At 45.5% G+C, this 60,948-nt stretch overlaps 3 protein-coding genes and 1 non-coding gene across 4 annotated transcripts; 3 read left to right on the top strand and 1 right to left on the bottom strand.

The window, feature by feature from the left end:
* Positions 1-5,893: 5,893 nt before the first annotated feature.
* On the bottom strand, positions 5,894-14,339 carry LOC123791754 (serine protease 40-like). Its single transcript, XM_045796718.1, has 5 exons — positions 14,216-14,339; positions 13,268-13,430; positions 11,081-11,355; positions 9,351-9,517; positions 5,894-6,211 (listed from the first exon to the last, which is right to left on the bottom strand). Exons 1-5 carry the CDS (start codon positions 14,337-14,339, stop codon positions 5,894-5,896), a joined length of 1,047 nt encoding a protein of 348 aa, XP_045652674.1.
* Positions 14,340-27,261: 12,922 nt separating this feature from the next.
* Positions 27,262-47,258, top strand: GPR148 (G protein-coupled receptor 148). Its single transcript, XM_045796719.2, is given in 7 exon segments — positions 27,262-27,439; positions 27,442-27,787; positions 27,789-27,880; positions 27,883-27,910; positions 28,110-28,246; positions 28,249-28,383; positions 46,822-47,258. Coding segments are annotated over 7 exon segments (1,353 nt in total).
* LOC123792034 (U6 spliceosomal RNA) lies at positions 44,611-44,717 on the top strand. The gene has a single exon (XR_006779619.1). It is a non-coding gene; the product is annotated as a U6 spliceosomal RNA (small nuclear RNA).
* A 5,344-nt stretch (positions 47,259-52,602) lies between the features above and the next one.
* Positions 52,603-55,106, top strand: AMER3 (APC membrane recruitment protein 3). Its single transcript, XM_087864905.1, has one exon. It carries the CDS (start codon positions 52,618-52,620, stop codon positions 55,054-55,056), a length of 2,439 nt encoding a protein of 812 aa, XP_087721031.1. The 5' UTR covers positions 52,603-52,617; the 3' UTR covers positions 55,057-55,106.
* Positions 55,107-60,948: the final 5,842 nt, after the last annotated feature.

A 60,948-nucleotide genomic window follows, 5' to 3' on the forward strand; every position in this document is an offset into this window, starting at 1 on the left:
ATGCAAAACTTCTAACCAAAATACTAGCCAATAGGATCCAAAACTACATTAAATGGATTATTCACCACAACCAAATGGGATTTTTTCCTGGGCTGCAAGGGTGCTTTAACATCTGCAGATCAATCAATGTGATACATTACATAAATAAAAGAAAGGACAAGAACAATAAGATCCTCTCAATAAAGGCAGAAAAAACATTTGACAAAGTACAGCATTCTTTCTCAATTAAAACTCTTCACAGTGTAGGGATAGAAGGAATATACCTCAATATCATAAAAGCCATATATGAAGTCCACAGCAAATATCATTCGCATTGGGGAAAAACTGAGAGCTTTTCCACTGAGGTAAGGAACACGGCAGGGATGTCCACTATCACCACTGTTGTTCTACATAGTACTAGAAGTTGTAGCCTCTGCAATCAGACAACAAAAAGAAATAAAAGGCACCTGAATCAGCAAAGAAGTCAAACTCTAACTCTTTGCAGGTGACATGATACTCTATGTGGAAAACCCAAAAGACTCCACCCCAAAATTGCTAGAACTCAACAGGAATTCAGCAAAGTGGCAGCATATAAAATCAATGCACAGAAATTAGTTGCATTCCTATACACTAACAATGTGACAGAAAAAAGAGAAATGAAGGAATCAATCCCATTTACAATTACACCCAAAACCATAAGATACCTAGGAATGAGCCTGATGAGAGAGACAAAGGATCTGTACTCAGAAAACTATAGAACACCTATGAAAGAAATTGAGGAAGACACAAAGAAATTGAAAAACATTCCATGTTCATGGATTGGAAGAACAAATACTGTTAAAATGTCTATGCTACCCAGAGCAATCTACACATTCAATGCAATCCCTATCAAAACACCATCAATTTTTTTCACAGAGCTGGAACAAATAATCCTAAAATTTGTATGGAACCAGAAAAGACCCCAAATAGCCAAAGGAATGTTGAAAAAGAAAATCGAAACTGGTGGCATCACAATTCCGGACTTCAAGCTCTATTACAAAGCTGTAATCATCAAGACACTATGGTACTAGCAAAAAACAGACACATAGACCAATGGAACAGAATAGAAAACCCAGAAATGGACCCTCAAGTCTATGGTCAACTAATCTTGGACAAAGAAGGAAAGAATATCCAATGGAAATAAGACAGTCTCTTCAATAAATGGTGCTGGGAAAATTGGACAGCTATATGCAAAAGAATGAAACTTGACCACTCTCTCACACCATACACAAAGATAAACTCCAAATGGATGAAAGACCTCAATGTGAGACAGGAATCCATCAAAATTATAGAGGAGAACATAGGCAGCAACCTCTTTGACCTTGGCCACAGCAACTTCTTGCTAGACACATCTCCAAAGGCAAGGGAAACAAAGGCAAAAATGAAATAACTGGACTTCATCAAGATAAAAATCTTTTACAGAGCAAAGGAAACAGTTGACAAAACCAAAAGACAATTGACAGAATGGGAGAAGATATTTACAAATGCCTTATCAGATAAAGGGCTAGTATCCAAAATCTATAAAGAACTTATCAAACTCAACACCCAAAGAAAAAATAATCCAATCAAGAAATGGGCTGAAGACATGAACAGACATTTCTCCCAAGAAGACATACAAATGACCAATAGACACATGAAAAAATGCTCAACATCACTCGGCATCAGAGAAATACAAATCAAAACCACAGAGAGATACCACCTCACACCAGTCAGAATGGCTAAAATTAACAAGACAGGAAATGACAGATGTTGCCGAGGATGTGGAGAAAGGGGAATGCTCTTACACTGTTGGTAGGAATGCAAGCTGGTGCAGCCACTCTGGAAAACAGTGTGGAGGTCCCTCAAAAAGTTGAAAATAGAGCCCAGCAATTCCGCTACTGGATATTTACAGCAGATAAAAATGAGTGATCTGAAGGGGCACCTGAACCCCACTGTTTATAACAACAATATCCACGATAGCCAAACTATGGAAAGAGTCTGGATGTCCATCAGCAGATGAATGGATAATGACATTGTGGTATATAGATACGTGTGTGTGTGTGTGTGTGTGTGTGTGTGTGTGTGTGTGTCTATATATACACATACAATGGAATATTACGCAGCCTTCAAAAAATTGAAATCTTGCCATTTGCAATGACATGGATGGAACTAGAGGGTATTATGCTAAGTGAAATAAGTCAGTCAGAGAAAGACAAGTATCATATGATCTCACTGATATGTGGAATTTAAGAAACAAAATGGAGGATTATGGGGAAAGAGGAAAACATAAATAAGATGAAACCAGAGAGAGAGACAAACCATAATAGTCTCTTAATCATAGGAAACTAACTGACAGTTACTGGAGGGGAGGGGTATGAAGGGATGAAGTAACTGGTGATGGACATTAAGGAGTGCATGTGATGTTATGAGCAGTGAGTAATATACAAGACTGATGAATCACAGTTCTCTACCAATACTAAAACCAATAATACATTATATGTTCATTAATTTAATTTAAGTTAAAAAAATGTTTAAAAAAGTGTTTTATACTCCACTGACTGAGCCAGCCAGGTGTCCCATGAAGATTTTCTTAATTAATTAATGAAAACTTTTAATTTCTTTTTTTAAGCATTAGAGTGGGATCTAGTGATCTAGACCCCCTATAGCAGTTACCTCCTGTCGGTCCCTCAAGGCAAACCCATCCCACCCCTTCTGTGGGGTGGAAGAGGGAAGTAGAAAGGCCTGACAGGCTCCTGTGCTCTCTGGCTGCATGGGTTCAGCCAGTGGGGAGCCTCAGCTAAAGATCTGAGGAAGGGACTAAAGTGGTCACATGGTTTATTTCCATGAAAACCCTATTTGTGAGGTTTCCACACTTAGTTGTATCCCTCAGCTGCTGGTCCCTGCTCTAATTCTCCCTCTCCTGTCCCTAAAGGCTGGCAGTGGTGGGGACAGTGCTGGGGGTGGGGGGTGAAAAGGGCAGGGTGTGTGTCTAACAAAAGCTCTGTTGCTGCTCCTTATGCCAGGCTCCTGCACCAGCCTCCGCTTCTCCATATACCCCAACCACACCTTGGCAATTAGTTCCTTGGTAAAGAATCTCCACAAATTATCCTACCATAAGTCTGCCAACTCCAGAGTCCATAGTTCAAAATATCCACAGAAAGTAGCAATTGCACGCCTCCTTGATCTGTGTTTATCCTGTTATTTATCCAATCTACTGTGCCCTCTAATTCAACCATTATATTTTTTCATATGCAATATTTTGACTAGGTTCTTTCCTGTGGTTGTCTTGGGTCTTATTGCTAATGATATTTTCCTAAATTCAGAAGGATATTTATTGTGTTTATTAATTTTCTGGAGTCTGTCTTTTCCAATAATTCTATTTCAAATAATATGTAATCTTCAATCTGTTGTATTTCTTATGTGGCAACCATAATTCAGAGATGTACAGTTATTTTCACATGTGTTCTCATATTCCCCATGGGTTAGCAGCTAACTCTGTCACTGTTGGGTACTCTGCACTGGAGAAAGACAGAAGTCCTGACGAATTCAAGGGGAAGGGAGGGTGACCCCAGACATCAAAAAGCCACTCTTAGCCTCTCCTTCATACTGCCACCTGCCAGGCAACTCCTACAACCAGGGTTTCAATTTTAAAGTCCTTAGAAGAAATTACAATGGAAGGACTAAGTCTCCCCGGGTAGTGCTCCCCCTGCGAAGTGGGGGGGGGGGCACAGAAGTAGAGGCATGGAGGGCGTGTACTCAAGCTAGCTGTCTGGACCTACACACTAGTTGACATGGCCACCCTGCAACACACTGGCACCTGAGAAATATTAGGCAGCATTTGTCACAGGGTATAGGATAGGTAAAGAGCAGAACACGAAAAAAGCCTTCTTCAAGCCCATTCTCTCATCGCCCTACCCTCTTCCCCCAGCTACAAGCCACTTCAGGATCACCTTTTATTTTTCCAAGTTTTCTCATTGATTCCACATTTTCTTCTTACCTCCCCTGCTCACCCACGGTTTCTTTGGGGATGTGAGCCAGCAGCCCTTTGAGAGCTCCTAAAGGCAGGCCTGGTGAAACCTACTGCAGTGGCACTCTCAGCCTGTCCCCCAGCTGCAGACTCACTGACCCTGCAAACCTGCTCTGCACCCTGACATCAGTCTTGTTACTTGGCATCTTTTCTTGCCATTGACCAGGGCCACATTTGGGATGGTCAGCCCAAGCTTCTTATCATACTTCTCACAGGGATCCTGAGAAAGGAAGTCACACAGGGCCTTGAGGTGCCTGAGAATGGCCTGCATTAGAGGGAATATCTCTGAGCTCCTTGAAGAGATCTGGGTTGGAATTTCTGTTCCACTCTTTACTGTTCCCATGACCTCAGACAAGTTGCTTGACCGTGCTAAGTCTCAGGCCCGGATCTATAAAAAGAGATCAACCCTGGATAATAACACTGAGTGTTGAAGCTGGCTGTGGGTAACAGGGAAGCAGGCTGTGGGAGAGCTGTGGTGTAGCAGATCCGCAGAGTGGACTGGAAATGAATTTGCATCTATGAGTTGGGGCCAAGACACTTCATGGAGGAGCAAGCAGTCACACCATTCCATGCTTCACACAGAAACATAGCTATTGACGGATGAAACAGGAGTCTCTGTTTGAGAGAAGCCCAATACAGTCACCATGAGTTGAGGAAAGTGGCAGTTCCAGGGGCAGCAAGCAGGTAGCTAGTGCTCCAAATCTGAACCAAGTGCTGACCCCCACATCAGGGCCCAGCAACCCAGACATGGAACCTCATAGTGGAGTCTACTAACATGAGGGAATGGTGTTTGTGCTCACTTTCAGATCCTGCTGAGCTGGGAAGGAAACCTCTGCATGAGTAGCAGAGGGCTTAAAACCAGCAAGATACTGGTGACCATGTGCATGTGACTTGACCTGTTCCCACCTGCTGGTGAGAGACTAGGCTGTTTGAGGGACAAGAGTGGAAAGATTTTGCACAGAACACCTGCTGGCACTTTGGATGCAGCGGGCATGCAATGGTTAGGGGCTACTCCCTGATCAGCAAGTATTCAGGTTGGGGGCCTGTGGTTGTGAGACCCTTCTGAGCATTCTGCTAACTAGTTAATAAGTTTCTGTGACCCAGACATGTTCGTAGGGGGCAGCTCAGGACATGGCTTTGAGCTCAGTGCTGGCCCAGCAGGTCCAGGATCAGCCAAAGCACAAGCTATGTCAAGTCCCTAGGAGATGGTGGGCTGGGCCTTGAGAGACTGGGGAAAGACAGAGCTGTGGGTACAAGGAGACTTAGACTGACAGCTAACCTCTCAGGGTTAGAGTGGAGCACTGAGGGCAGCTTACTTGAGAATTTAGACTTTCACAGTCTACTTCATATAGAGTCTTTCCAACAGAGCCTATGTGACCTGTGGGCCTGGAATATCCTTCATGCCCAACTCCTGGCAAATTATCCACCTCTAGGAGAACCCACCCCCATTGCACAGGCCATTAGTTCTCTGTGGGACCTAGGGCATGCTACTTCCTACACGGGGTGAGACCCTGGCCCCTAAGCCATGATAGTTCTTCTGGAAGACTCCCCAAGGCTAGTGGCTCAGCTCTGGATGGTCAGCAAACCCCTTAGTGTCCCGGCCCTTCCCCACCCTAAGCCAGGGAGGAGGGAGGTCTTCCTGTGCTGAGGAGCTTGAAGGACAGTAGCGTGGGGGTGGAAGGTAGCTCAGCAGGTCCGAAACAGGAGCAGGAAGCTTCTTTAATTATTTTTATTTGGTCAGGCCTGGAGCAGGCCTCAGATGGACAAGAGAGCTCAGAGATGGACACAATTAAGAAGAATGCAGAGCCTGTGGGCACTAACGCAGACAAGCTTGTGGGGGGGGGGGCAGGAGGGGCACCATGGGGTCTGTCACAGAGTCCTTAGGGAAATCAGCAGCAGGAGGAAGGTCTGTGAGGACACAAGGGTTATGCAGGTGCTGGGCTTGTGGACCATGCCCAGAGAAGTGAAGTCACTCAAAATAGGAGGTTTTTCCTGAGGAGGAGCAAAAGAAGGATCGGGATTGGGCGAGGTGCTCCGCTTCTCACTAATCCAGTTGGAGAAGTAGGTGAGCCTGGTGAAGACGCTGGGGCTTATGGGGTAGTGGCAGGCCAGACTCCAGCTAGACAGCCCCATCAGAAACCAAGTACTACTGTTCAGCTTGCAGACCAGGGGGCCCCCAGAATCTCCCTGAGGAAAAAGGCAGCATGAGTTGTGGGAACCAAGATAGAGGGGGACACATATGATTTAGGCAGTGTGAAGAAGGTGCCCTTGTCCTCCACCAGAGTAGAATTTGGGAAGCCTCATGTCAAGTGGGCTGTGAGGGGTTCTCATCAGAATCACCTGAAGGATTTGGGAAGTCCAGACACAGGGTCCCACTCCAGACCTCTTCAATCAAAATCTCAAGGGTATGTTCTGGAGCTCACTTCACAAAGCCCTGGAGGTGTCCTGAGCAGCCCTCTAGGCTGGAAGTCACAGACCTATGAGAATGTACAGGGGGCTCCAAGTGTTGGATGCCAGCCCTTTGTGCTCTTAGCTCTATGTGAGAGAAGGTACCACCTGATGTCCCATGGGGCCTGCAGGCCTCTGGCTGAATCCTCAGCCCCATACTACATCCCACCTGAGCCTTTGTCTTTGGACTTATTAAGGTGTCTACTTTACCTCCATTTCTTTGTTTAGGTTCTTTAGAAAATGCAAACAGTTGGATGTGTCAGAGGGAAAAAAAAGTGATGCCTGAGTCCAGAGTGGCAGGTATTCAGAATGGCAGGGAGCCCAAGGGGTCCCAGAAGAATGCTGGGGACTTGGAGCTCAGGACTTCAAGGCAGAAAGGCACCTGCTGCTTTGGGGCGTAATGCTTCCATCTCATGGTCTAAGAAGTAGGGACCAAGGAAACACAGCATCCTTCCAGCCTTCTGTTGAATAAACATGACTGAGCCCCCTCTGTGTGCAGGAGACATTGATGTGACATGGACAATGAACATAGACAGTAGATCACACACATTTGCAGATGCAAGATGTGGAACAGAGGTGCCCAGGGTGAGATGAGTGCCAAGAAGGGTGGCTCTGCCTGGGCCATCAGAAAGCCTCTGAGCTAAGATAGGAGGGATGAACAAGGCTTGACCTGGAAGATGCAGGCACAGGTAGGCAGCCTGCTTGGAACAGATGAGGCCAAGGAGCGGCAGGGCCAGGCTGCAGCCCTTATCAGCTGGGAGGACAGGGGTGAAGGGACATAGAAGGACACTCAGCAGGGAAGTAATGTGACCTGGTCCAGATTCTAGAAGGATACTAGGATGTCCTGGGGCTGGGTGAAGCACAGCCAGTGGCAGGGCAGAAATCAGCACAGGGAGCCCAGTCAGGACATTACTGCGAGCAGAAAGAGTATGACAAAGACAGGAAAGCAATGGTAAGGCACAGGATTTGTCCTATTTGACCCTTTCCCTCCATCTAAGGTAAAAATGGAGCAAGGCAAGAAAAGCAGGATAGGGCTGAGTGGTGAGTCCTTGGTGCACGGAGTTCAGAAAGAGGTCAAAGAGAGCAGGAGACAGAGGAGGGGCTGCCCTCTGAGTGTGATGGGAGATGTTGCAGGTGCATGGCTGAGCACCAGGTGGGAGGAAGTCAGAGGTGAGACCTAGGCATCTGGCTATCTTGATGGGAGCACTGTGGAGAAAAGGCAAGCACAAAAGTCTGATGGAATGGGCTGAGGCAAGAAAGAGAAGGGAGCAGGCAGGAGAGGGCATGTGCAGACACCCTTGGGGTAAGCCCTGCTGGGAAGGCAGGCTGAGAATCAGGGCAAGAGGAGAATCTCTCCTCCCTTTGGAGGAGGGGAAAAGGTACGTGTAGGGTGTTTGAAGATGAGAATCATAACAGTATGTTTCTGAGCTGGTGGGAGATGGCCAAGGAGAGAGACAACGAGCTAGCAAGAAGGAACAGGAGAGGGAGGGGCACTATAGGAGGAAGCCCATGGGGGGGGCGCAGAGCTCCAGAGGAGGGCATCGGTTTTCTAGGTTTGACTATCATGCTACCTCACCTTGGGCTACCCACTTTCCTCTCTGTGTCTCAGTTTTCCCACCATAAAACAGAAGGATTCCACAGAGTAGAAGACATTCTTAACACCTATATCCAATAATATACTCATGTCCTACAACTCAGTAAGAAAGGCACACAACCCCTTAGAAATAATGGCAAAAAACTTGAATAGATATTCTTTAAAAGAGGCAATGTACATCTGAAAAAGTGCTATCTCCAGAGAAATAAAATTGAAAATCACATGCAATCGTTAAATTGAAAATGGCAGGCAACATGCAGTACTGGAGACAACATGAAGCAATGACAACTCTCAGCCACTGCTGGTGGGGGTGCAAATTGGTACCAAGCAGGTTAGAAAGCTGCTCTCCAGGGGCGCCTGTGTGGCTCAGTCGTTAAGCATCTGCCTTCGGCTCAGGTCATGATCCCGGGGTCCTGGGATCGAGCCCCACGTCAGGCTCCCTGCTCGGTGGGAAAGCCTGCTTCTTCCTCTCCCACTCCCCCTGCTTGTGTTCCCTCTTTTGCTGTGTCTCTCTCTGTCAAATAAATAAAATCTTAAAAAAACAGAAAAAAAAGAAAGCTGCTCTCCGTATGTATGAGCAATGAAACTGCATACTTTATGGCACAGTTATTCTACTCCCAGAGTTATACCCAACTCAAATATGAACCAATGTGCACTAAAACATATGCGCTAGGATGTTCATAGCAAATCTATCTGTAATGGTCTCAAGTGGAAACTATCCAAATGCCACCAAGACTAGAATGGATAGATAACATGATAGTATATTCACACAGTGGTTTACCATATAGCAGTAAACGAACAATGTAAACTACACTTAAGATAGATAAATCTTGCAAACATAATATTGCCTGGAAGAGACCAGATGAAAATGCATCCTGTATAATTCCATGTATGTAAGTCTCAACACTAATCCACAGTGCTTCAGAAGCCAGAGCTACTCTCAGGGAGTTAGTGACAGGAAGGTGGTATGAGGAGGACTCTTAGGGTGCCTGTTACAGGAGTGTGCTAATTTCTAAAATATATCAAACAGCGCATTTGTAAATTATGCCCTTTTCTATGTACACTATACTTCAACAATGTTTTTTTAAGAAGACATGTATGGTATGAAGAAGTACTCTTTGGGGGCTTCTGACCTTCAGCTCTGACACTTCAGACTGGGGTAGGCTTAGGAGGAAGAAGTCAGGGGCTAGGACAGGGTTCAGAGAAGACACATGGGGACAGACACCACCGGAGAAGAGAGGCAGCCTGAGTTCCCACTGCATAAACAAAGCCAATCTCACTTACTCGGCAGATGGACTTTCCTGTCATGAGGTCCCCAGCACAAAACATATCCTCATGTATAGAATATTCGCTGCCGCTGGATTCTGGCGATTGGAAATACATTTTACAGACCTCACTGTCAATAATGCCAACCTCTCCTTCCTGCAGCTGGAATGGTGAAGCCAGGAAATCTGCAGGGGGTTAGGGGTAGGGGAGAGGTCAGATGTGGGGTGGAGCCTGGGAAGGAGGCTAGTTCCCTCTCCAATCTGCCTGCTAATGGACATGCTGCCAGTTCTAGCTGACAGAATTGGGAAGTCTCTCAGAGGATTGCAAAGATGAGGGGACAAGACTTTCAGGACAGACAAGAGAGTGAAAGTGGGAAGGGCCAGGAGAGAGGTCTATGTGGCTGCAGTGGGGTGGGAGTGGGGGTTGAAAAAGACGAGGCAAGGACATAGCAGGGTCCAGAGCAAGCAGGGCCTCTTTCCCAGGACGTGGAGTTCAGATTTCATTCTAAGCACACTGGGAAACCACTGAAGGGTCTCCTTCTGTTTTGAAAACAATTAATGTGGCAGCTATGCAGAGCGAGAAGTAGAAGCACAGAGGGTGGAAGCTGGGAGTCTGGGCTTGATGTGCCTACTAGATGCCAGGTGGGGTGAGGTAATAAGACCAGTAAGACATGGCCCGGCCTCAAGGAGCAACTGGTCTGTGGATGCTTCCCATGTGGATTCTATTTCCACACATTGCTCACAGATCTGACTGGTGTTTGCATGTGGCAGCACAGTGTCACAGTGACAGCTCCCTCCTGAGGAGTGCTTGCCATGTGTAGCTGTCATATATCCTCAGGGCAGGCCAGGCCCAGCAGCTATGGTCAGGGGAGGGCATGGAGGAAGGAGAGCTGCAGGCTCTGTCTGCTCCTTCTCTCCTGCTCTAGCCTGTGACTTCCCCTCATGTCGCAACTCCTACCGTCCTACCTGTCTTGCAGAATCCACCTTGCTCTGCTGGTGGTTCTTAATGAGCAATAGTCCATCCCAGGAGGGTGTCTCTGGAAATACTGGAGAGTTGGCTGTTCTCATGATGAGACTGAGACTGACATGTAGTGGCCAGGAGCACAGCAAAACAAGTCTTGCCCCAAATGCCTCCAGTGAAATACTCTGCCAGATCATGGCAGAACTATGACCCTCCCTACAAATCATGACAAATTGACATTCTAGTTTCTTCACTCAACATTATATTTTCCTAAGTCAAAAGTATTCACCATTGTGTAAAAAGGCCCACCATTTCTCTTGTCTCAGCCTAAAAATAGACAAGCCCCTCAAGCTGGCAAAACGGGCAGTTTTACTTGAGTTAATGGATGAGGGGAAGTGAGAGTCACAGAGGAAAATGTTCTTAAGCCATAAACACCCCAACTTTGCCTCCCAGGCAGCAAGCTAGCCTGCTTTTACTTCCTCACTGCTGCCCCAAGTACCTTCCATGGCAGGGGAAGCCCAAGAGGTGTTTGGTGAAGACTTGGAGGGGCCTGACATGGTCCTAAGCAGGACTTGGGAGTCAGGGAGGAATCCTGAATGGTTTGGAGTCAAGGAGTCCAAGTTCCTGATTCCAAAAGTTAGAGATGCTCAGACTTTTTGATCCATCGGCAGAAGGAAACTTAAAACTTGAGATGGACAAGGTATCAGGGCTGGAAGGGCCCTACAATGGGCATCGCACCCCCCTCCTCCTTGGCCCTTGCCCTCCCTGCCTGCCCTACCCCTACTCACCATCCTCGGTGACCATCCCCCAGCCAGTTACCCAGCAGCTGCTGTGAGGGGGCAGCTTCGTGGTCGGCCCTGGGAGGCAGGCAGGGAGAATGTGGGAAGTGAAGTTCACAGGCAGATGCAGTTGCAACAGGGCAATGTCACTGCCCATGAAGTAGCGCTTGTTAAATTCATCATGAACAATGAGTCGATACACTGTCATCTGCTGGCTATGCTCAGTGGGATGCTGGAGCTGATGGTACCCGAGCAGGATCCGGTAGTCAGATGGTTCATGGGACCTGTCATGAGAGGCTGCATAATCACCTGTCTCCTCTGTGTGCTGGGCCAGCACCCTCGCACCCTCACCTGACTGTTTACCCCCAACTTCCCCCACTGTCTTAAGCAACCAAACACAACCATTATTCCAGAGGTTGCTCTCTTCTCCCTTCCTAATATTCTTGTCAGTTGGTTTAGATGCCTGTCTATAGCTTCAGGACATCAGTCCTTTGAAAGTGTCTGATGGCCTCCCCAATATGCCCCCAAATCAAAGGAGCAGAGTGTCTCAGTGCTGGAAAGAAACAGCGGAACACATCACACTATGCCCCTTCATTTTAGAGGAGATAAGCCTTGGCTTGTTCCCAGCTCTGACCAGAACCCTTGGAATGTCCCATTGCTTGAAGTAGTTCTCAAAGACCCCATTTCCCAGCCCAGAATGATCCATTCCCTCTTCCCAGTCTTCACACACACATACTTCTCCAAGGCTGGTCCCCATCTGGACACAGGCACTCAGTGAGTCTGTATGGAGCAAATAGGGGAACGCATATAACTGAACTTCTCTTTGTTTCTGGAACATGAGCAACTTTCCAATACAAATGGCCTGCTTGTACTGCTACTTGGCCAAATTCCACATGCCTGTGCTCTTCTCCCACAAGGCCTTGATAGCTCCAAGCCCCTCTTCTGATGGGACTCATGGCATCTCCCTTGACACTGGCTCAAAATCCATCCTCTTGCATATTCTGGCCTCTCCATCCTGCATCGCAGTAGTTGGGTTTATGTCTCCCTTCCCTGATAGTATGAGAAGCTTTAAGGTCTGCATCTCCACATCCTCCACAGTGAGCCTCCTATGGGACCTGGCACCGATGGGTGCTAAATAAACAAATAGAACCCAGGTGGGGTCTCAAAACCAGTTGCAGCCAATGGCTCTGACCTCCTCTGACTTGGAGTGTGATGTTCTCTCCACTCCCTCTGGGCACAGAGTAAGTTCAGCCCATTCTCCTGACTGCATTCAGTCTCCCAGGACAGAGACTATTTGCCTCCCTCTGGCCTATAGGGACAATACTGACCACAGGATCTCTTAGATACATAGTTCTACAGCAGTGGCAGGAATTTCTGCGTGCTGGTTAAACTGGCTGTGTCCTGGGATGCCTCCAGAGAGAAATGTGCTAGAATGTGCTGGTGGTTAGGACCTAGGAAAGTCTCTGCAGTTGTGCTCATGATGACTTTGAACAGCCTGACTGAAAGAGTACAAAATAATTGTCATTTTGTCCAGGCCCTGACTGATGCTCCCCCAGTCCTGGGAAGTGCAGGCCCTGGAACTACTGTTGTGACTTAAAGCCTAAAGCCTGTGCCATATGTTCAGCCAGGGACAACACATCCACTACCATTTGCAGAAGAGGAAACTGAAACCCACTGAGATCTTGTTGGGCTGTCTAGAGCTGGGCAAGATGCAGAAACCAGAGTCTACTGTGAGTGAGAACAGGACTTAGAATCCTAAAGTTTAAGGAAGACAGAGTGGGCTGGAGGCAATTCTTTTGGAACTAAAGTCTGTTTTCCAGTATTTACTGATAATCACAGTTAGAGCTGATTTCCATTCAGCTATTTACAAGTAATGTACATGTAGCTGAGATAACTATACCATCTTGGTACGTATTACCAAAGTGAGGAGGGGGACAGATGGGGATATCCCCAGAGGGAGACATGAGCTAAATGGCCTTTGTCCTGGGAGATGCGAACTCAGATTGTCAGGAGACTGGAATCAGATGGTAAGTAGGGATGGCATTCCAAGTAGAGGGGACTGCTGGGTCAAAGGCAGGGGCAACAGCCCTTCCCTAGGGAAAAAGGGCTGGGACACACTCAACCCCTTCTGTTCTGCCCATCTTGTGCTCCCTCCCCAATCCCACCCCAGCAGCTGGGCCCATTGGGAACACGTACTTTTGGAAGCAGTGGGCAGCTGAGATCACCCAGTAGGCATCTATGAGGGCAGCTCCGCAGATGTGCTTGCCAAGATAGAGCAGGCTGGCCTGCCATGGCCACCGTTGGTCAGGCGCATTCTGGCCACCAAAGATCTTCCCACTTACTGCTGGTTTCCCACACACTGTGGAGACAATCCTACCCATGAAGCACCTTTATTATGGATGTCAGTCTTGGTGCCTCTAAATGTCAGCATCAACAGGCTCAGGACCACCACGGACCCTCCTCACTTTCCAGCTGGGACATCCAAGGCCCATGGCTCATGTAACAAAGGGCCATCTGGCTTTGCTGGTGATGGTCGTGCTAAGGAAGCAGTCTATGGGTCTAGGTAAGAAGCGGGGAGGGCAGTCATCAAAGGGGAGGGAAGCAGGCAGCCGCAGAGACACACATCGGCACTCACTGGGGTGCAGAGGTCCAGGCCCAGAGGTGGTGCTGCTCCAGGCCTTCCCCAGACCTTATTTAACTTAACTAGCACACCACTGTTTGAAGTCCCCAAAACTGAGGACTTACTGAGGGATGCTGTTTGCTCAGGGCTATTGATGATTAAGTGGTTGCACCCCTCCCCCCTCAGCCTAATGTTCTAGGGAAACTGAGAGCAAACGGGACACATTCTGCTTGACAATTCTCCTTCTGAAGCACTGCATCTCCTTCTTCATTCTTAAAATGAAGAGGGTATGGGGGCCCACAGTGACAGGTCAGTGCCAGACCTCTGCCCTTGAACTGAAGATGTTTGAGACCCAGTGGGAAAGACCCTGATCTCCTCGGACTCGGCCCTCCCTGACCCAAGGAGGGACCTACCAGGGACCCTGAGACTCTAGAGCCCCACTTAGTCAGGTAGAGGTCCTCCTGGCTGGTGGGGTTTGGGAGGGCCACTTGAGAGGTCGGCGAGCCTGACGCCCACTCACTCACCATCTGTGGTGTTTCCGTTGGGCTCAGCGTGCAGCAGCGGTGGGCGCAGCCAGAACAGTGCTGCGGCCAGCACGCAGGCCCCCTGCCAGCCTGGGCCTGAGCCCTTAGCCTGGGCGCTTGTCATCCGGCCAGTCCACGTCCGCCTCCCAGATGAGTGGACTGCACCGCACGGGGCTGCGGGGGCCGCCGGGAAACCGCCTTCCTCTGTAGGGAGTGTCCCCCTCCCAGCCTGCCCTGCGGCCTCCTTGGGTAGCCAGAGAAGGCAGTGGACCAAACGTGCCTTGAGCCCGGAGCCCCCAGGCTGATAGGGGAAGCAGAGGACACATAGGGTCTTCTGCCCAGGGACCCCAGTTTGATGGCAGAGATATCAGGGCAGTTATGGTGTATGCCCAGGAATATGTATTAATGGTCAGAGGCTAAGGACTTCTATAATATCACCAAATATTTCCAACTGGCTTTCGAGATCCAATTCACTCATTTCCGCCCCTCCCCCCATTTACATAATTAGATCAGATCCGCTATCGATAATATCCCTTTCTTAAACTCACTTGTGCAAAGTAGCATGGCATAATCATGGGTGTATTTCAGCAGGAGGGCATTATTCAAGGGTATGGGTTGCATGGGGAGTCCAGCCTCTGGCTGCTAACCACTCATGTTCTTCCCCAAAGCAAAATCATTCACTATATCCCAACGATTCCAAGGGTCTCATCCCATTACTGTATCAACTCAAAATTCAGTCTCGTCTGTTAAAGGAGGTCACTAAGAGGACATGACCACAGGTTGATCTTACAGCTGGATTCAGGCAATTGGAGGCTCTACATTCTCTTCCCTGGCCTTGGAATGTATGCTCTGCCTAACAAGTGGGGGCTGCTCCAAGGACACAGCCTTGAGAGAGTAAGGTGTTGTTGAGACCATCTGGACCAAAATATGTGACCGAGTCCAGTAAAGGCTTCTTCTTCTTCTTCTTCTTCTTTTTTAAAGATTTAACTTATTTATTTGACAGAGAGAGAGTGTGTGTGCACAAGCACAGGGAATGGCAGGCAGAGGGAAAGGGAGCAAGGAGCCCGATATGGGGCTGGATCCCAGGACCCTGAGATCATGACCTGAGCCAAAGGCAGATGCTTAACCTACTGAGCCACCCGGGCGCCCCCCCCCAAAGGCTTCTATATAAACTTTAATATCATGGCCTGCCAGTGTAGGGATCCAGTCATCTTGTGATCCCCCAAGACAAGCCTCATACCGAAGTTCCCTTGAGAATTAAACCTACCAGCTACCAATCTGCAGCAGCCTGACTCTCTCTAGTCTCTCTTTGCCCTCCGTGTCCAGGGGCCAGTCTGTGAGCCAACCTCATCTCACTGTAAACATCGGTATCTCATCAGCTCAAAGTCTAAAATCTCATTGCTGAAATCCTCTAAGTTAGGTGAGGATGAAGTTCCAAGCTTTAATGCATTACACGTAGTTCTTAAACACAGTTCTTCTTCCATTTGTGGATCTAGAAAACTAAAGAAACTACCTACTCAACATTCTCAACATACAACGGTGGGACAGGCCGAGGAAAACAATCACAGACATTGCCATTCAAAGAGGGAGAAGAGATGGAAAGTAAAAAGGAGTTACTTGTCCATCCATAAGTTTATATATCCTACTGGGCAAGGTCTCAAGGCCTTAGGAAAAAATTCTCTGTGACTCCTGGCGCTGCCCTTTGGACTCTTGGTCATCCTTCTTTTTAAATTTTTTTTTTAATTTTAATACTTGCTTCTTTTATACTCTCTGAAGTGTTTTGTTTTTCTTTCCCTCTTCCTTACTTTTCCTTGTCCTTTAATATTTCCTTAAACTTAACAGGAAATATTCAAAATCTATAAAAGAACATTTGTAGTGCTTTAGAGATTTACCTGAATGAAGTTCTAAATTTTTCTGTATGAGTCATGTAGTCCTTAATTGATAATTTCATGAATTATAGCTGCAATATCAATGACTATATTTTAAAGAAGAGCTTTAAAATACTGCTCTAAATTCACCTGAAATAACAGAGACTCACTGTAAAAATCACAAAGAAAATAATAATTGGGAACACTCACCGTGTCCTTTTTGGGGGGAGGGAGCACACAGTTGCACAAAATTTGCACCTGAATAGCTCTGTCAGCTTGCTTCCTCATAGTGGACATCTGAGGGTCCAACTTTCATTTTATGCTTCCTCTGATCCCTGTTAGTACCAGACTTCCATACTCCTGCTGACATCAACTCTGGAATCTTGTGGTTCTTGTGTGGATTTCACTGGGTTTCACACTATTAGACAAAGCCACATCCACACATATTTTTGAGATGACTCCTTCTCTAAATTGGCTTCCCGTCGAGAAGTTATGTATATGCCCTCCACCCCTGCGTGCCCCCCCCCACAAATGCTAAAAACACTAATATAGTCAGAGACATAGAAGACAAGACTGAGAGTTTTGAAGGGAAGCTGGAGGAATGGAACAGAATGGGGAGGGCGGGAAAGCATTATGACCTGGCTTCAAAGGAGGTATCAGGAATGGTGGAATGAAGGCGTAGCAGGCGCTAGGAGTGACGACTGGGCAGGAGCCAGGGCACACAAGGCAGGTGTGTCTGAGGACAAAGGCAGCCTCCCAATGGGAAGCCACAGGAAAACTGTTTCCAGGGAATGTGGGAGGTGAGGGGGATTTTGGAGAGGATGAGGTACCGGAGCTTGCTGCTCACCATCTGGGCTGCTTCTGAAGTGCTCGGAGGAGGAGAGGACATGTCTGGCACTGTGATACATGCCTTCCCCACCGCCCACATGTTATGTCCACAACTAAGTACATGGGCAGTTTGCCGGTGAGGAAACTGAATCCGAGGAAAACGAACAATTACACAGGAAACACAGGGCCAGGATTCAACCCCAGTCTGCCGATGCCCACCTATGTCCTGCTTCTAGTCAGTCAGAACCCTAACCTTTTCTCCACTTGTCCCAACTCCATTTTGTTTCCAAGGGAATGCAGAAGATAGGCTTAGGATAGGGCTGCCACCATAGTGAGCTGGGCGGGTCTGAAGAAGTGCAGGGTGCGCTATGAGCAGGGGCAGACTGGACCTATGCAGAGGAGCAGGCGCTGTGAGGTCACACAGCCCCTGGGGGAAGGGACTGTCCTCATTCCTGCTCACACATGAGTCCTGGAATCACCCCAGAATCCTGGAGAGGCAGAGTGACGTGCAGGCAGGGTCAGTGCCAGAACTAACCCAGCTAGCAGCCTCTAGAACCCATGGCCGTGGGCACAGTTACACACAGCCTCTCTACACGTTCCACTGCAGCGACTACCTACAAGTGCTGGGACAGGACAACATCTTCCCTTCTAGCATTTTCATGCCCGGTCAGGTTTTTCCACTTTCTCTTTCCTCCAGTAGTAAGTGCCTCTGAGCCTTGCCACAAGGTGGCAGCATTAAACTGTTTGAGATTGCTTTAACGAGCTTCTACCTTCAGGCCTAGGACCTAAAACCCTGGCATCCATCCTCTTAGGTACACTGATTCTCTGGTAGCTACTCTTTCCACCATCCCTAGCTTCAGTGTATCCATGTCCCTCCAACCTCCCCACCATCTGCACCATCCCAGACCCCCTAATGGCTCCCCTTGTGTCCTTCCCCACCAAGTGGAAGCTCACTCTCTCTAGGAATTCCCTTGGCACTTTGTGGGGAGTCTTAAAAACATTGTCTTCCTCAGTTCTGTCCTGTGGGTGTGCTGTCCCCCTTTCCCACCCTCCTGCTGCACTACAAGCTCCCTCGAGGCAGAGGCTGCATTCTTGTGTGTGTGACACAGCCTCATTGTGGAGTGAGGACTCGCAGCTGGGATATGGCACCTGAGGCCTGGGATAGCCTTCCCTCCCCAGCCATAGAAGGCAGGACCAGGAAGGGGGTGATCCACCAGCACCCTGAGCATGTTTTCCCCTCTCTGTGACCTCTGGATGTCTTCAGTTCATGGCAGGTGCTCAGATCTCAGATGTGAGTCTGTGCACAGCGGTACTATCCATTTCCTAAATGAAGGGTACTCCATGCCACCTACATGTTGCCTGCAAAAGGAAAATTTTGTCGAATAGTGTGATTCCTCATGGTCAAGCAGTAGTACTTCTAGAGAAACATCATATATGTACATACAGACTCCTCATGACTGCTCTGCTTGTAATACTGGAAATACTATACATGTCCATCAATAGATAAAGGGTGAAGTGTGATGGTGTGGTCAGAGAATGAAATGCTGTAAGGCATTTCCATAGAATGAACTAGATGTGTGTGGGAAAAACACTGGCCTGCAAAGTATATTGTTGAGTAAAAAATGCAAGAGCAGAATTAAACCACAGTACAATATCAAACATGAATATCAATACTATATATGCTTTGGGAACCATATATTGGCAGTGAAAGTTCAAACACATGGGCAGGAGGAATATAGACCAAATTCAGATTGGATGCTGCTCCCTGGGTAAGTAAGAAAGGGGAAAGGCCAGAGGATAGTGACAAAGGGGGCTGTAAAACATGTGTGAAATATTTTGTTATATTTATATGCCATATACGTATATATCACATATAAAACATATAATATTTTATATATCTACTATATGTAATAGGAAAATGATATATAAAATTATCAGAAGCAAATACGGTAAACCATGAACATTTGTTAATTTTGGATAGTAGGTCCAGGAGCACTTGTTAATTCCTCTCTGCATTTTTAAATCTATTTAAAATAACTCACAATGATGATAAAAGAACGGAGTGTCGTATATTAACCTTCAGAATTAAATAAATGGACAAACTAACTCCCAAGTGTGATCCAAGTGGGCAGGAAGCAGCAGGGTGATGTGATGGAGAGGACTGAGTCTGCAGAAGACGGGCAGGAGCAGCCTCTAGAGCGGAGGCGGGAGCACGCTGAAGGGCCTCGCCATGGAGGAGCGTGCCAGGCCGAGGACTTGGTGGGAACGGACTGGGCTGAGAGAGCGATGGGTAGCTGCCATGTAGGGAGGAGCGTTCACGGGCTTCTTCAGCTGGAACAGAGTGAGGATGATTTTCCAGGCTTTATGGGGTCTATTGGGGTCTTTAACTACAGGCAGAGTTAGAGGCTTTTCAAATGTGTCCCCTGTATGCTAAAATCCAATAAAATAAACTTTACTTACTGCCTCAGTGAGTGCATGCATAAAAAGTTCCTCTGACTACAGAGAGGCTGATGGACAACCCTAATATGTGTAGGAGGTGAGTTGTGGGCCAGCCCTGAGGAGCAGGAGACACTCAGGTTTGCATATGGGCAATGAAGACCAGACACTGTGGTCTTCCTGTCCCAGCTGCCCCCGCCAGGCTCCAGGTGCTATCATCCATTTACATATTATCCCAGGATTTACCAGGTAGGAGTGCTGAGCCAGCAAAACCATCGGAAGGGGGACCGGGGCCTGGAGGTAAACAAGCTGCAGCCCTGCCCTCGAGGAGCTCAGTGTGGTAGAGAGCCACGCCAACGACTGAACACAGGAGATGGGGAGAGAAGTAAGGGCTACGGGAGCTCTCAGGATTTTAATTTATCTTTCATCCATATATATTATTTAATTATTTTAAAAATCTGGGCTTACCCAGGAGATGCAAATGACATTCCAATATTCTTTGATTATGAATTAAAAATCTGCTAATTCTTTTTTTTTTAAGATTTTATTTATTTATTTGACAGAGAGAGAGAGACAGCCAGTGAGAGAGGGAACACAGGCAGGGGAAGTGGAAGAGGAAGAAGCAGGCTCCCAGCGAAGGAGCCTGATGTGGGGCTCGATCCCAGAATGCCGGGATCACGCCCTGAGCCGAAGGCAGATGCTTAACGACTGCGCCACCTGGGCACCCCAAAATCTGCTAATTCTGAAGGTGTCAATATGATGGAGATCTCCAATATCTCCAGGACAGTTCTTGAGAAGAGGCATATCTCCCAATGGAAAGGTCAACTCAGGACCTGTCTTTGGAGGAGGATCATTCGTCTTCTAGACATGTGGTCCATCACAAAGAAACCTCACTGCCTCCAGGCCTCCTCCAGCCCGTTGTCCACCTGGATGTCAGCTCTGTCCTAACAGAAGGTAAGTTTGTCTTGTGCTCTGCAGTATAAATGCCCCCCACTGCTCCGTCCTGCCACAGCCAGCGTGGCTCACAGGCAGTGCGCTGGCAGTGCTGGGTCCTTCACCGTCCCAGCTCTGCTCAAACTGAGTCCCTCACTTGGAATTTCTACCCCACCTCTTTTCCTTGTCTAAGCCACTGGCCTTAAGGACAAGCCATTTAAGCCTCAGCCTGACATTTACATGATCCCTTTCTGTGACAGGCACTGAGGGTGTGCTGGTGAGCAGGACCAGGTTCTTGGAGCTGATTCTGATAACAACGTTAGACATGACTCACACAAGGAAACACTAAGACAAATTGTGGTAAACAGTATAAAAGAAATAAGGGCACTATATGAGGATAAAGGAGGTAGCTGTGGTCCATTCCAGGGGTCAGGCAATATTTGCCAGAAGAGTCCTTCAAACTGACAGCTTGCAGATAAGGAAAGAGGGTAGCAGTGTTCCCAGGCAGCAAGGGCATGTGTTCTTTAAGGAACAGAAAAGAGACAAGTGAGCTGGAGCAGAAAGACTGAAGAGGGAGGGGAGGAGGGACAAGGGGTAGGCTGTACTCAGTCTCACGTATTCCGACAAAGATCTCAGTCTTTGTCTTTAGAGCAATGAGAAACCAGTGGAGAGTTTTATTTAATATAGGAGAAACAGGCTGATGAGGTGGTAGTGATCACAGAGATGTGAGAAAGGTGAGGAGGAGGAAGATTATGGTGACAGTGACGATGGTAATGATCGTGGTGATGAGGAGGATGGCAAAGATGATGCAGGGATGACAGTGATGAAATAAGGATGAGAGTGTTGGGATGGACAGTGATGCTGACACGGTGATAATAATGGTGATCATGAAGACATGTAGATTGAAAATGAATAAACAAACAAACAGGAAGCAGAAGCAGACCTAAAAATGCAGAGAACAAACTGATGGCTGTCAGAGAGAAGGGGGCAGAGGGATGATTGAATGGGTAAAGGGGAGAGGAAGGTACTGGCTTCCAGCTATGGCATGAATAAGTTACGGGGCTGAAAGGCAAAGCCAGGGAACACAGTCAGTGGTGTTGTGACAGCGCTATGTGGTGACAGCATGACATATAGACTTGTTGAATCACTATGTTGTACACCTGAAACTAATGTAACACTGTCTGTCAACTATACTCAAAAACCAAACAATAAATTAAAAAATTTAAAACAAATGTGTGGACTGAAATGCTGATGGAAATGATGATGGTGATGAAGAGTCCAGCACCAATGCTGGCTAGGAAGGCAGAGGCAGGAAGCCAGTCTGGGACACTGATGGAGAGAGGATGGAAACAACACATGATCTGGGGTGAGACACACTTACGCTCTGCTGTCTATTTTCTGGGTGTCTTTGAGAAAATGCCTTGACTTAGCATGTGCCTCAGTTTCCTCACCGTCTAAAGGATTCCTAAAGGTGAAATGATGTCTATAAAAGTGCCTGGCACCCAGTAGGTGCACTGTCAGTTTCCTTTGCTTCTCCTTGACACACAAGTATGCAGCCAGGCATGTGAAGAGGAGGGCGTGGAGGTGGAGGTTCTCTCCAGTGCCTCATTCCTGCAGCCTGGTGAGGTGACATGGCCTATTGCTGAGGGATATTGCATTGCTGCTAGGAACCCAAGAGCTCCCGTTTAGATCATTCCCTCCAACTTGATAGTCTTGGCTGCTGGCTGCCTGTGGGCACAGCAGTGTGAGCAGGGGGTTCTGCTCAGGGTGGTTCTGCTCAGCCACTGCCCACTATCCACCCCTGACATTCCTGGGCTTCACTCTGATACCACAGTGAGTAATTCCTGTTCACTGCCAACTCTGGGGGACACAGCAGTGGGGCCTCTGCATGTCTTGGGAAAGACAGCTTCTTACTTGTCCTGAGCCTTCTCACAATGTGACTCTAGACAAGGCATTTAACCTCCTTTGGCCTCAGTTTCCCACCTGGAATCTGTGTTGCTCGCTCCAGGAATAATGTGGGGTTCCCGTGTCATGGTGTGGCAGTGACTGTATGCAGTAGATGCCCCACAATGAGGATGTGTGCAGTCACTGTTAGCTTCTCTCTCCTTTCGGGGGCAGAGCTTAAGGACCCGTCCACTTGGTGGTTTGAATTTGTTTGCATCAAGCTTGTCCATAGTTTCAGTTTATCTCCAGCTTCCTGGAGGGTGCCTTCTGGCTGGCGCTGGACAGGGACAGTCTTAGCATTCCGAGGCTTTTGAAATGCCACACATGGTGAAGACTTTATTTCCAAAGTGACATGTAGATCCATTAACCTGTGCTGCTCATTTCCCCTGTATCAGTATGTGGTCTCCTGTAGTACCCACAATGTGTGCAGACAGGAGTGTTCTGACCCCAAGTGGGAGCAGAGAATGGAATGGGACAGAGCAGTTACAGGTGGTGGGGCCACTAAGCAGGAGGGGTCTGTGCTAGCTCACCCCACAGCAGTCAGCACATAGTGACCTTCAAGGAAGGCTGACCCCACGACCCCACATCCTCTTTGTCTGCATGTTCCCAGGCAGGGCAGCGCAGGTGGTACCCTGGACAGGTGAAACCGAATGGTTTAAAGAGACTGCTTTATGTACTTTGTAGGTCATCAAATGATTCTCAACAGCAAGGTAGGCTTTTTATTACACTTACCAGCTCATTCATCATGAGACTTACTCACTGTCCATTTCCCTGAAGCTGATGCCTCTCACCAGCTATCAGAGGATTAAGCTCTCAGCTAAGTTTTTATTGAGGGGTGTCGTTTAACAGATTCCCCTCAACCAGAGAATCTGTAATCTAAGACAAGCACCAGGTGAGGGCAAGACTGATAGCCAGGGGATGGGAAGGGCATTCTGCTGGGCTGATAGCAGGGTCAGCCTAACCTCCAGCCCAGCTCTAGGCACACTGGCTGCCCCTAAAAGTACACCTACAGGGCAGGGATCTGCTCCCTCTCCTGGCCCAAGGCCAGTGGAAGTAGGAGGGGACACCCTCTGGGGGGGACAGACCGTGGTAGAGGAGACAGGGAGGCCGGGTCAGCCCTTCCAGCATTGCAGTTTCTCTGGAGGACAGAGATGTGCTTTCTCAGAGCAACCTTTAGATTCTTTACCATATTCTTTTTTTTTTAATAATATTTTTTTATTATATTACGTTAGACACCATACAGTACATCCCTAGTTTTGATGTAAAGTTCCATGATTCATTACTTGCATATAACACCCAGTGCACCATGCAATACGTGCCCTCCTTAATACCCATCACCGGCCTATCCCATTCCCCCACCCCTCTCTACTCTGAAGCCCTCAGTTTGTTTCCCAGAATCCATAGTCTCTCATGCTTCATTCCCCCTTCTGATTACCCCCCCTTTCTTCTCCTACCGGTCTTCCTACTTCTTATGTTCCATAAATGAGTGAAACCATATGATAATTGTCTTTCTCTGCTTAACTTATTTCACTTAGCATTATCTCCTCCAGTGCCATCCATGTTGCAGCAAATGTTGAGAAATCATTCTTTTTGATGGCTGAGGAATATTCCATTGTATATATGGACCACAACTTCTTAATCCAGTCATCTGTTGAAGGGCATTTCAGCTCCTTCCACGATTTAGCTATTGTGGACAATGCTGCTATGAACGAAGGGGTGCATATGGCCCTTCTCTTCACTATATCTGTATCCTTGGGGTAAATACCCAGTAGTACAATTGCTGGATCATAGGGTAGCTCAATTTTTAACTTTTTAAGGGACCTCCACACGGTTTTCCAGAGTGGCTGTACCAACTTGCATTCCCACCAACAATATAAGAAGGATCCCCTTTCTCCACATCCTCTCCAACATTTGTTGTTTCCTGCCTTGTCAATTTTTGCCATTCTAACTGGTGTGAGGTGGTATCTCAAGGTGGTTTTGATTTGAATTTCCCTGATGGCTAATGATTTTGAATATTTTTTCATGTGTCTGTTAGTCATTTGTATGTCTTCATTGGAAAAGTGTCTGTTCATATCTTCTGCCCATTTTTTATTTATTTGTTTCTCGTGTATTGAGTTTGAGAAGTTCTTTGGAGATCTTGGATACTAATCTTTTATCTGTAGTGTCTTTGCAAATATCTTCCCCCATTCCGTGGGCTGCCTCTTAGTTTTTTTGACTGTTTCCTTGGCTGTGCAGAAGCTTTTTATCTTGATGAAGTCCCACAAGTTCATTTTTTCTTTTGTTTCTCTTGCCTTTGGAGATGTGTCATGAAAAAAGTTGCTGTGGCCGATGTCAAGGAGGTTGCAGCCTATGCTCTCCTCTAGGATTTTGATGGATTCTTGTCTCATATCGAGGTCTTTCATCCTTTGGGAGTTTATCTTTGTGTATGGTGTGAGAGAGTGGTCAAGTTGTGTTCTTTTGCATGTAGCTGTCCAATTTTCCCAGCACCATTTATTAAAGAAACTGTCTTTTTTCCGCTAGATGTTTTTTCCTGCTTTATCAAACATTAGTTGCCCAAAGAGCCTAGGGTCCATTTCTGGGTTCTCTATTCTGTTCCATTGGTCTATGTGTCTTTTTGTGTGTGTGCTAGTACCATGCTGTCTTTGTGATCACAGCTTTGTAGTATAGCTTGAAATCTGGCAACATGATGCCCCCAGCTTTGTTTTTCCTTTTTAACAATTTCTTGGTGATTTGGGGCCTTTTCTGGTTCCACACAAATTTAAGGGCTGCTTGTTCCAGCTCTTTGAAAAATGTCATTGGTATTTTGATCAGGATGGCATTGAAAGTGTAGATTGCTCTGGGTAGCATGGACATTTTAATTATGTTAATTCTTCTGATCCATGAGCAAGGAATATTTTTCCATCTTTTTGTGTCTTCTTCAATGTCTTTCAAGAGTGATTTGTAGTTTTTAGAATATAGATCCTTTACGTCTCTGGGTAAGTTAATTCCAAGATAATGTATGACTTTTGGTGCTATTGTAAATGGAATGGATTCTTTCTTCAGTCTCATTGTTCATGTATAGAAATGCAACTGATTTGTGAGCATTGATTTTGTATCCCGCCACAATACTGAATTGCTCTATAACTTTTAGTAGTTTGGGGGTGGAGTCTTTTGGGTTTTCCACGTAGAGTATCATGTCATCTGTGAAGAGAGTTTGACTTCTTCTTTGCCAATTTCGATACCTTTTATCCCTTTTTGTTGTCTGAGTGCTGTTGCAAGGACTTCTAGTACTATGTTGAATAATAATTGTGAGAGTGGGCATCCTTGTCGTGTTCCTGATCTTGAGGGAAGGGCTTCCAGCTTTTCCCCATTGAGATTGATATTTGTTGTAGGCTTTTCATAGATGGTTTTTATGAAATTGAGGAATGTACCCTCTATCCCTACACTCTGAAGGGTTTTAATCAGGAAACGATGCTGTATTTTGTCAAATGCTTTTTCTGCATCAATTGAGTGGCTCATATGGTTCCCGAGTCTTTTCTTGTTGATATGATCCATCACACTGATTGATTTGTGAATGTTGAACCACCCTTGCATCCCAGGGATGAATCCCACTTGGTCATGATGGATAATCCTTTTAATGTACTCTTGGATCCTATTAGCTAGGATCTTGTTGAGAATTTTGGCATCCATATTCATCAGGAATATCGTCTTTACCATATTCTGCCATCAGGAGGCAGCCCCTCCCGAAGACGCTGTAACAAACCCTCCAGAAGGGCATGGTGCCTGAGCTGGTGAGCCAGGGGTCTCTCCAGGGAGCAGGGCCTTTTGCCAGCTCTGAAGTGTGGAATGACACTCATGCTCCAGTGGGAAGAATGAGTCTGTGGTCCAACTCCTGAGTTACCATGCCAGATGTCCTATCTCTCCCAGTATGATAGCCCCCAGGCTACTCAGTCTCCCTATGTCTCACCACCTTACCTGCACCCCAGATATGTGGCCATGGCAGAGCTCAGTCTATGGGGCACACTTAGGAAAGAGGCTGCTTGGCAGTGAGTGTCAGCACTTTTGTAACTGGATGTAGGGCTCCAAGACAGATGTATTGTCATCATGGGTCCTCAGTGGGGCCACGGAAACGCAAAGGGGCAAAATAATTTAGCCAAGACCACAGTTAATGACAAGAGGGAAAGCCAGGTTTCCTCTGAAGTCTTCAGCTTCTGACACTGCTGAGAAAGGAAAGGGAAGCAAAAGGTGAGTGCCCGTGTAGTCAGAGGGCCCGTGGCTGAGGGATGAGGGAGGGTTCTGATCTGTCACTTGCCAGATCTGGTCCAGGTGGCATTTACGACATGCGGCTGGGCCTCTTATGGCTCAATGTCTAAAATTTTTGTTTTTCTCTGATCCTACGAACATTCTGCCTGTGCTCAGGAGAGAGGCTGGAGAGGGGCTGGAGGGGTGTGGCACAGGCCCCAGGTCCCCGGGGCATAGAGCATCTAGTGCATTCCTTCTGCAGTGAGGACAAGGGGGTCTGTGGAGCAGAGGACCCAAGCCTCTGGAGAATGTGGTAAGGTAAGGGCTAACATGCATTGAACATTTACCCCAGGCTACACATTGCACTACGTGACCTCTAGATTTTTGCAACATTTCCATGAGGTCTGTATGTGCAACATTCACATTTCACAGATAAGGAAACAAAAGTATAGAGCTTCCCAAAGTCTCAGCGCCAGGATCTCAAGAGCTGAAAGCCTGCTCACCTAAACCAGATGGGCGACACTTCTCAAGAGATCAGTGGCCAGTACATCATGGCAACAGGCTGATCCATTTAGGTGTGCCCATACACATGCGGCCAGGACAGCTGGCAGACGTGCATGAATGTAAGAAGCCCTGTGTGAGCAGAATTTTGCTTTGTTGTTTTATTTTTGTTAAACAGTCATTCCTAAGGCTTGCTCAAGCACAACATTTCTGCAGAGGAGGAGAACCATCAGAACCCCTGCAGGGGACATCCACACCCTGGGCAGGCACAGAACCAACCACCTGTGAGAAAGCCTGACATTCCTGCCAGGAAGCATGGGGGATCAGTTGACACCCCACCCCCTAGACACAAGAGCCTGGCCAGCCTCCAACCAGCTCATCAGTGAGCCCCCTTGCATGCCCCAGTTAGGCAGCAACATCTCCCTGAGCCTCAGAGACCTGAGAGTACCTGCTTCCAGGCTGTGCTGGCTGTTCCTCCCATCAAGTCTGCTGGCTGTAGCCCCCTGCTGCTGGTAACCACCCTGCAGAGCCAGAGACTTTGGCAAGAGCCCCACTACCTGCTGAAGGCCAACATCCTGCTCTCAGATTTGGCCCACCTTGTCCTCCACGTGCTCATCTTCTCCAGCAACCTGGGCAGCTGGGCCCTGGGCCGCATTGCTTGTGGTGTTCTCACAGATGCCATCTTCACTTCCTATACCAGCACCATCCTGTCCTTCATGGCCACCATGTTGCACACCTACCTAGCAGTTGCTTATCCTCTGCACCATTTCTCCTTCATGTCCTATGAAGCTGCCCAGAAAGCGGTGGCCCTCATCTGGGTGGTAGCCTGCTTCTTCCCCACATCTCATTTGGCTTAGCAAGTGGCAGGATGCCAGGTTAGAGCAAGGGGCCTCATGCATCCGGCAGCTGAGCCTGGGCACTGAGCCAGGCCATGGTCCCTGGTCATTGTCACCCACACCTTCATTTTATGCATTCTCTTTCTTTATTTTTTTTAAGATTTTATTTATTTATTTGACAGAGAGACAGCCAGTGAGAGAGGGAACACAAGCAGGGGGAGTGGAGGGAAGAAGCAGGCTCCCAACGGAGAAGCCTGATGCGGGGCTCGATCCCAGAATGCTGGGATCACGCCCTGAGACGCTCAACGACTGCATTACCCAGGCGCCCCTATGCATTCTCTTTCTATGCACAGCTCTCATCACCTACTGCTTCTGGAGGGTCTATGCAGAGACCAGGACTACAGGCATCTCAGTACAGGGCTGTTCCTGGGCCAGGGGTACCCTGCTTATCCACACAGTGCTAATCTGCTGTATGTTAGCTCGGTTGTGGTGTTTTCCCTGGACATCATGCTAACCACGCACTACCTCACTGATGCCAGAACTCATGTGTGGCTCATGGCAGCCAACAGCAAGGTGCTCATGACGCTTCCTCATGCCACCTGTAGCTGCTGGGGATGGTCCAGGACCTCTTCTCATCCAGGAGGCCCAGTGACATCGTCTCTATTTCTTAGAGCTACAGACTTCACAGTCTAGCAGACTGAGGTTAGAAATTATATGTTGGCTGCATCAACATCCAATTATCTCCAACTTCAGAGAACTACAAATATACTTGTGCAACCGGATCTTTAAGGTGACCTCAACTGATGGTTTTCAACATTTCAAAAGTTTTTAAGTAGAGAAAGCTCACTTCTCAGTGAAGTGAATATTTTCTGCTTGAAAATGGAAGAAAAGAAAAGTGATTCAGCAGAGCTCTGATCTAAGTGGGGGTGAGGCCCTGATTTGTGCCTTTCCGATGGCTTCCACCATATCCTCCACCACCACTGGCAAACCACAGTTGCTGACGAACACACAGAAGCCAAAACACTACTAAAAGCTTGAATCTGGAAAGTAAGCAAGCATCTGCTGAATCTAGGACCATGAGCCTCGATTTTGGCAGCTCCTCAGTATGTGGGAGAAAGGAGAACAACCTAGGACCCATCTGTAGTGGGAGGTGTTATGAAGACATCTATAAAGCTGGAACCCCCTTGGAGCACCTGGGTCCATTGGGTGTCTTGCCTTTGGCTCAGGCCATGGTCCCAGGGTCCTGGGATGGAGTCCCCACACCAGGCTCCCTGATCAGCAGGGAATCTGCTTCTTCCTCTCCTCCCTGCTTATGCTCTCTGTCGCTATCTATGTCTCTCTCTCTCTAATAAATGAATAAAAATTTCAAATAAATAAATGAAATAAAATAAAGCTGGAACCCCAAAAGATTACCATCTTAGAACAAGGACAAATGACAACTAACAGAATAGCAAGGGGACTTTCCTGTCTTGATACTGGTGCTGTGCAGAAGAGGAAGGAAATTCCTCAACAACTCTTAGGTAGAAGCCACCCTTCAAACAGGATTAGAAATAGTTTTTAAAGTATTTTTGTGGCTAATAGACCTCATTCTGTGGTTGGTGTGGCTCTTCTGGAGGATTAGAGCTTCAGCTCAAGCTTCCAAGAATTTCCATGGTAAAAAAACTCAAAGAAAGTGAGTTGCAAATAGTCAAAATTCACAAAACCACACAAAAGAATAAGGCACTACGAATGAGAGTGAGAAGAAACAAGAGGGCAGTAGTATACTCCATCCAGCTCCTTAAACTGTCAGACACTTGACTAATACAAAAATGTTCAGTATGTTTTAAGACATGAAAAATGACATGGAAATATGAATGAGGAGCAACACATTTTTAAAATAACCAAGCAGATTAGGAAAAGAATTAAATAAAACTTCTAGAAATAAAAAATTTATACTAATTAGACTAGCAAAAATTCATATTTCATATGAATTAAAAAGTATATTAGGGGGGTGCCTGGGTGTCTCAGTTGGTTCAGCGTCTGCCTTCGGCTAAGGTCATGATCCCAGGGTCCTGGGATTGAGCCCCACGTTGGGCTCCCTGCTTAATGGAAGCCTGTTTCTCCCTCTCCTCCCCGCTCGTTCTCTCTCTCTCTCTCTCTCTCTCTCTCTCGCTATCTCTGTCACTATCTGTCTCTCTCTGTCTCAAATAAATAAAATCTTTTTAAAAAAGTATATTAGACACAACTGAAGAGGGATTTTGTAAACTAGAAGATAGGTTTAAATAAATTATCTAAAATTCAGCCTAGAAAGACAAAGAGGCAAAAATTTTAAAAGAGAGATTAAGAGATACTGAGTTTAGAATAGAAAAGACTGACATCTAATTTGAGACTACAACAGAGACAATGTGGGAAGGGAAATACTTAAAGAGATAACAGCTGACAATTTTTCAGATTTATTGAAAGATATCAAACCTCGGATTCAAGAACTCTAACTGGTTACAAATAAGATGAATGACAAATAGTCCACCTCCAGTGAATGTGAAATCGCAGGAAACTGAATACAAAGACAAGATATTTAAAACAGCCAAAGAGACAGAAGAATAACAATATAACTGAGAGCTGACTTCTCAGGGAAAAAAAAAGCACAAGTCAGAGTGATGAGGGAACAGAAGGCAAGCTGAGGACAAAGCAGAAACTGACACCCTGCAAACCCCCCCCCTCCATGGGACGTACGTGACATTCCTCAGGCACCCCTGGCTGCCCTAAAGCTAAGGAAAGGAAAAACAAATGGTTAACTGACAGAGATCACAATCCTGCAAGACCTGAGTCTCCCTCGGTTTACACATGTCCTAGTGATTTACAAGGAAGAAGCTTTCTTATCAATAGCCTAACTTCCAGATTCAGTTTCCTGGAGCCCTAATGTTACCACCCCCTCCATAAAATTGAGGGAGGCTGAGGCAGAAGGAAATGCAAATAAAATGGAATTTCTTTTAAACCTGCAGCCCATTGATAAGGACACATGATAGGAAAGTAACTTTCTCCTGGGAAGCTCCCAACTATCTTACTATTAACACATTCTACAGGGGTCAACAACCTTAACCTAACAATAGCAAAGCCTCCAGTGTCCTGCGAGTCTTCTTTAACATATGAAAGTATTCTCAACCTCTCTTTTTTCCTTACCTCCCCCAATGCCTTGGTATAGAATCAGCCACCCCTCACAACCCGGGGCAGCAGTTCTTTCTGCCCACAGGTCCTGTCCCGGTGCTTTAATAAACCACCAATTTTGCACCAAAGGCGTCTCAAGAGTTCTTTCTTGGTTGTCGGCTCTGGACTCCACCCCACTGAACCTCACCTATATTCCACAACCTCATCAAGATGTACCTGAAATAATATTGTTAATGTGATGAGAGAAAATAACTGTTGACCTGGAATTCTACCTAGGGGAAAACAACCTTTTCAGAAAGCAAAATAAAAACCATTATAGAACACAAAGCCCAAAAGACAATATTCCTAACAATACACATTAAAGAAATTTTAAAGACTATATTTCTGGCAGGAGGATAATTATTCCAGATGGAAGATTCAAAGTGCATGAAAAAAAAATGGTGAGAAATATTGAAAACTATGTAAGGGGCAGAGTTAATATGGCAGAATAGTAGGGGACCCTGAACTTGCTTCAAATACAGCTAGATTAACATTCAACTATTTTGAACAAGTAGGAAGAGGATCTGAGGATTAAGGAAACAATCTGCAAAGTTGGAGGGAGAAAAAGTGGCTCATGTGAGTGATGAGGGAACAGAAGGCTGGCTGCAGACACAGCATAAGCCTAAACCTTGCAACCTCTCCCCACCCCCGCTCCTGGGTGGGATAAGTAATGTTCCTCTGGGAAGTTCCCAACTATCTTCATGTTAATGCTTGGGGGGGGGCGGTAAACAACCTTAACTTGACAATGGCAAGGCCTCGGGTATCCTGCAAGACTTCTTTAACATATGAAAGTACTCTCTTGAAACCTCCCTTTTTCCTTACCTCCTCCAACCCCATACTATATAATCAGCCCCCCTCACAACCCAGGGCAGCAGCTCTTTCTGCCCACAGGTCCTGTCCCCGTGCTTTAATAAACCACCATTTTGCACCGAAGACGTCTCAAGAATTCTTTCTTGGTCCTTGGCTCCAGACTCCACCCCACTGAACCTCACCGATATTCCACAACCTCATCATGAGGTTCCAATCCACGGGCTGGGGGGGAGGAAAGCTGTGGGGCCACGAAGGGGATGGACTTTTCATGGAGAAATGTCAGGGAGAGGGAGTGGGAGAGAGCCCAGCAGTTAGGGACAGCACAATTAGCCACATTAAGGAGATCCCCTGGGTTTCATAGCGAGAAAGAGCTCCCCTCCCCGGAGGGCATTTAGAAGAGTGTATTTAGCCTCACCAAGGACAAAAGGCCCCTGGGAGCCCTTGAGCGGTGTGTAACAGCAGGGTCAGAGGTGCCTTTGCTGAGGACAGGAAATCTGAATAACTTCTCACTGTGAGCCACAGTAGGCTTAAACCTCTGTGTGCATTGTTGGCTAATTGAATATAACATTAAAAATTTTTTTTAAAAAAGAGAAAATTAAAAAAAAAAAAACTCTGTGTGCAGAATGAGCAGCTGCATTTCTGTGGCAGAACTGAGCAGAAAACAGAGACAAGAGCATATTGCAGATAACCTGGCTGCAGCTTTTTGCTGTCTGCTGCAGTAGATTCAAGCCTCTGCAATGGCTTTTTGGGGGCAGAATGGACTAGGGGACTGAGTCGAGTGCAGACTGCCAATAACCTGGTTCCAGCCTTTTACTGAGCATTACAATAAATTCCAACCTCTGAGTGTGCACCGCGTGATTGATCTTCAGGTATGGGATGGTGCTGGGCATGCCCCGAGCCTCTCTTCTGGGGGATGGAAGTGGGTCCACACCTTGCCAGGCCTGTTAAAACTTGGGAGTTTTGAATCCCAGCCACTAGCCAGAGATAAAATACAGGAGATCTGTGGCTCTGAGCTTACCAATGGGCTGGGCACACACAAATTAAGGGCAGGGAACTGATGAAAGCCCAGGACATTAGAGATTGTTTGCCTTTCTTAGAAGCCCTTTGGAACAGCCAGTGGCTGGGAGGTCCACTCCCCAGGGACAAGAGCGAGGGGTGATACTGATGAGGTTTTGGGCACAGGGTACTAGAGGCCTTGCCATTGTCAAGTTAAGGTTGTTTACCCCCCCAGTAAGGCACTAACATGAAGATAGTTGGAAACTTCCTGGATTCCTGGAAGTAACTGTCTATGGTCTGCAAGTTATAAGACATTTAGTTGTATTTACATTCCCTTCAGGAAGCTAGGTTATTGATAGAAATGCTTTGTTCTTATAAACTAAGACATTTGCAAACTGGGGGAGACTCAAGTCTTGCAGGATTGTGGTGTCTATAGGTTAACTATTTCTTTGTCCTTTAGGGCAGCCAGGAGTGCCTGAGGAATGTTGCATACATCCCATGGCGAGGGGGGGTGCTGGTTGCAGGGTGTCAGTTTCTGCTTTGTCCTCAGCTTGCCTCTGTTCCCTCATCAACAGGGATTTAAGCAATATGGATATAAGTAAAGTATCTGAACTAGAATTAAAAAAAAACAATTATAAAGATACTATCTGGGCTCGAAAAAAAGCATAGAAGACACTAGAGAATCCCTTACTGTAGAAATAAAAAGACTAACATCTAACCAGTCCAAACATAAAGATGCTATTACTGAGATGCAGTAACAAATAGAGCCTTTAGCAGAGAAGAAAAATGAGGCAGGAGAGAGGGCAGTGATATAGAAGACAAAATGATGGAAAATAAGGAAGCTGGAAAAAAGAGAGAAAGACAACTACTGGATTGTGAAGGGAGACTTCAAGAGCTCAGCAATTTCATAAATTGAAATAATACCTGGATGATAGGGGTCCTAGAAGATAAAGAGCAGGAGAGAGGGACAGAAGGTTTATTTGAACAAATTATAGTGAGAACTTTCCTAATCTGGGGAAGGAAAACAGGCATTCAAGTCCAGGAGGCACAGAAACCTCCCCCTAAAAATCAATAGAAATAGGTCAACACCCTGACATATAATACTGAAACTGGCAAATTTCAAAGATAAAGAGAAAATCCTGAAAGCATCTGGGGTCAACAGGTCCTTAAGCTACAAGAGTAGAAATGTAAGGCTGGCAGTAGACCTGTCCATGGAGACCTGGCAGTCCAGAAAGGACAGGTATCATATATTCAATGTGCTAAATGTGAAAAATATACAAGCAAGAATACTTTATCCAGCAAGGCTGTCATTCAGAACAGAAGGAGATATAAAGACATTCTAGGACAAACAAAAACTAAAGGAAATTGTGAATACTAAAAGAGCCCTGCAAGAAAGGATCCCCTTTAGGGGATCCATTGGATGAAGAGAAAGCCCCAAAGTAAAAAAGACCAGAAAGGAGCAGAGAAATCTACAGAAACCGGGATTTTACAGATAATACAATGGCACTAAGTTCATATCTTTCAATACTTATTCTGAATGGGAATGGAATAAATCCTCCAATCAAAAGACATGGGGTATCAGATTGAATAAAAAAAACAAGACCCATCAATATGCTGTCTACATACTCATTTTATACCCAAAGACACCTCCAGATTGAAAGAGAGGGGGTGGATAATCCTTTATCATGCTAATGGACATCAAAAGAAAGCCATCCTTATATCAGTAGCCATCCTTGTATCAAACTAGATTTTAAACCAAAGACTGTAATAAGAGATGAAGAAGGACACTATATCATAATAAAAGTGTCTATCCAACAAGAAGATCCAACAATTATAAATACTCATGCCCCTAACTTGGGAACAGCCAATTATATAAACTGATTAATAACAACATTAAAGAAACACATTGATAAAAATATGATACTAGGGGACATTACCACTCCACTCACAGCAATGGATAGATCATGTAAGCAGAAGTCCAACAAGGAAACAAGGGCTTTGGATGACACACTGGACCAGATGGACTTCACAGATAAAATCAGACAATTTAATCCTAAATTAACAGAATAGACATTCTTCTTGAGTGCACATGGAACATTCTCCAGAATAGATCACATACTGGGTGACAAATCTGGTCTCAACCAGTACAAAAGACTGAGATTATACCATGCATATTTTCAGACCACAATGCTTTAAAACTTGAACTGAACCACAAGAGAAAATTTTGAGGGAACACAAATACATGGAGGTTAAAGACCACCCTACAAAATTATGAATGGGTCAACAGAAAATTAAAGAAGAGTTTTAAAAATATGTGGAAACATATGAAAATGAAAACATGACAGTTCAGAACCTTTGGGATGCAGCAAAGGTGGCCCTAAGAGGGAAGTCTATAGCAATACCTGCCTTTCTCAAGAACAAGAAAAGTTCTCAAATACACAACCTAACCTTACACCTAAAGGAGCTCTGGAAAAAGAACAGCAAATAAAGTCTAAATCTATCAAGAGAAGAGAAATAATAAAGATTAGAGCAGAAATCAATGATATAGAAATTTTAAAAAACAGTAGAACACTAGATCAACGTAGCTAGGAGCTGGTTCTAGAAAAATTAGTGAGATTGACAAACCCCTGGCCAGACTTATCAAACAGAAAAGAGGAAGTACCAAAATAAATAAAATCATAAATGAAAGAGGAGAGATCACAGTCGACAACAAGGAAATACAAAGAATTGTGAGAGAATATTATGAGCAATTAAATGTCGAGAAATAAGGCAATCGGGAAGAAATGGTTGCATTCAGAGAAAGGCATAAACTACCAAAGCTAAAGCAGGAAGAAATAGAAAACCAGAACAGACTCATAACCAGCAAACAAATTGAACCAGTAATCAAAAATCTCCCAACAAACAAGAGTGCATGGCCAGCTGGCCTCTAGCCAGAATTCTACCAAACATTTAAAGAAGAATTAATACTTATTCTTCTGAAGCTTTTGCAAAAAATAGAAATAGAAGGAAAACTTCCAAACTCATTCTATGAAGCCAGCATTACCTTGATCCCAAAACCAGATAAAGACCCCATCCAAAAGGAGAATTATAGACCAATACCCCTGATGAACATGGATGTAAAACTTCTTTCTTTTTAACAATATTTTTTATTGTATTATGTTAGTCACCATACAGTATATCCCTACTTTTTGATGTAAAGTTCCATGATTCATTACTTGCATATAACACCAGTGCACCATGCAATATGTGCCCTCCTTAGTACCCATCACCAGCCTATCCCATTCCCCCACTCCCCTCCCCTCTGAAGCCCTCAGTTTGTTTTCCAGAGTCTATAGTCTCTCGTGGTTCATTCCCCCTTCTGTTTATTGCCCCCCTTTCTTCTTCCCTTTCTTCTCCTACTGATCTTCCTACTTCTTATGTTTCATAAATGAGTGAAACCATATGATAATTGTCTTTCTCTGCTTGACTTATTTCACTTAGCATTATCTCCTCCAGTCCCGTCCATGTTGCAGCAAATGTTGAGAAATCATTCTTTTTGATGGCTGAGGAATATTCCATTGTATATACGGACCACAACTTCTTAATCCAGTCATCTGTTGAAGGGCATCTCGGCTCCTTCCACGATTTAGCTATTGTGGACAATGCTGCTATGAACGTAGGGGTGCATATGGCCCTTCTCTTCACTATGTCTGTATCTTTGGGGTAAATACCCAGTAGTGCAATTGCTGGATCATAGGGTAGAACTTCTCATCAAAATACTAGCTAATAGGATCCAACAGTCCATTAAGAGGATTATTCACCATGACCAAGTAGGATTTATTCCTAGACTACAAGAGTGATTCAACATCTGCAAAACAATCAATGTGATACACCACATTAATAAAAGAAAAGAAAATAGCTATATTACCCTCTCAATAGATGCAGAAAAAGCATCTGACAAAACACATATCCTTTCTTGGTAAAACTCTCTGTCCTGTAGGGATAGAAGGAATATACCTCAATATAAAAAACATATGCAAAGACCCACAGCAAATATCATCCTCAATGGGGAAAAACTGAGATATTTTCTCTTAAGGTCAGGAATGCGGCAGGGATGTCCACTATCACCACTGTTGTTCAGAATAGTACTGGAAGTCTTAGCCTCAGCAATCAGTCAAGAAAAAGAAATACAATGCATCCAGATTGGCAAAGAAGAAGTCAAACTTTCACTTTTCACAGATGAAATGACAGTCTATGTTGAAAACCCAAAAGACTCAACCCCAAAATTGCTAGAACTCATTCAGGAATTCAGCAAAGTGTCAGGATATAAAATCAATGCACACAAGTCAGTTGCATTTCTATACACTAACAATGAGGCAGAAGAATGAGAAATCAAGGAATCTATCCCATTTACAATTGCACCAAAAACCAGAAGACACCTAGGAATAACCCTAACCCAAGAGGCAAGGATCTGTACTCTGAAAACTATAGAACACTTATGAAAGAAGTTGAGGAAGATACAAAGAAATGGAAAAACATTCCATGTTCATGGATTGCAAGAACAAATAGTGTTAAAATGTCTACGTTACCAAAAACAAGGTACACATTCAATGCAATCCCTATGAAAATGCCATCAGCATTTTTCACAGAGTTGGAAAAAACAATCCTAAAGTTTGTATGGAACCAGAAAAGACCCTGAATAGCCGGAAGAATGTTGAAAAAGAAAACCAAAGCTGGAGGCATCACAATTCCAGACTTCAAGCTGTATTACAAGCTATAATCATCAAGACAGTATGGTCCTGGCACAAAAACAGACATATAGATCAATGGAACAGAATAGAGATCCCAGAAATGGACCCTCAACCCTATGATCTTTGACAAAGCAGGAAAGAATACCCAATGGAAAAAAGTCTCTTAAACAAATGGTGTTGTGAAAATTGGACAGCCACAGCAGGAGAATAGAACTGGTCCACTTTCTTACACCCTATACAAAAATAAACTGCAAATGGATGAAAGACCTAAATGTGAAGCAGGAATCCATCAAAATCCTAGAGGAGAACACAGGCAACTACCTCCTTGACCTTGGCCACAGCAACTTCTTGCTAGACACATCTCCAAAGGCAAGGGAAACAAAAGCAAAAATAAACTTTTGGGACTCCTTCAAGATAAAAAGCTTTTGCACAGCAGAGGAAACTATTGACAAAACTAAAAAATAGTCAACAGAATGGGAGAAGATATTTGCAAATGTCTTATCAGATAAGGGGCTAGTATCCAAAATCTATAACTTACCAAACTCAACACCCAAAGAACAACAAATCCACTCAAGAAATGGGCAGAAGGCATGAATAGACATGTCTCCAAAGAAGACATACAAATGGCTAACAGCCACATGAAAAAATGCTAAACATTACTCAGCATCGGAGAAATACAAATCAAAACCACAATGAGATACCACCTCATGCCAGTAAGAATGGCTAAAATTAACAAGACAGGAAACGACAGATATTGGTGAGGATGGAGAAAAAGCGGAACCCTCCTATGCTGTTGGTGGGAGTGAAAATGGGTACAGCCACTCTGGAAAACAATATTGAAGTTCCTCAAAAAGTTAAAAATACGACCTAGCAATTGTACCACTAGGTATTTACCCAATGGATACAAACATAGTGATTCGAAGAGGCACATATACTCCAATGTTTATAGCAGCAATGTCCACAATAGCCAGACTATGGAAAGAGCCCAGATGTCCATGGACAGATGAATGGATAAGGAAGATGTGGTGTGTATGTATGTGTGTATATATATATGTATATATTATATATGTATATATATATTATATATATACATATAACATATATATATAATATATATTACTCAGCCACCAAAAAGAAGGAACTCTTGCCATTTGCAATGACTTGGATGGAACTGGAGGGTATTATGCTAAGTGAAATAAGTCAGTCAGAGAAAGACAAATACCATAAGATTTCACTTATTGTAGAATTTAAAAAATAAAACAGATGAATATAGGGGAAAGGAAGGAAAAATAATATAAGACAAAATTCGAGAGGGAGACAAACCATAAGAGACTCTTAATTGTAGGGAACAAACTGAGGGTTGCTGGAGGGGAGGTGGGTGCAGGGATGGGGTAACTGGGTGATAGGCATTAAGGAGGGCATTTGATGTAATGAGCAGTGGATGTTATATGCAACTGATGAATCACTAAACTCTATCTTTGAAACTAATAATACATTATATGTTAATTAAATTGATTTTAAATAAAAACAAAAACAAAAAAAGGCTCCCAACAAACAAAAGCCCAAGACCAGGTGGTTTCACTGGTGAGTTCTACCAAACACCTAAAGAAGAATCAAGGCCAAATCTTTTCAAACTCTTCCATAAAATTAGAAAGAGAGAACACTTTCAAATAAGCATAATACAAAACAAATAAATATTATACACCACATTAATAGAATGAAAATTAAAAATCATAAGGTCACCTCAATAGATGCAGAAAAAGCATCTGACAAAATTCAACATCCTTTCATGATCAGAATGATGAATAAATGGTTATAGAGGAGTATCCCACAATATAACAAAAGCCATGTATGACAAGCACACAGCTAACAACATACTCAACAGTGAAAGGTTACTCTTACTCCTACTCTCTCCACTCCTAATTCAACATAGAACTGGAAATTTGAGGCAGAGCAATTAGGAGAGAAAAAGAAATAAAAGGAAACCAAACTGTAAAGGAAGAAGTAAAAGTGTCTTTGTTTCCAGATGATTTGATGTACATAGAAAATGCTGACTCCACCAAAACACTGTTGGAACTAATAAACAAATTTAGTAAAGTTGAAAATACAAAATCAACACAAAAATCAGTTGCACTTCTCTACACTAACAACAATCTGAAAAAAATTAAATAAAACAATTATATTTGTAATATTATCAAAAATAATACAATTATTAACAATAAATTTAACCAAGGAAGTGAAAGATCTGTACATTGAAAACTACAAGACACTGATGAAAAAAATTGAGGATGGAAATAAATGGTAAAATATCCCATGTTTGTGGAGGAAGAACTAATACTGTTCAAATGTCCATACTACTCAAAGTCATTTATAGATTTAATGCAATCTCTATCAAAACTGAAATGGTATTTTTCAGCAGAAACAGAAATAATAATCCTAAAACTCCAAAGGACCACAAAAGACTCCAAAAAGCCAAAATCCTGAGAAAGAAGAACACAGCCAAAAGCATCACACCTCCTGATTTCAAATTTTATTCCAAGCCTATAATAATCAAAATAGCATGGTACTGGTATAAAAACAGACACATAGATGAATGTCACAGAACTAAGAGGCCAGAAATAATCCCATCCATATTCAGTCAGCTAGTATTTGACAAGGGGGCTAAGAATACTCAGTGGAGGAATGAATAGTCTCTTCAATAAATGTTGTTAAGAGAACTGTATATTCACATACAGAAAATAAGATACTGGCTCTCTATCTCAGATGACTCATAAAAATTAACTCAAAATGGATTAAAGACCTGGGGTCACCTGAGTGGCTTAATCAGTTGAGTGTTGAACTCCTGATCTCAGCTCAGGTCTTAATCTCCAGGTTGTGAGTTCAAGCCCCAGGTTGGGCTCCATACTGGGTGTGGAGCCTAGTTTTTTTTTTTGAAGACCTGAAATTATAAAACTCATAGAAAACAGAGGGTAAAAATCTCCTTGACATTGGTCTTGGCAATGATTTGTAAAATATGACACTAAAAGCACAAGCAGCAATAGCAACAATAACAAAGTGCAACTACATCAAACTAAAAATCTTCTGCAATGCCCAGCAAAATTAATAATCAACAAAATGTAAGACCACCTATGGAATGAGAAAAAATATTCAGTAACCCTCTATGTGATAAGGGGCTAATAATATCCAAAGTATATAAAGAATTCATACAACCCAATAACAAAAGAAAAAAGAAAAAACCAATTGATTAAAAAATGGGCAGAGGAATTGAACAGATATTTTTCCAAAGAAGACATCCAAATGGCCAAAAATGTGAAAACATGTTCATCATTAATTATCAGGAAAATGCATATCAAAACCACAAGACGGGGCGCCTGGGTGGCTCAGTCATTAAGCATCTGCCTTTGGCTCAGGGCATGATCCCAGGATCCTGGGATCAAGCCCCACATCGGGCTCCTGCTCTGCTGGGGGCCTGCTTCTTCCTCTTCCACTCCCCCTGCTTGTGTTCCCTCTCTCGCTGGCTATCTCTCTCTCTGTCAAATAAAAAAAATCTTTAAAAAAAAACCCCACAAGATATAACCTCATACTTGTTAGAATTGCTATTATCAAAAGTACAATACACAGCAAGAGGAGAGAGGAGAGGCTGTGGAGAAAATTCAACCATTGTATATTGTTGTGGGAACGTAAATTATTGCATCCACTATGTAAAACAGTATGGAAGTTCCTCAAAAAATTAAAAATAGAATTTCATATGATCCAGCAATTCCACCTCTGGGGTATATCCAAAGGAAATGAAACCACTATTTCAAAAAGATATCTGCACCCCCATGTTCATTTCAGCATTATTCATAATAGTCAAGACATGGAAACAAACTTAGTGTCCATCAATAGATGAATGGATAAGCAGTATGCACATCTGTGTGTGTGTATATATATATATATACACACACATACACAAACACTATGGAATATTATTCAGCCATAAAAAGGAGGAACTTCTGCCTTTTGCGACAATGTGGATGGATCTTGGGGGCTAAGTGAAGTAAGTCAGACAAAGACAAATACTGTATCATTTCACCTGTATGTATAATCTTAAAAAGCTGAATTCATAGAAGTAGAGAGTGGAAGGGTGATTGGCAGGAGATGGGAGGGTGAGGTAAATGGGGAGATATTGGTCAAAGGATACAAACTTCCAGCTATAAGATGACTAACTTTGGGGATCTAATGCACAGTATAGTGACAATAACTGCAAATGGTGTTATACACTTGAAAGTGGCTCAGAAAGTATTCCAGTTCATTCTTCTGCATGTGGCTCTCCCATTTTCCCAACATCATTTGTTGAAAAGACTTTTTTCCACTGGATATTCTTTCCTGCTTTGTTGAAGATTCGTTGACCATAGAGTTGAGTGTCCATTTCTGGGTTCTCTATTCTGTTCCGTTGACCTATGTGTCTATTTTTGTGCCAGTACCATACCATCTTGATGATTACAGCTTTGTAATCATTTAAGCTTTGTAATATAGCTTAAAGTCTGGCATTATGATGTCACCAGCTTTCTTACACCAAAGACAAAAATAAACTCAAAATGGATGAAAGGAATCCACCAAAATCCTAGAGGTGAACACAGGCAGCAACCTCTTTGATCTCAACACAGCAACTTCTTACTAGACAAGTCTCCAGAGGCAAGGGAAACGAAAGCAAAAATGAACTATTGGAACTTCATCAAGATAAAATATCTTCTGCACAGAGAAGGAAACAATCAACAAAACTAAAAGGCAACCTATGGAATGATGGAAGATATTTACAAATTACTTATCAGATAAAGGGTCAATATGCAAAATCTATAAAGAACTTATCAAACTCAACACTTAAAAAACAACAAATCCAGTCAAGAAATGGGCAGAAGATATTAACAGACATTTCTCCAAAGAAGACATACAAATGGCCAGACGACACATGAAAAAGTGCTCAACATCACTTGGCATCAGGGAAATACAAATCAAGACCACAATGAGATACCACCTCACACCAGTAAGAATGGCTAAAATTAACAAGTCAGGAAATGACAGATATTGGCAAGCATGGAGAAAAAGGGGAACTGTCCTATGCTGTTGGTGGGAGTGCAAGCTGGTACAGCCACTCTGGAAAACAGTATGGAGGTTCCTGAAAAAGTTAAAAATAGAGCTACCCTTTGAGCTAGCAATTGCACTACTAGATATTTATCCTAAGGATACAAACATAGTGATTTAAAGGGGCACATGCACCCCAATGTTTAGAGCAGCAACATCCACAATAGCCAAAGTAAGGAAAGGGCCCTGATGTCCATCGACTGGTGAATGGATAAAGAAATGGTATATATATATGCAATGGAATATTACTCAGCCATCAAAAAGAAGGAACTCTTGCCATTTGCAATAACGTGGATGGAACTAAAGGATATTATGCTAAGTGAAATAAGTAAGTCAGAGAAAGACAAATATCATATGATTTCACTCATATGTGAAATTTAAGAAACAAAACAGATGAACATAGGGGAAGGGAAGGAAAAATAAAATAAGATAAAGACAGAGAGGGAGATAAATTATAAAATATTCTTAACTATAGGGAACAAACTGAGGGTTGCTGGAGGGGAGGTAGGTGGGGGGATGGGGTAATTAGGTGATGGGCATTAAGGAGAGCACTTGATATAATAAGCACTGGGTGTTATATGCAACTGATGAACCACTAAATTTTACCCTTGAAACCAATACTACACTACTTGCTAACTTGAATTTAAATAAAATTTTGAAAGAAAAAAAAGAAAGTTGCTAAGAGAGTAAACCTTAAATGTTACTACTACACCCTAATATTGTGGGGGATATTTTGCCATACATACATGTATCAAATAATCACGTTGTACACCCTAAACTTCCATATGGATATGTCAATAACATCTCAATACAGTTAGGAAAAAAAAGACAATACAATTTAAAAATCTGTAAAGGACTTGAATAGACATTTCTCCAAAGAATATATGCAAATGGCTGATAATTACATGAAAAATTCCTTAATATCACTAATCACCAGGGAAATGCAAATCAAAACCATGATGAGATATCACTTCATGCTCATTAGGATGACTATTGTTAAAAACAACAAAAACACAGAAAATAACAAATAATTGGTAAGGATGTAGAGAAATTGGAGCCCTTTGGCAGTGCTGTGGGAATATAAAGTGGTGTAGAAAGAAGTACGATGTAGAAAAAAGTACAACAGTTCCTCCAAAAGTTAGACATAAAATTACCATTATGATCTAACAATTCCACTCCCTGGTACATCGAAAAGCTGAACCTTGAACAGATACTCATACACCAATGTTCATAGCAGCATTATTCACAACAGGAAAATGTGGAGACAACTCAAATGTCTATCAAGGGAAGAATGGATTAAAAAATGTGGTATATACATACAGTGTAATATTAGTCAGCCTTAAAAAGGATGAAATTTTGATACATACTACAAAATGGATGAACCTTGAAAACCTGATGAACCTTGGAAACCTTATAAACCAGACACAAAAGGACAAATATTGTATGAGTCCATCTTTACAAATTACCTAGAACAGTCAATTTCACAGAGAAAGAAAGTAGAATAGTGGTAACCAGCAGCGAGGGGGAGAGATGAATGAGGAGTTTTTACTTAATTGGCAGAGTTTCTGTTTGGGTCATAAAAATATCTTAGAAATAGAGATGATGATGCATACCTATGTGAATGGACTTAATGATACTGAATTGTACACTTAAAAGATATTGGAATAGGAAATTCAATGTTATAAATATTTTACCAGAACTTTAAAAAAGAAAAAGAAACAGGGGCGCCTGGGTGGCTCAGTCGTTAAGCGTCTGTCTTCACGCTCAAGGCGTGATCCCAGTGTTATGGGATCGAGCCCCGCATCAGGCTCCTCCACTGGAAGCCTGCTTCTTCCTCTCCAACTCCCCCTGCTTGTGTTCTCTCTCTCTGGCTGTCTCTCTCTCTCTCTGTCAAATAAATAAATAAAAACTTTAAAAAAAAAAGAAAAGAAAAAACAAACTGTCAGTTTTTTTAAAGATGGAAGTTTTAAAATATAGGTAATTTTGTGCTCACTTGGGCAGGACATATACTAAAATTGGAATGATACAGAGAAGATTAGCATTGCCCCTATGCAAGGATGACATGCAAATTCATGAAGTGTTCCATATTTTTAAAACTAATTTTTTTAAAATAAAACAAAATACAGTTACTTTTGAAAGAACAAGAAACCACCCAGTCATTGCAGTAGGCCACATCTTTCTGCAGGGGAACTAGCCTGAATACTAGGGTGCCTCTTGCCACACCCATCCTTGGAGCCATCATTCCTCCTCCCTACCCAGGCACCTATTCCAAATTATGCCTTTTGAAGTCTTTCTTCTCCAAGTTGACAGTCCTGGCCTTCTCATTCTTCCTTGGGGGCATAGGATCCCACTGCCTCACCTCCTAGTCTTCTCTGAGGATCTTCTCTGAGATCTCCGAGGATCTGAGGATCCACTGAGTTTAGGCTGTAAACCTGGATTTTTGCACCCCGACTGATGCAGTTGACAGGCTACTGCCATATTTGTGCTCACAGTCAGGTGACATCCTTTGAATTTGTCGGAAAGCAAAGGTATGGCCAGAAGGTCTGAGACCCACTGGTCAATCAAGTAACCAGGGAGCAAGGGCAGAGAATCCTAAGGGCCCACGCCAGGAAAGAAAAGGGTTAGAGCCACAGCCCAAAAATGTTGTGAGTCCTGATGAGAAAACTTAGTGTATTATAAAAATAACATAAAGCAAGTTTACAATAGAACACTATTAAAAATCATTCAGTAATATCTGAACTGGGAAATCTTGGTATGAAAGATCTTTTCAGGGGTCCTTGGAGAAGACCTGGTCCCATGTCTTTGGGGAAGAAAAAAATTTATATATTATAAATTATGCATATAGTTTGTTTTGTTTCTTAAAAATTAAGGATATTTTAAAACTCTCTGAAAGGCAGAAAATAGATGGCTTAGAATAGCTCTCAATGGCCAAAGGGTAACAAGTTGGAATGGAAAAGAGGAATTATCACTCATTGGAAGAAGTTAAGCCCGTAATTATCTTCAAAAGGGGAAGAGTTTAAGAAAAATATAAAGTCCTTGTAATGCAGAAGAGGGAAAACGATAATAGAAGAAACTAATGTTTATAACTTTAACTAGTAAGGACTATGGAGTCTGTGGGAGTCCTATTCTTGATTCAGGGTATATTTGGCAATGAAACACAGACCGCCTTTGTTTCTACCTAATAGGGGAAGAATTGACTAAAGGAACTCTGATGGCCAGAAACTGACAGGAAAGGTCAGGACTACACCACCAACACCGGGAGAGGGGACATCTGGGGTCATGCATGCTGCACCAGTCAGCAGGTAGAAAGGCTGTTTAACTGCAAGAAACACAATAAGGTGGGCTCATCCGAAGGCAGTGGAAGATCCTCTGCGGGGGAGGGGACAGCAATAGAATCCTCTTGACTCTGGGGTGAGGCAATCTCAGGGTGACTGTAAAGAAGGTTGATGGGTTATGACAAAGACAGCCCAAACCGAGGTGGGACACCCTATGTCCAGGGTCTTTTTGGACGTGGGGACAGGGAGGGAGCCAATCAGGCTCAAGAAAGTCATGGCCTTTGCCATTTGCCCTAGCCCTGACCTCTTCCTGGCCTCAGTCCAAGCCTGGACTGGGCGACCCCTGTGCCCTTCCTTATCACCTCACAGCCTGCATTCACCCCTGTTGTGTGGGATCAGCCCCCCCAACCCCCACTTCTGAGGAATCAGCAGCTTCATTAGCACCAGCTGTGTGCTCCCGCCCCTTTCCACCCCACCCCTTTCTTCACGCTCTTGGCACTGCTCCCTGAGCCATCCAGGGGTTATTTAATCCATACTTCATTCCTTTCCCCCAGCATGCCGTCCCTCTGTGCTTGGCCTAGCGGGGAGACAGATCCCACAACGTTTCTGCTCTTCCCAAGACTGCAGAACAGCAGAGCAACAGCAGACCTCACAGCCCTAAAGGAAGCGCCTTGTTTTTTCCCACAAATAATATAATCCGGTCCCAAGAAGGCACTCTGTAAAGAAGGTTCTGTAAGATTCTGCCCTGCATCCTGAGATTGGTCTGACCCGTTTTCCAAGGCCGCTCTGAATCCTGCGTTAGGAGTCGCGACTAGGCCCCGTGTGACGGAGCCCTTCCGGGACGGTTGGGGTTAAATCTGCCTGGACGCTACGAGCTGCGGAGATCAGCGCACCCAAACCTATGCGTTCTAAGGCTTTCAGACCACTGCGCAGACACGCGGTGCAGAGCCAGAGGAGACCACTGCGCGGCTGTACGTCCCCGGCAGCACCCGCAGCTGGGCCTGAGGGATGCAAAACCACAGCCTCGCGGGGAGACAAGGACAGAGACCGGGAGAAATACTAACAAAGCGAGACCAACGGAAGTCCAGGTGGCACCGAGGCTGCAGATCTCCGGGAGCAGCCCCTACCCCGGCCCAACTCATTTCACCTCGCCCCCTGCTGCGCGGGGCTGCCACAGAGGCCGAAGGACTCCCGGCCCCGCCCCCACCCCGGTGCCCTCCCGCGGCTTAACCCTTGCCTGCCCGCCTCCTGCCACAGAGGCCCGCCTCTCCAAGCCGCGGCGGGCGGGCGCGGGCCCTCCTCCTCCCCCACCCCGCGGGGGCGCGCGGCGCCAGGAGCTGACCGTGGTGCTGAGCTAGGCGCGCGGCTTGGGCTCGGGCGCGGCTCCCGGCCCCGCCAAGGCCGCGTACTGCGACACTCCCGGCCACCTGCGGTAAGTCGGCAAAGGCCGAGGATTCAGGCTTGGGGAGAAAGGGAATGATTTGGGAATTTTTGTGCGTTCTTTCGCGCGATGGGCGGGCTGAGTGGAGGAAAGAGGGTCTGCACCCTTTCCTCCTCACAGTGTCCTGCGCAGATAATGCGGAGTCTGGGGTCTGGGGGCGACGACCCTTTTAAGTCTGGGCTAAGGAAGGAGAGAGAACGCTTTTGCGCGTATGCGGAGGCGGGGGGAAAAAACAGATAAGACTGGAGACCCATTTTCTTTCATCCGGGCGGCCCAGGAACACCTAGAGACACCCGTAGAGGAGGTGGGCCAGAACCTTTGCTCCCCAAAGGGCCCTTTGTCTCTCCAACGTGGGGATTGGGTAAATTGGTGATGTTCTCACTGCAGATTCTATTTCTGCTTCATTCCCCACCCCACACCCACCCCATAACACGGAGCTTTCTCTCTCCACAATAGCCTTCACTCCAAACATCCTGAAGGTTTTGTCTTAGACAAGACACCCTCTACAGAGATAAACTATTGCCCCATACATAGCTTCCCACCCTGACCCCAGTGTCCAGGAAGTCCCTTGGCAGAGATCCTCTCTGAGGCCTCTGCTTTCTTATCACCGTTCCCCTCTTTGTATTTCAAGGCTTGTGGTTTTACTAGATGTTGGGGGCGGGGCAGGGAAAAGCATGGCAAATGCCAAAACTATTAGTCAAAAATTTTTTATCTCCAAACCACTTCTATTATATATGTGTACCTGCAAGGTTTTTGTTTGCTCTGTGATAGACTCACTTTCATGTTAAAAAAGGCAAGAAGCTCACAGAAAGGAAGGGAAAAGAAAATCCTAGGCAGTCGAGCTAAAGTTATTCATCTTGTAGAAAACCAGCCAGTAGAATTACTTCATTTTCTCAATTTGCAATAAATCCATATGCAAGTGCATACTCTGTAAGGCACTGAGGAGAAAGGTTGGCATGCATAGAAAATCTCTGTCACTACTGACTCTCTACTACGCCTTTCTCTGGCTCCTAATCTGCCTTCTGGCCTCCACTCTTGAGCCTGCTTTCCATTCTCACTTACAACTAATCTATTAAAACTGAAAACTGGCCCCTGTTACTCACCCTTGATGGCTGGCTCTCCATGGTGCATAGGATAAAAGCCAAGACCCTACCCGTGACCTCAGGCCTGGTGCGGTCTGCCCCGCCCATCTCTAGGCGTCATCCCACTGGCTTGCTGCTCTGGATACCTGGGCCTGCTTTCAGAGCTTTAAATATTCTTCATCCTTTCCTCTGCAAGGCCTTTCTGAGGGATGTTCCCTTTGCCTAGAATATGCTTCTCACATCTTTTGCCTGGTTGTGTTCAGCTGCCTTTTAGATCTTGGTTTAAATACCACATCTGTGAATCAGAGTTGATTAAATATAGACAAGGTGTGGTCCCTATTCTCATGGAATTTGGAAGTTCATTTTAGAGATGCAAGACTCAGTCCAAGGTCTTGATGTCACTGAGACCTGTCTCAGAGAATGATGTGCATAAACTGTAGAATTAAAAATGCCAGAATCAACATCCTATTTAGGAAACGTAGATATAAATATATGGCCAAAATGTCTCAAAAACATAAATACTTCATTTAAATAAGCACTAGCTCACTGTCAACCACAGTTGGAGTCCTGAATCTTAGCTTTTCAATCTCACTGGGGAGTAAAAAGCTCAAACAAGCACCCAAATGAGGAGCCAGTGATCACTGAGTTCTATAGACAAGAAGGCAGGAACCAGGGAAGGGACAGGCCTACTTTGTCCTTTGGGGAAGGATGTGGCACATGGTAGAGTATTCCCTCTCAGGTTTCATGCTGAGGTCCACTGGAGAAGTCTTTAGCCAGAGGGTTACGAAGCAGAATATGCATTTTTGCAGCTGGGAACCTGGACATATTTGGCCTCTGCCCTCAAGCAATGACAGTGCCAGCATGTGGCTGTCCAGATAAATTCCACTCTGTCCCTGAGAACTGTCATGGAAGGTGACTGCTCAGCTTTTCTCCACTTAGGCAGTGGGCCCTCTTACCCCCCAGGGAGTTCCCACCTATGTCACATATGGGCCCCACATTTCTAAAGAGTCAGGCTCTGATAAAATATTTTAATGTAGAATCTGGACTGAACATACACTGAATTTCACATAATTGCTCCAGTATTTTGCAAATCTCCAATCATTACTCTGAATGTTAGTGCGTATTGCCCTATCAATGTGCCGAAGCGTTAAATGAACTCAGGAAAGAGAGCTGGCAACAGTAGTGACACTGAGTCCAGCCATCTGTAGAAATGACTGTTATTTTGAGATGTCGTTTTCCAAGTTCAGAATATAGTGAAATTTCCAGTTCTTCATGATTTTAAATCAGGAAACTGAATTAAGAATTAAGAAATCAATTTTATTCATAGAGATCAATATCAGATAAACCATCATAGTTCTTGCAGTTGCAATTTCTGCATACAGTGAAGTAATATTTATCATGCTCGCTTGGAGTTATTCCTTAGAGTATGGTAATAAAAAGATTTTTCTAAAACATAGAAAAGAGATCTCATAATGAATGTATCTAAAATTTCTTGTCATAGAAATTATATTATCTTCAATTACAATTTCTCTAGATTGTGTGAGCTATACTTTTGATTTTAATCACCATTTTCATTGTGCTTTCCAAAATTCCTCATAAAAACATATTTATTATTTGATTTTTAAATTTCCCGTGAAGAGGAGTTTGGGCTATTGGTTCACAGAATGTCTGTTGAGGTTAAGAGCACATGATCAGAATCAAAGGAGCTTGGTTTCAAATCTCAGTTCTGTCACTTACCACACATGCAACCTGTGCCAATCTATTGAATTTTCTGGATCTTAATTTCTCCTTTGTAAAATGGAAGTTACAGTAGTATGTCTCATAAGGTTATAGGCCAAGCTCTCACTTGGTTAGGTCGATGCAACCAAGACTCAAATCTGGGTTCTCCAACGCCAGAGTCCAGATAGTAATCACTATGCTGTGTAGAGTAAAACCTATCAGACCTGGGGAAGGACTTATCTAGGCCACAAAGGACTGTGGGGGAGTGAAAATGGTATCTGCAGATATAGGCTAGGAAAGGCTTGGGCACATGCCACCTCACAGGGGGCAGAAAGGCAGCTTGAAGCACTTTCTCACTGTCCAGGATGCTGCCACCAAAAGCTGAGCTAAGTCCGGCTTCTGTGGTTTTCCCTGGCTCATCTTATCCTCCAGCCAGAAGTCTCAAGTGTCCCTCTGTAGGGAGGAAGCACCGCCCATGGGTGGGAGTAGGGTGGAGGCTGGTCAGCTTACCCCTGTGAGCCCCTGCAACAGCAGCCTTGTCACCCCGTCTCATCTTCTTTCGCTGTAATGTTATCAGCCAGACTGTGAGGCAGCCCCTCTGCTTACCTCCAGGTGAGAGCTCATGGCTAAGCATTTGAGAGCTCCAGAGCTGACCCTGGGTAGCTCCTAGCTGTCAAGCAGCTTTCTGAACGTAGCTGCAAAGCTCTGTGGGAGTGGACCTGAAAGGCAGGCAGGCTGACAGAGCCACTTGCCTTTCCACAGGCTTCATGCCTCCCTCACAGACTGTGAACTGTGGGGAGTGAATTCTGGTGCTCCCTATGAAGCTAATCATTACGGAGAATCAAAGAAACCCCAAACTCTCTCCTTTAATTTTTCCCTGGCCAAACTGACAGGATGGACCTGCAGGTTGCTCATCACCAAGCTGCTGGAACAGGCTGAGCTGTGAGCTGGGTGCCTGTGAGGATACAGGGAGGGAGAGTCCAGGGAAGTCCACAGGTGGTGCTCTTGGGCGTCACCTTCTTTTGGTCTACTCTTGTAGGTCTCCAAACTCACCCCAAAGGCAACAGGTTTAAAACTATAGAGTCTTGTTTCTCTCTCTTTCAGACCAGCTCTTAGCACAGGCCCCTTCCTTGCCTTCACTCAGTTTCTACTTCCTGTCATTTTCCCACTTCTAGGTCAGTATTTACTGTTTCCTCAGTGTTGATGACTTCTCTCTCCTTATTCAGTTGCTGGGTCCTAGCATTTCTGCCTTCGAAAGGCCCTATAACTTCACCTCTCTTTTTTGTCTTATGACTATAGCTTCCATCTGTATCTTATCTCCACACACTCAGCCCACTTTAGTTGCCTTTTGTGAATCTTCTCTGCTCAAAGCTTCTGTCCTAATTTATTCAGATGTCAGATAAATAGTCTTACTCTGCCAACTTTATTATGTCACTCTTTGTACCCACCCGCTCCCTCAGAAGACTTTTATAGCTCTTCGTTGACCTCAGAGGAAGGCCACACTCCTCAGCTATGCAAAAATGGTCAAGATAACAGTCTTACTGGCTTCCCTCTCCCACCCCCAGGACAGACATCAGTAATCAATCCCAACACTCTTTCTTATTGGACTCAGACTGGGCATCCATCTGGGTGGCACTCTGGCTGGTACCCCAGGCATCAACACCTCTCAGAATGTGCACAGAAAGTGATACCTGCCTACTCTCAGTCCATCATGTGCTGTGTCTATCTAACCTGCCTGGTCCTGGCCTCATGGTGACTCCTCACTTTTGCCTTCTACCATGATGCTGTCTCTCTTCTCAGTGCTCAAGCTCAGCACACACCATTAGATGCTTGGCTGTGCCTTGCCCTGATGGCCTCTCTGTAGACTGAGTCTTGCCTCCTCAGACAGATGCAATAGCCCTGGAGGGCAGTGTATGTGGCTTCCCTTCCAACTGATGAACACCTGTGTCCATCCCAGAAGGCAGGCTTGGGCTTCCCTTTGAGCTTTGTCTCTTAGATGAAGGCAGGAACTTACTTATTGAACCCTCTGCTCCACCACTCAGAAAGGCCGTGATACTTTCCCTGTAAGGATGTGGTGCTAAATCGAGTGCCTGGGCCTGGAAATAGGAGTCTGACTTGGCCAGATAAACTCTGAGAGGATGCTTGGTTGAGTTGAGAGATCACAGACACAAGAGCACCAGACCTCAGTCTACTCTCGATTTGGCTACTACTGTGTGACTTTAAGTATGTGACTTAACCTCTCTAACATCAGTTTTCTGTGGAGCAGTGGGCAGCCCTGGAGCAGTGAGCATGGGTGAGGCCATTCTCATCTCCCTCTCCCTACCTCTGTGGAGGATCCAAGTTTAGATGTCAGAGATCAGCTCCAAAGCCACTGTGTGAGCAGAGTTAGGCAGAGGTCTTCTAGAGCCATAGGCCTCCATCTTGGATACTAAGTGCGTCCTACTTTCCTTCACAGAAGCTTGGGGCACTGGCAGCATGGAGCTGAAGAGAGGAAAGACCTTCATCAAATCCAGCCTGCAGATTTCCCATGAGAAATCCCCAGATCCAGCAGCCACCACTCTGGCCAGGGAGGATGCAAGTCCCTGGTCAGTCTCACCAGGAGGGCAACAGCAGCCCCACAGTGAAAGGGCCCTGCAGGTTAGTCCCAGCGCCCAAGGATATGACAGATGCTCCAACAAGGGGGCAGAGCCAGAACCCGAGGTGGGGGCTGCAGCCTTCTGTGGGGCCACCTTCAAACTGGTACGAAAGAGCAAGACTCATGACAATGTGCCCGGGGCTGGCAGGGCAAGCACAGCCGCAGGGCAGCTGGTGGGCAGCACAAGCTTCCCAGGGCCCTCCAGCAACCAGCGCATGATTGATTACCGCCACTTTGTGCCCCAGATGCCCTTTGTGCCAGCGGTGGCCAAGAGCATCCCAAGGAAGAGGATCTCCCTGAAACGACCTAAGAAGTGCTTTCGGAACCTATTCCACATTCGCAGAAACAAGACTGAGAACTTGGCCTCGCTGGTGACCAAGGGGGACAGCCTGTCTTCCCCCGGGGGTCCATCAGAGGCTGGTGGGAAGCCAGGCAAAGCGTTCTTCCCCTTAGGTGAGGGACTAGGGCCAGACAGCCTGTGCCAGGACCTATCTGACAGTGAGCTCCTGCCTGACTCTTCCTTTGACCTCTGCAGGGCCCTGTGTGAGGATGTAGCCTCACTCAAGAGCTTTGACTCTCTCACGGGCTGTGGGGAGATCTTTGCAGATGAAAGCTCAGTGCCATCCCTGGAACTGAACGAGGGCCTGGAGAGCCCAGCCCAGGTATCACAGGCCCTTGAAAGCAAGGTTCTTAGGGGCCCCTTCCAGGGCAGTGTGGAACAGCTGGCATCACCTGCCCAAAACGAGATGTCTGACTTTGCCAAGTTCTGGGACAGTGTGAATCATTCTGTGAGGCAGCAGCACCGTGCCCTCCTGGGGCCATGGCTGGGGGGTCCCCAGGGGACAGACACAGACCGGCCCAGGCTGGATGCAGCTGGGCTTGCTGAGCTCCCCCTGTGTCCCTGCAGAGACCCTCACAGTGGCTCCAAAGCCAGCTCCATAGACACAGGTACCCCTAAAAGCGAACAGCCAGAATCTGTGTCCACGAGTGATGAGGGCTACTATGACTCCTTCTCACCTGGGCTTGAGGAGGACAAGAAGGAGGCTTCAAGCCCAGGCACACCTGCAGCTGCCTTCCCCCGGGACAGTTACAGTGGAGATGCCCTCTATGAGCTCTTCTATGACCCCAGCGAGGGCCCTGTTGGCCCAGGTCTGGATGATGACCTATGTGTGTCTGAGAGTCTGTCAGGGCCAGCACTAGGAGCACCACTGTCCATGTGCAGCTTCCATGTAGGGGCAGAGGAGAACTTGGCCCCAGCACCAGGCCCAGACCTGCTCAGCCAGGGCTTTTTGCAAAGCTCCTGGAAGGGCAAGGAGTGCCTGTTAAAGCTCTGTGACACTGAGCTTGCCATCACCATGGGCATTATCAACTGGCTTCGCCGTGGCCCTGAACTCCGCACCCCACCTGCTTCAGCCCCTAGAGAAACTGCAACCTCACCCAGGGGAGAGGCAGAGAAGCTGGTTGCTGGCTCCAAGAAAAAGGGCCCAGATCCAGTGAAGCTGGAGGGCAGGGGGGCTGGGGCTTCAGATGCAGGTAGGACCACTATGGGCTCAGCACCCAGCAGGCGGGAGCTGTGGGCACATTTGGGTCCCAAGGGCCTCCCCCCTGGAGAGAGCAAGGTCCTAGGAGGGCCCGAGCAGGGAACCAGCACTCTCTCCAGGGACCCATCTCTGGAGTGTGTGCAGGTTTCTGGGGAAGGAGGGACACAAGGCTGCCATGAAAACTTGTTCTCCTCTTTGGGGTCTGCAGCCTCTGCAACAACAGACACTTCCAGCAAAAATAAGGTCCCAAACCATTGGCCTGGCTTCCAGGACCCCACACCTCCTGGGAATCAGGAGTGTTTCCAAGGTCCCTGGAGGCCAGGTCCTGGCGGAAGCACCCTCAATGAAGAGCCCACCCTGACAGGCTGTGTGGCCCAGGTTGCAGGCCTGCACATCCACCCAGACTACGAGCCCTCTACTACACAGTCCCCAAGGCAGGACATAAACAGTGGGCTCTGTAGGCAGCCTCAGGCCAGGGGCCCTGATATTCTCCAACAAAAAGAACCTAACAGCTTCCCTAGCGTGCCGGTTGTGTGTGGCCTGCCCTCCCTGGCTAGTCCACCCCACAGCCCACAGGACAAGAGGTACCCGGGCCACATCCTGGACCTTAGCCGGCTCAAGGTGGAGCCCACCAGAATGGATGCCCAGGCTCATCGTGCTTCTGTGGATGACCAGCCCCTGCAGCTCAGTTCAAGGGCTGTGGAGCAGGCAGCACATAAGGGCCAACTGGACTCATAACCCCTCTTGGCCCTACTACCCAGCTGAGCCCCTGGGGCCAACTGCCAGAAATCCTGGACCTCACTTCCATCATCCAGTACAAACTAGCCCCCTCTGCAAGTGTCCCAGAAAGTTGCTACAGTTTCCTGGCCCATGAGGGCCTCCTCTGCAACAAGCTGGAAGTAGGGGCCCCCAGACCAGCCATGGCTGAGCCTCACCTGTAGCATGGGCCCTCACTCACCAGACACTGTGTCTTTGTGGCCACATTCAAGAGAACCTAACACCCAAATCTCCATCCTTTGTCCCTGATGTAACGACTGCTGGGGGGTGGGGGTAGCAGGACACAGGCAAGTGGAGCAGAACATTTTAGTGTGGAGGCATCCATTCCTGAACCAGCTCAGCTAGACCAGGTACTGGGCAGCCTAAGGCCAAGGATAGCTGCACAGCTGCCATTGCTCTCAAAGTGTGCCTCATTGATTTCCCCACAAAGAAATGAAGACTGGAATCCCAGTTGGTTGTGAAGTGGCCACAACTGGCTTCTCCTCATACAGCATGTTAGAGGGAGGAGCTCAGGCTTAAAACTGATGGGAAGATAACAGTACATCTTATAAATGGGAAGTAGAGGGTGCCAAGAAGTCTGCATAGTGGTTGAGAAAAATAAATGTGTGGTTTAAGGCTTAGGGGTGGGAGGCAGAGTGAGAGAGAGGCAGGGTAGGGTGCTGTGGATGAACTCAGGAATGTCCACTGGCCCCACACCAGTCTGCTCTCTACCCCCAGGACTAGTAGTCACAGTGTACTGGGGCCCTGAAGGACTTCTCGTGAGAATGAGAAGGAGGACCAGCCTCATCTCGTTAAGACCTCGAATCAGCAGACAACATATGTTACTGTGCAAACCTGCTAGGGCTAGACCGTGCAGATCCTAGTCAATGGGTGTTGGCAAATTCTTTATTACAAATCAGACCAACAATTTCCCACAACTTCTCTAAATGAAGCCAAGGATGGCAAAATGTTCTTAGGGAAGAAGCTGATTGATTGTCCACTGCCATTCTCTCCCCTCCAAACTGTCAGCATCTTTGCCTCCCCTTTCAGGAAAACTTACCTCAAAATGGAGCTGTAAGTCTCATCTTCCTGAAAGCCACAACAGCATGCACAGTACCAAATGTTCAAACTCATGGAGGGAAAAGGTGGCCCACATCTTCAGGAAGGGCAAGTGTCAGGACATCAGGTACAGTGACAGACCATGCATCAAGCTCCTCTATGATTAGATCCTACCTCACCCGACATGTTGCAGTGAGACGCCAAGGATAGGATGCCACAGACATGAACTGTTTCTGGAGGAAAGATCATCATAGAAAGGGGTAGGTCAGGTGGTGGGGGAGAAATTCCAGCCAGCGGGATGCAGTCTGACCGCTGACCACAGGCTGCTGCCTGTCCTGATTGTCTGAGGCTTCATTTCAGACTAGAAAATGCTCTGTAGCCCTTGTTAACAACAGCTTACTGGGGCCTACTGTGTGCTCCCATAAGATCTTGACCAGGCCCACCCCTGGGACACTGAGGAAGGTCAGCGCCAGTCTCCTGGAAAACCACATGTGATCCCCCCCAGGACCTCCACAAACGATTAGCATTATTGAGCTGTGCCAGGAGCAGGTTACACATGGAGTAGTTTACCTCATCCCTGCACCAACCTGAATGCAGTTGTCTTCATTTTCAGATATGGAAACCAAGGCGCAGAGTGCTGGTGTGACTTGCCCATGAACACATGCAGCTAGTGTGTGGGGTCGATGGGGTTTGAGTCCCACCCATTCACTCCTAAGGCCCAGTTCTTCACGAGGCTCTAGAACTTCTCTTGCTGAGTTCCTGCAAAGAACTCCTCTTTCAAAGCCTTCGCTCCTCCCTTCCTCCAGGGCACCCTCTGGGTGCCAGCTGCGTGTCTCCCTGTAAGCAGCCTGAACGCTTGGGGGCATGGGGCATCCCTAATTCAGTCATGGCCCTTATCACTTTGTACTGAACCTGAGCAGAGCAAGTGCTCAGTACATATTTACTTGTTGAAAGAATGAAATATCAAAAAGTTGCTCATGGTTTTCTGATTTCTAATTGAATGTGAGCCTGTGTCTAAAGAGTAACAGAGTTAAGATTTTACCTTGCAGGAGTTCGGAGGCCATGTTTCCTTGACGTGACATGGTGACTAGTGGTGATGGGGAGAATCCAGCCAGTTCCAAGAGTGCTGGTAAAGGCAGAAAGCAAGGAGGTCCAGGACCCAGAGGTTATGGTGAGGGTGGTCTGCAGTGACCCAGCAACAGAGCAGCAGAGAAAAGGAACTGAGGCCATGCCTACCTGAGAGGAACCACCAGCCCAGCGGCTTTCACTCTGGGAAGCATCTTAAGCAATCCTAACACCCTAGAAATATTCATTCTCTGTAATGTTGTGGGAGACCACAGCAGTGGCCTACAAGGCACCTTGCTGAGAGAACAGAGTGCCTTCCCTTTCTCTTGTATCCAGTAGGTCTGAGGAAACCTCAGATCATCTCTTTCCATATCCCACCTCTTGAGCTGCCCTCTCCTGCAAGAGGGGTGCAGGCAGTGCCAGTCTGATGGGGCTCTGCAGGCCTCAAGCATGTTCTCCAGGTGACCCACTGAGAGGAAAAAATGGAACTGCTGGTCCAGATCCTGGGATAAGTGCCTAGCCCAGTGCTGGGGGTAGCAGAGACCTGGGGGCATTTTCAGAATTCTGGTCATTTCTAACCCTCTCATTCATACTTGGCTGTAGAAGTGATGGGAGGTTTTTTCTCCCATATAAAGTAAAATCCCAGCTCATAGATGTCCCACAGAGTGTGAGTGACTCCCCAGGGTCACACAGTGACCAGCAGAGGACTGGGGTACACCCTGCAGCCTGTGCACTGTGCCTTTCAACCTTCCAGCCTTCCAAGGTTGCACTGGATACTGGGAGGTGCTGGGAGGGGACCAGGCAGCCTCCCAGCCTGCCCTAATGGTGGGGGTGGCCTGGGTCTATAGCAGGGTGCCCTGGGGTGCACCAGGAAGGCTGGACAGAGATCAGGAGGGAGGTAAAGGCCAGCACATGCTGAGGAAGACCCAGTGAACAGCATCGGGGGTACATCTTACCTTTCCTGGTTTCTTATTTAATTTAATTTTATTTTTTATGGAATGGGGATAAATATCAGATACAAAACTCAAAAGACACAGAAAACAATAAAAAGTGAGTCTCCTTCCTTCTTTTATCTTTCTGTTGTTTTGATTACAAAACTAATTCCCATTTACTACAACCAATCCAAACTGTGTGAAGAGCTGAGCCTCCACTTCCCTGACGTTCTTGAACACTAGATGTGTCCTCAGACCCTTTTTACGTCCATGACATAAATACACATGAACTTTAATCTTTTTTACTGCACAGTGAATCACAGACATCTTTTTTATTTAAAATCGATTAACATATAATGTAACATTAGTTTCAGAGGTAGAGTTTAGTGATTCATGAGTTGCATGTAACACCCACTACTTATTACATTACGTGCCCTCCTAATGCCCATCACCCAGTTACCCCATCTCCCCACCCATCTCCCCTCCAGAACCCTCAGTTTGTTCTCTATATTTAAGTCTCTTACGGTTTGCTACCCTCCCTGTTTTTACCTTATTTTATTTTTCCTTCCCTTCCCCTGTGTTCATCTGCTCATCTGTTTTGTTTCTTAAATTCCACATATGAGTGAAATCATATAGTATTTGTCTTTCTCTGACTTATTTTGCTTAAGCGCCTGCCTTCAGCTCAGGTCATGATCCCATGGTCCAGATGGAGCTGGCATCTGGCTCACTGCTCACTGGGGAGTCTGTTTCTCCTTCTCCCTCTGCCCCTCTCTCTTCCCCTCCTGCCTGTTGTCATACTCTCTCTCTCTCCCTCTCAAGACATCTTCTTAGCAGGTACCAGCAGCAAGCTCCATTATCTTGAACAGGTCCACCGCAGTCTCCTTTAGGTAGCAATTAATTTAAACATTCTCCTATTGACGGATATTCAAGTTATTTTGATTTTTGCTGTTACAAAGAATGCTGTGCTCACTTCTTTATTCTCCTAAATCTTCTTTATTAAAGTTCTCTTAAAAACTGTAAAAATGAAACTTAACAATGAAAAGATGCATTTTAAAAATGAACAACACACCCTGTTTCCTGTACCCACCCCAAGGCCCAGCTGTCCTGAGGCCCTGATGTTAATGCCTTAAGCTCCATGGTGATAGGGACATACCACACACACCCATATTGGGAAGGGGAAAGGTGGTTTTTTTGTTATTACATGTAAGACCTTGAAAACTGTCATTCCTATCCTTACAACAAGAAAAATCTGGACAAACAAAATCAATGACTTTTCTTGGCCCATCAGAAAACAGGGCAAATAACTTCCTTGAAACATGGAGAAACAGGTGCATTCAGAGAAATACAACAACCAAGACCTGGAGCAGGAATTGCAAAATGACAAAAACTGGTAGGAAGAGTTAAAAAGTAATTTTTAACTTGCAGGGTGAGTAAGAAGCTGGACAGTAAAAGGGAAGCATATGCTTTCATAGCCCTTTGCTCTAAGAACCACATCAAGTTTTCAGGGTGAGAATAGAGAAAGATCCCCTCATGGTCATGGCAGAGGGAATGGTAAAGTAGCTACTGTGAAACCGTCCAGACCCTTCTCCCAGCACGTCTACCTCACAGGGAGGGGACTTCTCCAGAAGGCTATTCTAAAACTTTTCCAAGCTGTAGGAAAGGAGCTCCACCCCACTCCAGTCCTCTCCAACCTTCCTGTCTCATGTAAGAATAAGTGAATAAGTAAATAAGTAAATAAATACATAAAGTAAGGTATAGTCTATTGGGAGGGGACTGCAAGAAAATAGACTGAAAACAGTAGGAGAGAAGGGATTAAGTCTTCTGAAGGTTTAACCCCACCCCTGAGGCACAAGCCCAGAAAGGACTCAGACTTACTTTGAAGCTTAGGGGGTAAAGGAATATCCCTTCCCTTCCCACCTCCCTGCTCATCCTAACACAACACTAATAAGCATCCAGTAATAATAACAGTGGGTTACAACTAAAAGAGCTGCAAGACAAAGATTCTACTCTAAGGACCAGAACAAAGGGAAGCCAGAAGGAGAAGGAAAAGGAGGAAGAGGAGGAGAAGGATAAGAAGGTGAAGAAGGAAGAGGAGGAGGAGGAAAACAAGAAGACAGTGACAATGGAGAAGGAAAAGGAGGGGGGAGGAGAAGGAGGAGGAGAAAAAGAAGTAGGAGGAGGGAGGAAAAAATAAGCCCACTAGAGTAATATGAAGCCTCTGTGCCTTTAGCTATGATAAATATAAAACAGACTAACTCTTAGCCAGATTAATGTAAATCCTTACACTAAAAGTCTATTTGCCTCAGTACCTATTACCCTATACCACATGTCCAGCTTTCAATAAAAATTTATAAAGCTGGCTAAAGTCAAGAAGAAACAAAGTCTGAAGGACAAAGCTATCATCAGAACCGGACTCAAAGGTTACCAGATAAGTATTATAAAATAAGCATTATTAACATGTTAAGAGCTCTAATGAGAAAATAATAGACAAGATGTATCACCCATGGTACAAACTTAAAGAATTGTAAGAAAGAAATAAAAAAGATGATAGAAATAAAAAAGTACTGTAACAGAGATGAAGAATTCCCTAGATGGGCTCATTGGCAGATTCAACATGGCTGAGTAAAGAGTCAGGAAGCTTTATTAGAACATATTTTGAAATAAGTAAAAATGGAACTCCACATACGAAAACTTTTGGGATGCAGAGAAAGCAGTATACGAGAGAGATTTATATATCTGTAATCCATACATTAAAAAGGAAGAAAGATCTCAAATCAATAACCTGATTTTACACCTTAAGAAATTAGAAAAAGAAGTG

This window comes from Ursus americanus, chromosome 10, assembly GCF_024610735.1.
Source record: "Ursus americanus isolate L20-20 chromosome 10, mUrsAme1.1.p, whole genome shotgun sequence".
In the NCBI taxonomy this organism is placed as follows: domain Eukaryota; kingdom Metazoa; phylum Chordata; class Mammalia; order Carnivora; family Ursidae; genus Ursus; species Ursus americanus.

Coding starts and splice junctions, on each gene's coding strand:
- AMER3 (XM_087864905.1), top strand. CDS start 52,618: ATGGAGCTGAAGAGAGGAAAGACCTTCATCAAATCCAGCCTGCAGATT.
- LOC123791754 (XM_045796718.1), bottom strand. CDS start 14,339: ATGACAAGCGCCCAGGCTAAGGGCTCAGGCCCAGGCTGGCAGGGGGCC. Junction 13,431..14,215: donor CAACGGAAACACCACAGATG/GTGAGTGAGTGG, acceptor TTGTCTCCACAG/TGTGTGGGAAACCAGCAGTA. Junction 9,518..11,080: donor GGGGATGGTCACCGAGGATG/GTGAGTAGGGGT, acceptor AACCCCCTGCAG/ATTTCCTGGCTTCACCATTC.